General features: G+C 27.2%; 1 protein-coding gene across 4 annotated transcripts; it reads right to left on the reverse strand.

Annotated features, from left to right (window-relative positions):
- Window positions 1–1720: 1720 nt before the first annotated feature.
- LOC129985229 (gamma-tubulin complex component 6-like) lies at window positions 1721–60054 on the reverse strand. 4 transcript variants are annotated; one of them, XM_056095173.1, is made up of 27 exons: window positions 59588–60054; window positions 56406–56616; window positions 51298–51423; window positions 45849–45916; window positions 43559–43728; window positions 41408–41456; window positions 39008–39210; window positions 34959–35151; window positions 32482–32626; window positions 30848–30986; window positions 26058–26118; window positions 25657–25766; window positions 24985–25076; window positions 23321–23460; window positions 22435–22657; window positions 20894–20936; window positions 19703–20052; window positions 17490–17640; window positions 15767–15908; window positions 13947–14103; window positions 13614–13651; window positions 11116–11248; window positions 10831–10885; window positions 10505–10666; window positions 10090–10289; window positions 3702–3722; window positions 1907–1991 (listed from the first exon to the last, which is right to left on the reverse strand). In XM_056095173.1, the coding sequence occupies exons 1-26, from the start codon at window positions 59870–59872 to the stop codon at window positions 3706–3708; spliced, it is 3663 nt and encodes a 1220-aa protein (XP_055951148.1). In that variant the 5' UTR covers window positions 59873–60054; the 3' UTR covers window positions 1907–1991; window positions 3702–3705. The 4 variants fall into 4 exon arrangements, with proteins under 4 accessions (XP_055951147.1, XP_055951150.1, XP_055951149.1 ...); XM_056095172.1 differs by lacking the exon at window positions 3702–3722 and having other exon boundaries at window positions 1721–1991; window positions 59588–60050; XM_056095175.1 differs by lacking the exons at window positions 3702–3722; window positions 59588–60054 and adding an exon at window positions 59379–59452 and having other exon boundaries at window positions 1724–1991.
- Between the last annotated feature and the right edge of the window lie 12035 nt (window positions 60055–72089).

The following is a 72089-nucleotide window of genomic DNA, read 5'->3' on the forward strand; positions in this document are numbered from 1 at the left end:
AATGTAAGTTTTTGAATATGATCAATATTTTTAATAAATCTTGTGAATGTGATTTAATTTCAATATTTTTATCCAGTCTTTAATTTAAAGGATAAAATTAGTTCCTTTGGAAATAAAATGCTTTATGACCTAAATTACAATATTTAAACTGCTAAAAATCCCCTGACGACTAATTTCAATCAAAAAGTTTATTTCAAGATATTTCCTTTAAATTACATTGAAATCATTAAAATTAAGAAAACAGTGAAGTAAAAATGAATTCAGAAAAAAAAAAAAAAGAGAGAGAGAGAGAGAGAGAAATTATTTTATCTTCTATGTTATTTTTTAAATGAAGAATTACTGAAAAGACCCTTGAAAATCATATTAAAAAACTTTTTATAATATTAAAAAAATTTTAAAGATAGAAAAATATTTTAGTATAGAAATAAGTCAGTATTATACAATACAGATTACTTTTATATTGCCTTCATTACTTCAAAAATAAATCAAAAGAAAAAAAATAATTCAGTATGATGACATTTTAAAATCAAAATAAAGCTAAAGACTTTTATATAGCAGTTTAAAATTGTTCAGTATGAAAATATATACAAATTTGATAGAAAAAGAAAAAGAATGGAATTTTTCTGGCTTTTATCATAAAAATAAAATGCAAAGATTTTGTAAATAGGACATTGGAAACTAATAAGTTAAAAAGAACATTCCATTTTCTTCCATAATTTTTAATTTACAGGTATTGGTTTCTAATTATTAATTTGTAAATTTTTAATTAATAATGTTATTCATTCATAATTTTTTAATTACTTCCCAATAAAATGAAAACAATTCAATTTTTTAAAAATCACTTATAAAGATACAAATTAAGTCAAAGCTAATTGCACTTTTTATGTCGTCATGAAAATAAATTTAGTTGATTTCTGATTATAAAATAAAATTTTAATTGAAAAACAAGTTTATATTAATTGGCATGCAGTGGAAATTAAAAGAAAAAATTTTGTTTTTAAAACACAACAAAAAAATTAAAATCTTAAAATATAAATGACTAAATGAAAATGGACACCAGAAAAATAAAAGCAGCTAAGGGGGAAAAAAAATTATCTGACTGCATCATCAATTTTGAAAATCCTTAAAATAACAACAATTTTTAAAAATGATCTATTTAAACAGCATTTACTAGATACAAAACACTATTTTTTCCAAATTCAACTACCTTTAGAGACAATTACCTTTCTCAAACAAACATATTTAATTATTGTGCAATCGCTGTAAAACTACTTTTAAAAAACAAATTCCCTTATTGATATTATTTAAAACAAAAAACAAATGTAAAAAATAAATAAAATTATCCAAGTTATACTATAATCAAAATTGGAAAGCATTAAATAAAAATTACGATAAGAGATTTGTCAAGGCTACTTATATAGAATTCAGAAGATAATCCAAAAAAGACTAAAAATTTAATAGTCCATCACTAAATCAACACAGCTGATATCTCCGATACCTTTTTCAACATTTTTTAAAGTTAAAAAGAAAGAGAAACTCAAATGATAAACAAGATAATTTTATCTTCAAGAAAAACTCAAGGAAAAAAAATATAATACACAGAACAACTTTTTCTTTAATTCAAAGAAATTTAAAATTTCAGAATATAACATTATTTGCAACATTATTAAATTCAACAAAAAGTTAACAGTTTTAATAAATATGTTACAAAATTATACAGAAAGACATTACAAATAATTCAATTAATGGAGCAAAAGCTGCACAAATATGGAAAAAAAAAATTCGTTATGGAAAAAAAATTTTCGTTATGCAAAAATTATGAAATTAAAATCTGGAAATGAAGCATATGAAATCTCTTTTATGTTCTATGAAGAATCAAGAATATCCTTTTCCACTTTCTAACACAGTTTCTAAATACAGCTTATAATGTTCATCCCAAGTTGGTTTAAATTTCTTTCTGGTGATCATCTTCGAAAGTATCTTCCAAATAACTTTAATAAAATGAAAGAGACATTAACAGTTAATATAAGACAAAATCAATATCATTTTTACACAGCAATAAGAATTTTTATAAAAAACAAACAATTTAACAGGATTTATTACAGAAAAGTTATAGTTTATTGTAAGAAATATCTAAAAATATAATTTTACAGGAACAAAAGTTTGGAAATATTTAAATGACTATATACTTCAAAATTCAATATCTTGCACCATAAAATTCCCTGAATCTAATTTTATAAACTATGAACAAGGTGTTTATAAAATTTAATGAGAAAATATTGATGACATGATATAGTGCTTAATGACCTTAACTATATTCAATAATACATTGATTAACAAAAACATTGTAAATGAATTATTGAATTATTTGCTCAAAAGTTGATATGCATAAATGAAATAAATAAAATTCTAAAAATTCTTTAACTCTTTCCAAAACTCAATTTAGCATCACAGACAGATTACTAAACATGAAACTTCAATACTTTCATACAAATGCTTTATAATGCATTTATACTTAATTTTTCTTAAACATTTCAAAAAATAAAAATCTAATTATAAAATTATTAGCACATTTATTTCTAATGAATTTGCATAGCTATACTGCTTAATAATATTTTTTTATAACAAAAACTGAAAAGGAAACTTTTGAGAACAATCAAAATTTATTAGAAATAAAAATTTTCAAGATCATTAAAAAATTAAATTTTCATTCATAGCATTTATTGCTGGTTACTTCCTTTTGATTACAGATGTTGAATCAATGTATTAACATAATTATAGACAAATTTCATTCAACCGAATACAAATCAATAAGACAGTAAATTGATAAATACTGCAAACTTATTGTACATACTCAATGTTAAAAAAAATGTAACAAACATACTCTATATAAATAGCATGCATTATTACATTGCTATTAATCGATTGCATAAATAAAGGAATCTTATCAGATATTCCTATGGTTAAGCTGACACAAATTCAAACTGTTTAATCAGTTTGCTTGTGGTTCAAATTTCAGCCAATAATCTAATCTAAGAACTCCAATTTTAATACAAAATATTTATTATTTATTTAAATTCTAAAAAATTATATATATTTCTTGAAAATTCTTATTAAGCTAGAATATCCTTTAATTATGTAACTAGTAAATCCGCCCACAGATTGAAAGTAATATTTCTATTATGATATGAGTTACTTCAATCTAGTTTATTATTACATTGTGCTCTATGATTCCTTGGTATCTATAAAATAATATTTTTATTCATTCTACAAAGTTGCAGATAACTTTTTTAGAAAGACAAAATCTATTATTATATAATAACATCATACAAGTATGAGAAATTTATAATCAAACTTTAGTTCATCTATAATATATTCTGCAATATCTAATACTTATTACAAATTTCAAATAATCCCAAAATAGCAATAAATGATCATAAAGTAATTATAAATCAACAACTTATCAATTTAATTAATTTAGCACCACAAACAACGAAATAAAAGGTTATACAAAAAAATCCTTCCATTTTTAAAGTTAAAAAATTCATTCAATTATGATATATATTTATATAAAGAAAATTATAAGTAGATATATAAGAAATAGATATATAAGAAATAATAAGTAGTTATTATAAAGAAATAAAAAGAAAACTTTTTAAGAATTAAGTACATTAGAAACAGAGGAAAGGAAAAGAAACTACCTGGTCATGATTGTAAAAAGGCTGTTATCCAGACAGGTAAGAAATAGAATATTTTATTATAAATTAGGAAAATAGACAATTATTATCAAAATAGGAATGTATACATTTATAACAGCCTGGGACAAAAAGAAAAACTTCATTAAATAATAAATTTTACCAAGCATCAATACTGAGAAATAACGAAAGCATTATTAATTGAAAAATAAAATGAAAACTATAAAAAAATGCTGGAGAGAGTAAAAATAAGATGTGACTATGTGACAATATAAATTATTATATTGTCACGTAGATACTTTTAGTGTGGAACGCAATGACACACACAAGAAAGTAGAGCTAAACCAATTTATTAACTCAACTCTGAACTGAGAACACAGTGACTGACAAATCTTCTGCTTTTATACTAGCAGGGAAAGTTCCCAAATGCTTTTCTGGAGACAGTAAGAAAAGTCCAGAACACTTGTCTGGTAAACTAAAAAAAATGTCTAGAATCTTCTGGAACATGAAATAAAGGGAAACATAAAATCAAGGAATTAAATATTTACACAAACTGTGAATCGCATTGTCTCTAGCGGGATTTGAACTTACAATCTCTTGATTATGAGATCAGTGCTATGACCATTTGGCCATGGAGAGTCGACTGCCTCTTTTCAATGCGGCAATATAAAAAGAAAATTAATCGATATCAAGAATGAAAAATCCAATTAAAAAACAATGAAATTTGTATTTCTTCAGAAATGCCTCATATCTGATTATAAGTCATATATAAATTCAAAACTGTTTTATTTCTATCATTTGTTAAGTAGAATTAGTGCATGAATTATTCTTCAAGAAGAAATTGTTAAAGATAAAGCTGAAAAGATACTTCTCTTAATATGAGAGTAATTTGAAATTTAATTATTGGTAATTTGAAAGTGATAAAAGAGATATTTGAAGTATTTTTTTTAGCAGCAAGAGAATTACTATTTTTGAAAACAAAAAATTTCTAAACACTAACAAAGATTTCAAATTAATACAGCCCAGCACTTTTATTGGAATAATTCATAAGAATTTGACTTTCAATAGTCGTACAGTAACTATTTAACTATACATATTTCATAGAAAGAGCCAATTTTGTGTAATGTAAATCAATTAGATTCTCATAAATTTAATACAATCAAATTAATACAAATATTTAAAGTAAATACCAAAATATATAATTTATAGCCAATTATTTCAGAAAGAAACTCGAAATAATAATATCGAAAATACAAAATAATAGCATCATAAAATACAAGAAAAAAAATCAAATTACTTCTTCTATTAATTGTAGTTTCTAAACAGTTTTAATCATACATGTCTAGCAAATTCAACAAATCCTGGGAGTATATGTAACCAAGTTATTGAAACGACAAACTAAATAACAGCTTAATATTGATAGATATAGTATCTTTTAATTTATTACTTTAAATTTATTGTTAACTAATCATTGTACTCAAAGCAACTGTTGCATCAGCTATAGATATACACAAGAAAAGGTGGAAGACGCGCTTTTAAATCATAGAGTTTTTATATTCAATTCATAAAAGGTTTTAATTTCAACCCTAATTAATTACAATACTAAAGAATCCAGATAAAAGGCAATTTCAGTTATAGCATGTATCGTCTATATGTAAAAAAAATATTTGAGTACCCCTCAAAAATCAAGGCCTTGGGAAAAACATGAAGCTTTAAGGTTCACAGTAACTCTTTTAATAGATTAAATTTTAATTTAAAAGATTAATAATACTAAGAAATGGCAATTTAGACACTTGAACTCAGTTACTTCAATATATTTTTTTAATGTATGATGACTATGATCTTTAGTAAAAAACGGCTATGCTGTAATATCAAGAAATTTAAACTAACATAAGTCCAAAATCGTCATTGATTGGAGAAGAATTTGTCCATAGCATTTATTACCAACTTTTGGAGAAAAATTTTGATACACAATACAAATTTATGATTAGGAATATAGATTTGTTTTTTGTATTGAATATTTCAAATGGTTCAAGAGAATATTACTAATGTCCTTTTTTTTATTATTTATTTTTTTGGATTATATGGTCCATAAGTACCTAATTCTAAAATTTTAGTCACTTTCCCAAGAAAGTCTTATATATATATATATATATATATGTTTTAAATAGTTTTAATTCAAATTTGCTCCATGCAAACTAATTTATAAAAATAACTGTAGGTCCAAACTTGATATAACTTTTTAGCAGTTTCTCAAACAGTTCTTGAGCAGTGTTGTGTCGTAAAAATACTGAATTCCAATATCTTGTGGAAACTGTTGGTTGATTCACACCAGTATCTTACAATAAACCTCATTTGGTATTTTTGTGAGAATAAGTCCAAAATTTCATCAAAGCATATTACAAATTCATTATTATTTAAAAATTCTTAAGAGATTCTTTAAAAAATGGAGCTAATCCATAACATATAAAATTTTTGTATAACCTAATGAAGATTGTTTGGCTACATCACTATCTGTGAACATATATGGAAATATTTCCAAAGTGTCATTGAATGCATTAAAAAAGTTCAGCTTTCAATGCTTGTTCTTGAACGTAAAAGTTTGACATAGGCTTATTTTCAAATTTTATATTTTCAGACTCGATATAATATCTTTTCCTTATTCTTTTTAATCTAATATCAATGAGGACTTTTTATGAACTGTCACATAACTTTTTGCCTTATTTTGGACTAGAAAGTGCCTATTTTTCTGTATTATTTAAGTTTATTATCTTCTTACAAAGCGAATACACAGCATATGGATTTTTCGGAACTTCTCTAATCCATTTGATGAAGCCAGAATTCATATTTTTATTTGTTCATTCTGTATTAAATATAGATTTTGAGTAGTTCATTATTTAAAAAAAAAAAAAAAATTCTTGACCGATTCTGAATAAGCTCATAGTTTCTCAAATAATAAACAAACCATTCAATAAATTTATGTGTGAGAGACTAAACACACATAAACTTTGCAGAGTGAATATTGGTGTTCCCATAAGAGAAGAATATCGGTGTTCCCATAAGAGAAATTTATTCTATTCGCTCACAAAGTTATAGCAGTTTCACGCATGCTCATTAGCTGTAATCCAAGAATCTCATAGAAAGAAACAGGATTGTCACTCAAATTTGGGAAAAATAAAAATTCCCTGTATTACTAATCCACGTATATATAGATAAGAGGAAAGGCGCAAATAGCACTCATGTGCGAATTATAATTGAATAACAATAATTTGCATTTTTAATGAGTAGAAAAAGCAAAGTTTTTCAATAAATGTGGATTTAAACAAGATTCAGTTTTTAAAACAGTAAAATTTTAAGATATCCATTCATATATTTTTTAATAGTATTCTTCACAAATAGCAAACACTCTCTTTTATCTCTCTGTTTTATTTTTTTCAATTTTAGTAGCTCCACTAATAATCAAGTAACTTGTAGCCACTATTCCAAAATCAGTACTTTTTTCTCAGCCTTAGAGTTTTAGGAAAATCAAGCTCTATCAAAAGTAAGTGTCTAATGTTTTTGCTTCTTCAATATACTTCTTTTGACAATGTTTTTCATTATTTGTTTAACAAGATTGAAAATATTTTCATTATTTGTTTAACAAGATTGAAAATATTTTCATATTAAAAAAAAAACTATTGGTTCAGATGCCTGATTTTTTTAAAGAAATGGCTAAAGAATATTATCAATATAAAAGAAGCTAATTTAAGAATCAATTTATCCTGGCAAGCATTTATAATATTATTACTCGTGACAGATTCAGAAAAGGTCTTTTTTTTATTTAAAAATCTATGTATTTCTTTATGTTGTCAAAAACTTTGAGAGTATTTTCGCAAACACTGATAGTTTCTACTTAGTGGAAAAAACAGAACTTCAATGAAAATTCAGAAAAACCAGTAAATTCCCAGAAATCAGCATGTCTAGCTAGACTTTCTTTAAATATTTAATACATTGCTCTTAGAATAACATCTGCTTGCCCTTCAATAGATTTATGTTTATACTGAAATACTCAATGGATTGTGTGTAGTCCAGAAGTGCTTAGATCTAAAATTTTACAATCATTTTCTTGCAAAACTTCTTTGACATATTTTTAAAATTTTAAATCTACATTTGGTCTATCCATACTAATTCATAAAATTAACTATATGTCCAAACTTTATGTAACTACTTTAAAATTTTCAAACTATTCTTGAGCAATGGTATGCCTTAAAAATACTGAATTATAATATCTTTTGGAGACTCTATTGGTCAATTCACACCAATAGCTTACAATAAGATCTATTTGGTATTTTTGTGGAATGCGATTCAACATTTTGTCAAAGCATATTATAATCTTTTATTTATTTATTTATTTTAAGATTTCTTAAGAGATTATTGAAAATTTGAAGTTAATCCATAACGAATAAAATAATCCATAACAAAGGACTCTAATTTCAATTTAATGATGATCATTATGTATTTTAATGCCAACTGTCAGTAAAACAGAATTCTAACAAATTTAGGTAACAAACAAGCACAAAATTTTAACAAAGTAAGATGCATTGTGAGCATTAAGAATGCCAACATGTATAAAAATAAACATACATTTAAAAATATTTTATTTATTTAATTTTAAATAGAATTATATTTAAATAAATAAGATTGAAATCAGTAAAAAGAGACTTATGGTATGCTAACTGGATGCATTAAAATTTTAAAATTACTAAAATATTAGAAAATTAAGTCAAACAAATAAAGAAAATAACCTTAAATGACAGTTTTAAAGCCCTATCTCGATTACAAATTCATCTTAAACCCAACTAAAAATAGCTGCATAACAGAAAAAAATTAAAAATGTCTGAAGAGAATAACTTAATTTCAATATATGTAAAAGCATGTGAGTAAGGGATTAAACAATAAAACAGACTTTACATTTCAAAGAAAAAAAGAGACATTATTTTAAAATATGTTTAAATTAATTTCAAAACATTGATTACAGTTAAAGAAATAGCCATTTAGAAATAAAATTTATGTCACTAAAAGTTAGTTCGTTATTTAGAGTGCACCAGACATATGGTTGAAGATAAAAATCGTATAATAAAGTTTTAGAATGTTAAAAAGTAAAATTTGTAAAAACTAAAAAATGTGGAGATTTTTGGCTAAATAAGATGAAATCTCTTTCAAGAAGATAGAAATATTTGGATGGGGATTAAAAATTGGACATTCAGATAAAATATGAATGTCAGTCAAATTAACGTGATATGCAATGGAGATGGGACATTGCTCACCAAACAGAAGATGTTTATGTGTGAGATGAGTATGACCACAGCGACGAGACAATTTATTATGTTGTCAATTTTTAATTTGTTAGTTGTTACTAAAATGCAATTTTTTAAGAAACATTGAAAGTCACGTAAAAATAATTTTTATATAATTATTTGTTCACAATTTATGCAGAAAAATGTAAAAACTTTCAACCACCATTTCACCTCCTCTGGAAAATTGTAGAAACTTTTTAATAGCCATCTAGGTGCTATGGAATATGCGTACCAAATTTTGTTCAAATCTGTCAAAGGATGTGTAATAGAATGAAATTCAAACATACAAATAAATAGATTTTCAATTATGTATATATAGAGAGAGAGATTAGATTGCAATACTAAGAGCTGAAACTTTTTAGAAGCAAATAATGGAAATTTTTGACAATCTGGAATGCATGTTTTTATTTATTTTAAATCAAAGACGTTTCTGAAAAGCAAAAAAGTTTCAAATCAATGCACAACATTTTTTTTTCTACCTTTTAACCCTGACAAAACAAAAATTTTAATAGTATTACCATTTTAATTCAATCAAAATATCAACCACTATCAATATATAAAATTCAAACAAGAATGATTATCAGAAAAGTTAACGAGAACAGTTTAACCATAAATGATAAAAATAATCATAAATTACTAATATTATTAAAGGTGTCAGAACTTTAAAATTTGAATCTTTGAAACTTTTAAATTATTACATCAATTTTAATATTCAAATGTCATGCAAAATTATTTCTAACTCAAATTCTACTTCCAAAATTTTGGATTTTGATGAAGTAGGATATTATTATAATCGATTTTCAATAGAATATAAAATTCAAGATTAACCTGACTTATCAGACTATTAAATCTTGTTTACCCTTAATGGGAAGTGCAATACAAAATAAAAGAGCAATAAGATATACAAGATGATGCAGGAAGAAACAAATATATTTTTGGTAACAGTATGTATAAGGTACATAAAGAAAAAAAAAATGAAATTATTTGGGGGATATAATAAAGTATTTTGTCTTTGAAACTGGAAGTTTTAACAAAATAGAAACTTAAAATATACTTACATTCATAGAAGCGATCTCTACATTTTGTATATCGCTTATAACAGTCTGATAATAATGGAAAATTGGAAGATTCAAAATAGTTTGTATCAGGATTCATTTCCCAAGAAGCAGCCAGAGCAGCATCACAGAAAGTATTCACTTGTCGGAATAAAAGTTCCAATATTTCATGAAGATGATGAGTATCTTGAGTGAGAAAACATCTGCAATAATAAATTTTCATTCAAGTGCAAATTCCTTTCAAAAGATAAATTTTGTTCTCTCATCAGTTAATCAATTTAAAAAACAAAGCCATTTTTGTTTTTCTTTCCATTGTGGATAAACAACTAACTACTAGCGGAAGATAAAGGAAATCACAAAAATTTCATAGCACCAGTAATAAAAAATATAAATATGTTTCTAAACACAATTTCTTTACCGTTCTAAAGCTTTTTCTAAGTACTTCAAATGAATGTCCTCCAGAGCATCGATACTCAATTCCTTGGTATTCAAGCTCTTCAAAAGAAATTGCCAGAGAGGACCTCCAAGATCCTGATGAATACAGCTGCGTAAAACACGTACAAACTGATGCATGTTAAACCTAAAATTAAATTTATAACAATAAGAAAACCTTTTGAAGAAAATAAACACACACAATTTTTCAGTTATTTCACATTTATATTTCAGTCACTGCTCAGCTAAAATACAACAGTTAAAACAAGTTAAATATAGAATTCTGAAAATAAACTAAAGTTCTATATTTACCTATACAGTATCACTTTCCTGTATTGAGGAGATTGTTGCAAAACTTCACTTCTAGCTAAAATATTAAACAAATATAAGACATGTTATAAATAATAATATTCGAAACTGCAAATCATAAATTATCTGTCACTAAAAACCAATTATGAAAGAAAACTTTGAAAAAATAAAAAGGAGCATATTAGATGAAGAGATTTAGACGAAGAAGGTTATTTATAATCAATAGTGATTGATGAAAAACTAGACTGAAAATCAACGCATATTAATTAGCAAATAAATAATAATTACCATCAATAAAATGTAATCTCCATATTTTCCCAAGAAGCCAACATAAAAATTCTAGCTCTAAGATACGAGAATGAATATTGATGTATTGTGTGATGCAGGCTTTATGAATAATAACATTTAGAGGCCAATCAATCTAAAATGAAAATAAGAGATTAAAAGTAAAATATTAAATAAAAAATAATTATATGTATATATAATCTATTAAGTGTCAAAAAAAATTTTGATGAATAATTCTTGATGGATTTTAAAATACATTGGAAGTACAGTACACTCCCGATTATCCGCGGAATTGGGTGGCGCGGCCGCCGCGGATAACAAAATCGCGGATAATCCGAAAAAAGCTGAAAACGGGTATAGCAAAAGAGAAAACAGTCATTCCAACTTTAAAAAATCGTTTTATGTGCAATAAAACGTAAAATAAACAACAGGAAATCTTTAACTAACGCTTAATATTTTAGTATATCACTCAAAACTCACCTAAAATGCATTTTGTTAATGAAAACAGAAAAGTGCTTTGTACTTACGAGAGGTGTCAAGGATACACAGAAAAATTAATACATATGTACTGTTTTAATACTGTAATGTATTATGTAATTACAAAAGCATAACTGTAAAACGACACCTTTTTGAAGAAATCAGTCATTTGTGTTTGCTTCTTGCTTTGGAAGCATTTTCCCTTTGCTTGGAAGCAAAAAAGAAAACTTAGTGCGGCAAGCGCGGATAATCCGCTCCGCGGATAACCCGCCCGCGGATAATCGGGAGTCTACTGTATAATGTCTCTTTAAGAATTACCGTGCTTTTAACATAATATTCTAAGCAACAAATGAGTAAGACTGCAAAAAAGGACACCAAGATATTTAAAATCTCAACAAAGAAATATAAGGTGAGTGACCTATACAATTCCATATTGTTGCAAAATCTACGTGTGACCCAATATATGTTTGTGAAAACTGATTTTCCAATTTCATTAAAAGTCATCAATTCAAAATTGATCATAATGCAAAGTTGATACTGTAATTTATTATCTCAAGTAATACTTCATTAAGCACCATAAAGCAGAATACAAAATTTGCATTGAGAAAAGAAATAAAAAAAAAAAACTAATTACATATATAGCATTTGATTTTTATTTCTTCAATAATATCAAATTCCTGACTTGGCCAAAATATAAAGCTTTCCAGGAATTGTTTTAAACTTATGAATTAGCTAAAGAGATATTATTTGTAGTGCCTAGCATTTTAAAAGGTAGATCAAAAATTTTCATTACAATTCAAAATTCAATTTGAAATCTAAGAGAAAAAATAATCTGAAAAATACAAAAGAGGACTGAGTTTTGAAATTCTCAAAATTTATCCAAATTTGGAAAGATAGTTGATGAATGTTCAATATGATTTCCACATAGACACATTGCTTGCATTTGTATGATATTAAAACTCCTTGCATATCTGCTGCATTAATACTGACATTTCATTTATGGTAAGTTTAATTATATTAATTTCCTTCTTTGAAGCAACAAGGTGGCTATTTTGGAATTGTGGCCAAAAAAAGTCAACATCTAAGCTGGCACACCACCCCTTCATCATGTTTTTACTGCCAGATTTAAAAAATATTAGATTCTCCTACATAAAAGTTTTACAGAAAAAAACAGAAACGGAAACTTTTGGCCATAAAGAGCAAATCATGTTTGGTGCTTTGATCTAAATTTAATGAAAAGAACTGCACATAAATAGGATTATTGCCTTGTTAACTCCACAAAAAAATTATGGAATAAGAAAAAGAATATCTCAACTGTAGATAAAAATATGCAACCATGAAAAATCTATCAAGTATTTTTTTTAAATCAAAACAAATGTGATAATGCTCTAATTTGTAGAGCTAAAAATTATCACAATCATTCTGCAATTGTGGACGGATCCACTTTTGCTAAATTTTTTTCTAAGCACACAATCTCATTCATGGTACTCTTTCCAAATCTTAACATAGTATGGAGGTTTCAGCATAAGTTTAGAAAAATTGGGCTGCAGATAAATTTTCAAACAATCATTTTTTGAAGCAAAAATGCAAGAGGGCATATATTTCAGGGTCAATAACAAAAAACTAAGAAAACCCTCATCATATATGCATCAAACAGATTTTTAACAGTAGTGACAATAAAAGTTGATGATTTCTAAATAAGGCGCAATAGCATTTTGAAATAGAATTGAAATTTCTGAAACACTTTGTCAAATTTTGAAAATTTTAAAATTCTACATAAATGAAACATTATACTTAATATTTCAATTCATGTGTCTAATGTTTATCAAATAATGCACAATAAGACTGCTGTATGATAATTAACTGATTATATGTTCAATATGCCAATAAATCTTTCAATACAATTCACAAGAAAAATTATTTTAATATTTTCTTTTGAGAAAAAAGAAAATTCTTTGTAGACTAAATATACATACAAAATTAATATTAATCTACAAAGTAGTAATGCATAAAATTTGACTTACTTCAAACTGAAATTGAAAAAATCGTAGAAATTTATTTTCTAAGAAGAAAGAAAGGAAAAAAATTAGCAATGTAAAACAAAATTATTTAATATCAAAAAAATATTAATTCTAACAATATCAAAAGAATATAAAACACCAATAAATAAAAATATGCATTTCAGATCCTTTAATGCTAATGGACTTCATAAATTTACCTCATATCAATAAAAAAGAAAAGTAAATTTTAATATTCATATTAAAATAATCTTCATAATAAAATTATCCATTAAAGTTTTTTCAAAATAGTTATCTTTTATAACAACAAAAAAATAAAAACAGTCAGTAATTTCTTACTTTTAGATAAATATTCTTCAGATATTGATACAAAATTTACACTAGCAGATTCTAAAAAAGGAAAATTGGAAAGAGATGGAATAGCAGTTGATCTGGTTAATATTTTATTTAGAATAGGCCAGTCAGCAAATTCACCCAATGATGAGCATTTCATAACCTAAAATTTACAAATGAAGAGATTATCAGAAAAATGAAAATAATTAAATGACTCATTGAATAATTTTTCACATCAACAAAATTTTAAAATAATTTTATTAAAACTATTAACATGCATTAGATTGCAACTTTTGTACCATAATACCATATGATTTTTTATAACAATTTTCCAGCAGTTCCAATGAAATTTTAATTCTTTTTAAACTACATTTTATTTAAAAATTAATATGTCTATTTAATTAAATTTCTAAGAATGCTTTGCTCCAAATGCAGTTTTACTACTCTAATTTTTAAACACTAATTCTTGAAATATACATGTTTATCATTTAATTATCATTATTTGGAATTTTCTTTAATTTTTAATAGACATTTATTTTAAAACATTTTAGGAAATCTATTCATGAACCAGGAAATAAAATTTAAAAAGAAAAACAAAAGACCAATAATAATTCAGATATTGTAATTAAAATAAAAGCATTTGAATTAAACAAATCTATTAATTCAAAAGCTTTATTTCCTACTGAATTAAAACACCATTACATTTTTAAAATTATAATAGAAAGTCTCTTCAGAACATAAATAAATTTTTATTACATTCCCAAATAAACTGAATAATTTGAAATAACACCTATGTAAATTTTAAAACATCAAAAATATTACATTTACCATAAAATACTGTATCTTGATCAACTGACTTTCATTTGATATTATTTATTTCATTACTTTAAATATACATGTTAAAATATTTGATTGAAGATTATCTTGCCTTTATCTTTAATTCAAAATGGAATCAATAGAAAATACTGAGAGAGCTATTCAATTCAAGAATAGCTCTCTCAGAATGAATAGCTCATGAATTTATTCTCCATGATTATATAAAATATTAGAGAAAGTTATAAAATTCAAATAAAATCATTCAAAAAAATATTTTTCAGTCCAAATAGGATGAAGGACAAAATATGCAATTTTACCTTTGATGGTGGAATGAAAGGTACATTATTTTTTCAATAATGGAAAATTAAATATCAACGATCAATTAAGCTTAATTCGAAAATAATATCAAATTTTAAAACTACGCAAAGATTACATTGGGTACAAATCTCACAAATTTAGAGTTGTAGCAAACATTGAAGGTGATACTTGAAGTTGGCAAATACTCTCCTCATCAATTTTCCACACTATGTCAGAAGAATGGCATTTTGTCCATAACAAATTTAATAATCACATCAGACCAGAATTTATGACAGATCTACCGTGGAAATGGATTTCAAATGTAGCAACCTCTTGTACTGATGCAGACCCAAGAGCCTCAAAAGTATATTAAGAACTAGGGACTGTGTCAACATATTGAAATATATAGTGTATATCATAAGTTTATAATTGGTAATAATTATATTTGATTTTCCTGTCAAATTGTTTATAAAAACTTATCTTGTATAATATAGAACAACCTTCAAACATTTAATCTGCAGAACTTTTTTAATTATTTAACTTATTACTTTTAAAAACACTATATATAATAATATTTTATTATTATTCAATTAATCCATAAAACTTAAGTTTTAAAATGTTTTATTATAGGTTATAGAAATTATCAAATACACAAAAAAAGTTTTTTAGTAACTGGGAACAGTGATAAAATTATTAATATTGAAAATACTAACCCATTTAAATAACTTTTCACACAAATGCTGACTAAAACTCTCATCTTGAAGAAAGTATGTATTCTTTAAGCATAATAATAAATCTTGAAAATGAAGCTGATTCATGACATAATCCATTATAGCATTCTGTGTCAAATGAAGTCTACAGTAAAAAAATAAATAAATAAATAGATAAATTCTTAATAGTAATAATTATTTTCATCCATATATCATTAAATACATCCTTTAGTTTTGTTTTAGGTATGAAATGGAAAAAAAATACTATTCAAAACTCAAAAGAGAAAATGCTCAAACATTTGTTTTGATATCAACTAAAAGCAGAAACAGTATTTTTTAATTATGATTGTTAAAGGCTAATTTACAACACATTATATGGAATTTAAAAGGAATTCATGCAGAAGGAATAAAATATTTCTAAATTCTACCTTTGATTAATACAGTTTTTAACAATTCACTAGGCGATTCTCAATTAAATTTATTTCAATACTAATTCAATGAATTTCTTCAATAAGCGGTTCAAATAGTTTTCCATTACAACTTATTCAACAAAAGTGTATTCTATATATTATAAATTATGAGTCAAAAGTATAATAAATTATACATACAGCTATATTTTAGTAAATACAACCAAATTTAACATGTACAAGCAAATTTCATTTAAGCTCCCAGAACACATTTCAGATGTTATATTTTAACAAGAACCACAAGAAATGGGGGGGGGACCTTTATCAGAAAAGCACTGGAAAATTTTTGAAGGAAGAAAAAAATTATAATCATCATAAATATAGGTTATCTATTAAGAACAAATAACATGTTGGATAAAGTATATGCATAATAAATGGGGGAGGGGGGTAATTTTTCGAAAAAGAAAATTTTTTCATGATTTTTAGTCATTTTCAAAGAAAACAGAATATTGCTTTAGTGATGGAATCATTTACCTCATTTATAAAATTTCATTCCCATACATAAAAAAAAATTGGTTATTACATTGAGTAATAATTCATAAGCATATAATAAATTTATTTTAAATTTAAAATTTATAGTTTAAAAATTCTACTGAGCATTTGACAAAGTCTGTCTAATTTTTCTTCTTATTATTTTTTCTAAAATGTCCAGAAATCAATAGCAGGTGGAAATTTAAGACATTACTCCTTCTCCTTATATATCACAAGTCTCGCATGTATCTTCAGTGGTCTTAAGACCTTGATTAAATGTAAATGGTGCAGAATATAAGTATTATTTCCAATTAAAATACTATTTTAAAGATCTGAAACTATGCAAAACCCAATAAAATTTAAATATAATATCATGTACAGCAATAAATTTTTTTTCAAACAATTTGAAATATTTTGAAAATGTTTTTCATTTCTGTGCATTCGGTTATTCCTCTCTTTTCCTTTTTCGAGAGAGGGGAATTCGGCAAGATAGCATTTATTTAAATTTCCATAAACATGAATTCATGGTATAAATTTGTTAGAATACATGTTATAGTAATCTGTCTCATTTTTTTTTCTTGGGTATTTCACAATTGAACACCACATGAATACATGTGCTACTCATATCTCCATTAAAATTTCATTTATCTCAGATAAAATCTAATTTAAAGAAAATCATAATAACAAACTTACATTAACTAAGTGAAATTTTTTTTAATAAATCAGAAGACAATGACAGTAACATCACTAATTGTCTAAAATATATCTTTATTATTCTTTATGCTTACCTCATGTTCAAAACATCCCTGAAATTATATAGCATCAAATTTTGAAGAGAAATCAGCTGAATAAATAAATATATATTTTCTTTTTTATCCCCATACTCACTGACTAACAGAGAAAGTAAGCAGTCCATGAAAGAACCAGGAGGGAATTTAGCTGAAAGCGTATAATGCATACATTTCATTATAATCAAAAATAATATGAAACAAACAAATGGAAATAAGATTTAAAAAAATATATCAAAATAATTTATAAGGTATGAGAATGATTAATGAGAATAAGTAGAAGATTTTTAAATTTGATTACAAAATACAATGTAAATGTTATTTAGCCTGCATCATATGCAAGCTAAACATACTTTAATCTTTATTTTAAGAATTATTATAAAACATGAAATTAATAATCTTCTTTCCAAATATAGTGAAAAATAATAGCAGAGGAAACAGGCAAACATTTTATTTGTTTAATCACAAAAAAAAAAAAAAAAAAAATCAGACATATGTTTTTATGTAACACTTGCTCATCTACAAATTGTTTTTTCCATAAGATTATTTGGTATACATGCTGATATTACCAGCCTCCTATTTACTGACAGTTTCGAGATTATGACAACCTCTGTGTTAATAAGATACCAAGATAATTACATTATGGTTTCATTTGTTTGCAATGTTTTTAATTATTTGGAAATTTATCATGAGGGCCATAAATGTCAACAAGTGCCAATTACTTTTTTTATTATCTTATCAAAGTAAGCCAAATTTCATTTTAATAAAAAAAATAAAGATATAAAAATTTACAAATAATATTTCATAAATTTAGTACAGAAATAAGTGTTTAGCAAAACAAAGAGAGAGAGAAAATAACTCACTAGAGGACAATTTATAAATCATTAAAATTTTGAATTATATTAAACAAAAATTACCACATTATGCATGTAATAATTTCAAATTAGCTACATCATTAAAATAATTTTCTAATATCTTTGCATAGTAACTTTAAATTTGAAATTGCACTGGCTTTTAATTTTTCCATGAAAACAAAATGCTGAAGTTAGCAAATTCATTTTTAAACCACATAAGATTGAAATTCTTTCTGATGCTTGCTCTGTTTTATCATTCCTGTTTACCAACTCAGTTTACCACTTTGCTCTTGCCATGACTTGGACAAAGAAATCTTCACAAAAGATAAAAAAAAGTGGACTATATTCATAAAATTCTGAAGAATAAAAGCAATTTAAAAACTCGATAACTGCTTTTTCACTCCAAATTTTGCATATATATTTGTTTTCAAAATCTCAGATATTACAAAAAATTTTTTTCCAAATGTTTGTTGATTTTTTTTTCTTTCAAAACTGACTTTTTAGTTCATTAAATAGAGACAGAAAGATCTTTTTCTAAAATATTTGCCTGGAATATAATGAATTTTGCCATTACTTATACAAAATAGCAATTCTAATCATTTAATCAATAGGGAAAATATTTTAAAAAATGAAAATTATATGTTGTGTTGTTTGAGTCAATAAAGGTAGTCTGAAAAAAAAAATTACAAAGTCTAAATCTTTTACAGTTTCTCAGCACAAAATAGTTAATAAAATATTCTTGACATACTAAACATTTTGAACAAACAGAGTACCATTATTATGTCATTAAAACTAGCTATCATAAAACTTTAACTGCCATTATTTCAGAAAATTTTAGAACATTTCAATGGCTCTCTCATGGAAAATCTTTCAATCAGTGGGCAATGCTAGCTCAAAGCAATAATTAAGTTGCTTAAAATAATGAAATGAATGGCATCATAACTCAGTCTATTTTAGTAGCCAAAAAGTTCAGACATTTTTGTTTAAAATATTAGAATGTTGATTAAATATAATTATATATCATATAATGCAAATATAATTATTAATACATTAAATTTCCTATTTTTCCAGCAAAACAATTATTAATAATAATAACATAATACATAATTAATTACAACATACAAAGAATTTTTCAGTTGGATGTAAATTATTTCTAACAGTTTAGAAATTAATTATTGAATCATGATTACAGTTGATGACCTACAAATAAAAATAATATTAAAAAAATTATAAAACCCAACATATATTATGCATAATACTAGATTTCAAGGAGATTATCTATCCATTAAGTACAAATATAATTATGTTAATGATTTGCATTGATAATACACACTTATTTGAAATGAGACCTGCACTTACCTAGTTGGAATGAAAGTGATTCTGTTATTTCGGAAGATTCGAATTCCTCTTTTGGATTTGAATAAGTTATTTTATTTGGCATGTTCTGAATACTGAATTTATCATGAGCTAAATAAGAATTCGTCATGTCCTTTTTTTGAGAAAATTTCCAAGAATTCAGGAAAAAATTTTGCTCTTTTGAAGCAGTCAAATCATTGGCAATAACAGTTATGAGATTATATCCATAAGTAGAAAACAAAATTCCAACACTTTTATGCAATATGCCATCGAAATTCTTTACTTCTTTTACTAATGTAATGTTAGGAAAGGATTTACATCTTTTCAAATTCACATGTTGATCATTCTTTTGTCTAAAAGAATACAAATTTAAAATTATTTGAAAAAAAACATATTTACTTATATTATTACATTTTTTTAGATGTTTGAAACCAATTATTAACTTTAATCAAATTCATAAAATAATAAAAACAAATTAGATTTCATTCAATATAATGTATAAATAGTGAGCATATGTTCCTCTAGAATTATAAGTATTTGTGAGCGAGAGAAGAATAACCACTTAGCCTATTAAGGTGCCATTATTTTTAAACACTTTTTTCTTACTTTTCATAAGAAATATTTAACTTGCAAAAAAAATCACAATACAACATATTTTCTTTCATCACATAATTTTAATCACTAGAAGATTGAATGTAATGTCAGAAGTAAAAATAATCACTAAATATAGATAAAACTACTAAAAATTAGTTATCTATAAAAATTAAATACTGTTCTATTATTTTTGCAGTAAAAATTTTTAAAAATTGATTTAAATTTGCAAATGAATTTTAAGAAGACATAATGCATGGAAAAAAAGAGAGAGAGAGAGAGAACTATTTATGTAATGTTTCAAACGTATAATCCAAGACATTTTTTCAAGGGGTATTTTTAAAAACACTTAAAAATTATTTTGATATGACTTTTAATAAAAGATATTTTATTTGAGCTTTTTAAAAAAAAAATCATGGTTCTGCAGCAGTGAAAAAAAAAATTACTTTTTTTTTTATTGTGATAATGTGATATAAATTTTTTTATACAACTGAACTACTTAAAATATATTTAGATGCTTAAAACAATTATTACAACATTTCTAAAAAACACTTGACAAAATAGGATAAATTTCAAACTTGCACCCTACAAGCTATAACTTACATATCATGAACTGATTCAAATGTAGTTACATAATTCAATTGTTCTGCAAGAAAAAAAAATATAAAGATAAATTGAGAAATTATAAGCTGAATACATTCATAATTCAAAATATATCCTTATCCAATCTTATTTTTCATTTAAAAAAGGTATAGTTTCAGATCATTTTCAATTATTTATAAAATTTATATTAAATAACTTTTTACAATAAAATATTAAAATCCAAACATTAAAAAAAAATTTATATTAAATTAATGATGTACATAAGCAAAGGATTTAACAGATTATTAGGGTCATTTCTTTTTATTATTTAATATTTGCACATCAGGTACATTGAATAGTTTATCTTCCTTCTAAGTACATGCAATTTGTTCAAAATTCCTAATAAAATTTTAAAACATTATCTTACCTTCATTTTATTGATAAGAATCAGTATAAATTACAGAAAATGATAGTAATTGTAAAGCAAAAAACATTTTATTTTTAACACTAAAATAAAGCACCATAATGCAAACAAAATTACATTAGATTTTGAAAAATATACCATCCATAGATGAAAAACAATAGAAATATGCTTGATTTTATTTTCATACAATTTTTTTAATGCACTAAAATATCAACTAGTTTGATTCAGTGGATATTCAGTTTGAAATATTTATAGAGTTATTTGAGAGCAAAAGGTAATAATAAAATAGATTTTAGTAGCTCTTGATATGTTTCTCACAATTAAAACTTTTGAGAATACCAAAGTGAACTGTTTTTAGCTACTGAAATAATCTAATAAAAACAAGACATTCAAGACATAATTGGAATTATAATGTTTTGATCAGAGGTTGACCAAATAATTTTCTGCAGAGAATCACTTGAAATTAACTTACTAAAACAAACCTTGCATTTCTTTTAAATATACATGTATTTGTGTGCATGCATACAATTCAAATTTTGCAGCCTTTTAACATTCTTTTTCTCAACAGTTAGATTTAGAAAAAAAAAACCAAAAAAAAAAAAAAAAACACTTTTAATTCAAGATTAATGCAGATCTTAGAATCTAATTGCTATAACTTCAACTGTTTGACATTAATCCTATTAACTTCATAGGCTTCTCAAGGGGAAACGTCTGCTTTGAACTCATAAAATTTAACCATATCTTTATAAATGTCTCTATTACTCTGGCCAATCAACAGAGACCACGTCACTTTAGTTATCAATTACAGTTAGAAAGTACACATTCAAAATCATAAATTCAATAATCAAAACTTGTCATCAACTATTAAAGACAGATAATCCAATAAAAGGTACTGTTAAAGCAAAAACTCTTCTCCTCAGTTACCATGATTGCTACATATGTGTTTAAGGAATTTTTTTTTCAGATAATGATTTTCAGAGAAGTTGTTCTCACATAAATAGGAATTAGTGATTTTCATTTTAAAAATGACAAAATTTTTAGCTTTCTTTGAATTTTAGACAAAAAAGGTGTTACACTTCTACATTTTTTTTTTCTTTTTTATTTTGTATGATAAAAAGAAATAAAGCATTGAACTTACTTTCAATTTTTTCAGCTAAAATCCTTTGATCAATAAAAATCTGTTGTCCAATATAAAATTCATCTTCAGAAAAGTTTCTGCCATTTTTATGTTTCAATTCAAATGTTTCTTTGTTTAAAATGTATTGTTCACATTCGGCCATTCTACATTTCACAGCATCATATGAAAACAACATGGAAAGACTGGGGGGTGCATTGCATGTCATATAGTCTAGGCTGAACATCTACTCAAAAAAAAAAAAAATTTAAATTCAAGAAATAAACTTTTGTTAGTTCAAGAGAAAAACAACAATTTTATTTAGATTTTTGTAATATTATGTCAAATGAAATTATTTTTCCAGATATTATACAAAGAAAGAATAAAAGAAAATCAATAAATGAATTTTATTTTCCATTCTATTATTAAAAATATACATCTATAAAAAATAAATTTTAAAGTAATGACATTAAAATAATAATTTTAACTAAGAAAATCTATAAAATTCCATGAATTATTTACAATTAAATATCAAAGCTTCATTAAAAATAAAATGTTAGCCTTTTCACATTATTAATCCTTTTTTTAATTATATAAAGTATTAAAAAAATGGGCCTTGAAAATCGGCATAATTTTTAAAAGTCATGCTTTTATTTCAAAATATCATTAGAAAATGTGATTTAATAAATAATGAATATAAATTTAAGACCTATCATGTGAATCACAAACCAAATTCATTATAAAATTAATTTATAATTTTTGATATATTTAATTATGTTTAATAACAGAAACAATAAAATGAATTTAATACAACATGAAATTAATTATAATACAAATTTGCATGTGAATTGCCTTACATGCTGAATTAATTATAATACAAATTTACAATAAAGGAACAGCAAATAATTACCTGTACATCACAGTTTTGTAATAGTCTCATAGTTTTTCCACATTCCAAAATATCATGTGAAAATTTTTTTATCTCATATGGCAAAATTCTCATATTATCATCTTCATGTTCAGTATATGCAAATTTCCAATATAGTTCATCTGTTTGAAAAATAAATTATGTAATATTAATTTTCAAACAGAAAAATTAAAAATGAATTATAAAGTCCAACATGAATACTATGATTGTTTTCTGATGTTCATTTATACTAACAAACTTATTTGAATTTTCAAAATTTCTTTGATAATTAATTAGATTGAAGTATGATTTACTTTATAAAAGTATTTCCTGGTAAAAATGAAATAAAAGTATCGATAAAAGATACAATTAACATCAAATATTTTTGAATTTTTAAGACTTTATTGAATAGTTATTATTTATGAATGGTTTTGTGAAATTCCAAAGAAAAGATTAGCTCATAATTTTACAGTAATTTATTGAATCCACAAGCTTTATTTTAATGTAATTAAAAGTATTCAGCATTAAATTAAGATATTTCTGCTCAATAATAAATTTGCTAAAGGCTATATTCCAAAAAGTCAAAAAATTACTATAAAATAAAAACCAGGCATGATTTCAAGTAGTTCAAAATATTAATGCAATGCAAAAAATTAATGTTATAAGCAAATTTATTCATTAAACTCTTATATTAATGAAGTAATAATGAAAATATTTCTTTTTAAATTATGAAATTAATGTGGGATGTGGTTTATTATATCATTTCATAAGATTTTACTTAGCATTTTGATTTTTCAATTCTTTTTTTTAAAGTAATTGCTATCTAAACAAAAAAAAAAAAATGCAAAGAATGAAACAATTTTTTTTTTTAAGAATTAATACACTTAATTTCTTTTGTGATCAATATCAAAAAATCAATTCAGACAGAAAGATATTCAATTCCACATAATCTGATATATGTATACTAACAAACAACAGATCTCAGTAATTTAAAGTAGAAAGAGAATAGTTTGTGAAAAATAAATGATTTTGATTACCTCACCAGATATTGAAAGAATTACAACTAAAATCTTTATTCGTAGAATCCTAAGATTCTTAGATTTTCTGATTCCAAAGTTCCAAATGCATTTTCATGCAAAAAGAAAATATATTTCCTGCTTTCTCTGCACAGAACTGAGACTATTATTGCTCAAGAATGTTCTACATTCTGTCTTATACCTCTAGATAGTTAATTTTTGGGTAATATAATAGCTGTAAAACAGAATTTGAAATCATAGACTGAGAGACCAGTTTTAGAATTGAGAAAGAAAATTTTGAAAAAATATGATTTCAGAATAAAAACTTTTTAAAGCATTGCAGATATTTAGATCCTTAGTTTAAGAATACTGCAAAGAAATTCACCCAGTACAAATAAAAGTATAATTTTAAAAATGTTTTCCTTTAATAGTATAATTTGTTAAGTCTTGTTTAAAACTAAAAAATTAACTATGCTTAACTGCATACTGCAAGATTATCCAATATAAAATATCCAGTAAGAATGTTGAGTTTGCTTTCCTGTACAGTGAAATTTCCATACATCAATTTTTTTTTTTTCTATGAAACTTCAAATTCCACATAAAATTCTTTGAAGAATGTCTATTGCATTTAAACCAAAGAATGCAAAATACCTTTTCTATCCAAATACTTTCGATCCTCTTCAATTTGGAATTCATCAAATGGATCACAGCAAATGCCTTCAGACATCCATTTATTTAGAAAGCTTTAATAATAATAATAATAGTAATAAATTATTCACAGCAGAATCAACACAAGTTAGTCACATCACTTCTAAAAACACATAAAAACAGATTTCAAAAGTATATCTTTACCAGATATTAATATGATATTTAATTAATATGTAAACTTATTTTCTATTTTATTCTAAGACTTTTTCTAATTAATTAAAAAGGCTTTTGCATTAAATGCCTTTAAATAAAAATGTCTTCATTTTGTAAATGCAACAAATTCATAAAATATTTTTCACTTTTTTTTTTTTTCTCAACTTTTGAAGAAGTTTTATTTAAATAAATGTTTTCTATTTTAGACAAAAAGGAAACCGATATACAATATTAAGACCAAAAATATGAAAATTCCTCATTTCTCAAAATATATATTACAAAAGTCAAATGCTTTATGACTTAATACAATTAAACAATGTTTCAATTCATTCAAAAATAGTAAAAAACACAATAATTCAAAGAAAATGCTTTTAAAGTTTTCTTCCTATGCTTTTTTATATTTTTGTCTATAAATAAAGGGGAAAATGCTTAAAATATCAAAATAATAGCTTCTAACCTTACCTAAAATATGGAGTACACAAATATTTCAAAAGAACAGCGACCATGATTGCATTTTCTTTCGTTTTATGAAGCCAAGATATTTTATTCAAGTATGAAAGCAAACCCAGACCCTAGAAGAAATGTTAGCAATGCATCAAATTACTTTCAATAAGGCAATATATTGCTTGGAATATACACACATTTTATCTACCTGTCTTTAGCAAAGTCTTTAACAATGCACAATGAAATGGGGGGAAATTTTTTTAGTTATTATTTCTGAATTATAGCAAATTTTTTAAAAAATAATAATTTCAATTTAAAAAATCACTTTAAACATAACAAATTAAATGCATATAAAGTTATTGTTGATTTTCATTCGGGAATTGGAAAAAAATATTACAAATTGTCCCGTAAAAACGTACCTTTGGAATCTCCGAAGCAGTGTTCCCTTCAAAACGAAGTCCACAAATTTCAATCAAACTACTGCAAAAAATAAATTAACAAATGAAAAGTAATCTCAACTAATAATAAAGACGTGTGTATGTTTTCAGCTTCACTAACAGCTATAAGTTGATACTTAATTACATCTGATACTTTTGTTTCAATGATTGCACTTGAAATTTCAATGATGAACATGAAAAAAATGCATTTTCCTAACATTTCCTCATATTGTCACGTAGGTACTCTAGTGTGGAACTCAATGACACACACAAGAAGTAGAGCTAAACCAATTTATTAACTCAACTCTGTTCTCAGAACTCAGTGACTGACGGATCTGCTTTTATACTAGCAGGGAAAGTTCCCGAATACTTTTCTGGAGACAGTAAGAAAAGTCCAGAACACTTATCTGGTAAACTAAAGAAATATCCAGAATCTTCTGGAACATGAAAGAAAGGAAAACATAAAATCAAGGAATTAAATATTTACACAGACTATGAATCGCATTGTCTCTAGCGGGATTCGAACTTACGATCTCTTGCTTAAGAGACCAGTGCTATGACCATTCGGCCATGGAGAGTCGACTGTCTCTTTTCAATGCGGCATTGCTCCCTCCTTAGAAGAACAGCGTCTCAATGTTATGACATTTAATTTTGTGGCTTTAGTTCTTGATCGAGTCACAGGGCCAGTATAAGTCGTTGCGTTTTCATGGGGAGTAATCTCTTGAGAAATGTCTCTTTCCGGAACCTCCATACTTTCAAAAGAATGTTGGTCGTCTTGTTCTTCTGGATCACAGTATGGCTTCATGCGTAAAACGTGGACAACTTCCTTCGATTTCCGCCTTCTAGAAGTAGGATCGAAATCGGCTACTTCATAGGTGACGTCGAACAACCGCCTCAAAACTTGATAAGGGTCAAACTACCTCTAGAGGAGCTTCTCGGAAAGCCCTATTTTACGAACTGGTATAAAAATCCACACCAAATACCCTGGTTCGTATGCCACCATCCGATGTTTGGAGTCACAACGCCGGCAATCTTTCTGAGCCTCGAGAGTTCGTACACGAGCTAATTGCCTCACTTCTGCTTTATTGATCAGATGACTAACGTAATCGTCTTCTTGGCTGAACTCGTTGGGGCAGAGGGGAAACATCGTATCCAACGGCGTTTCAGCTTCTCGCCCATGTATTAGGTAGAAGGGCGTAAAACCTGTCGTGTCGTGCTTGGCAGTGTTGTAAGCGAATGTGACGAACGGCAATATCTGGTCCCAGTTCTTCTGTTCGACATCAACATACATAGAAAGCATATCTGCTAGCGTTTTGTTGAATCGCTCTGTGAGGCCATTTGTTTGCGGATGATAGGCTGTAGTCATTCGATGAGTGATATTGCACAGTCGATTAATATCGGCCACCAGCTTGGACTGGAATACTTGACCACGGTCTGTAATGATAACTCGTGGAGCTCCATGCTTCAGGATTATGTCCTTTAGTAGGAATTTGGCGATTTCCGTAGCTTCCGCCGTCGGTAAAGCTCTGGTGACTGCGTACCGGTGACAAATAATCAGTGCATACTACAATCCATCTGTTGCCGTCGTCAGATTTTAGAAATCGTCCTAGCAGTTCGATTCCGATACGATGGAAAGGAGCGGCAGCTGGTGGAATAGGCACGAGATGACCTGGTGGCTTCTGAGGAATAGATTTTCTCCTTTGACATTCACGGCAGTGCATCACATATCTTCGAACATTTCTGCACAAACCTGGCTAATGAAATCGCTTTCTTATTCTATCATACGACCTGGTGAATCCTAGATGTTCGGCGGTAGGGTCGTCATGGAGAGATTCTATAATACTGAGTCGTAAATGCTTCGGGATCACTGGTAGAAATTTCCTTCCAGACGGATCAAAATTCTTCTTGTAGAGGACTCTTTCGACTAATTCAAAGTTTCCCAGCCTGCTTGCTTCGGTACTTGATTGGTCTCATTATTTTTGCCAATTCCGGATCTTTCATCTGTTCTTTTGAGAGATTAGTGAATAAAGGGGTACCTATGGAGTCCCCAGACCATGAAGCATCGACTTTTAATGGGTTTCTGGACAGACTATCAGCATCTTTGTGTTTTCTTCCATTTTTGTACACCACTGCTACGTTGTATTCTTGGAGTCACAGCGCCCATCTAGCGAGTCTTCCAGAGGAATCCTTCAGTCCTGTCAGCCAACACAGGGAATGATGGTCAGTGACGATCTTGAAAGTCTTTCCAAAGAGATATGGCTAAAACTTAGTTATAGCCCATATGGCCCGCAAGGCATTCTCTTTCAGTTGTGGAATAGTTTCTCTCAGCCTTCGTCAGAGTACGCGAGGCATAAGCTATTACTTTTTCCTTCCCATCTTGGATTTGGACTAATACTGCGCCGATTCCGTATCCACTCGCGTCGGTGTGAAGTTCCATTGGTGCATTTTCGTCATAAAGGCCTAAAACAGGATCGGAGGTAAGATCTTTCTTTAAGTTATTAAAAGTTACAACTTGTTCAGGTCTCCAACGGAATTTTGTGTCCCCCTTCAGTAACAGCTGTAGAGGTTCGGCTTTATGGCAAAAGTCCTTTATAAATCGGCGATAGTAAGAGCAAAGTCCCAGAAAGCTTCTTATGCCAAGGATATTCCTAGGCACGGGAAAGTCACTCACGGCCTTTACTTTTTCTGGGTCCGGTCGTACGCCGTCACTGGATACTAGGTGTCCCAAGATCTTTATCTCTTGTACTCCAAAGAGGCATTTTTTTGGATCAAGGATAAGGCCTACGTTCTGTATACACTGAAGGACGGTATTCAACCTCTGAAGATGTTCATCGAATGTTTCTGAGAACACCACTATGTCATCTAAATAGCAAAGGCACATTGTCCATTTTAAATGTCGCAGAAGATTATCCATCATCCTTTCAAAAGTTGCTGGAGCATTGCATAAGCAGAATGGCATCACTTTAAACTCGTATAATCCCTCAGGTGTTATAAAAGCTGTTTTCTCACGATCGGCTTCATCAACTTCTATTTGCCAGTAACCAGAGTAGAGATCCATAGACGAAAAATATTTTGCCCCCTTCGGGCAATCCAAGGTGTCGTCAATACGCGGCAATGGATACAAGTCTTCCTTGGTAATTTTGTTGAGTCGGCGATAATCAACACAAAAACGCCAGCTTCCATCTTTTTTCCTGACCAAGACGACTGGAGATGACCATGGACTTTCTGATGGTTGAATGATGTCTCTTTCTAATATGTTGGTTAACTCTTCACTGATAAGGTGGCGTTCAGATGGGGACACTCTGTAAGCTCTCTGATCGATAGGTAAATGGTCACCTGTGTTTATTCGGTGTTTAGCATTGAGTTGACTTCCTTTCTTGATCAAAAATTTCTGGAAACTTCTAGAGTAGATGCAAGATTCTTTCTTTTTGGTCGATCTTCAAATCCGGAGCTATCATCGTGGTATAGTCGATGACACCCAACTTTGCCTTTGAAGTGGTCGTGGAATAAAACGATCCTTCGTCTATGGTATTTACGCAGTCTTCGCATAAGGGTCCATAATACCCGATGCACATGCCTTTAGGGATGATCTGAGGTTCTCCTTGTCCGTTGGCAACTCATAGTTCGGCTTTACCATTAAGGAGCGTAACTGTAGTAAAAGGAATGGCAACTTCCTTGTTTAAGAGGAGCAAACCTATTTCCCTCTGCTATTACGTCGATTACACTGAGACCCTCCAATTATTTTTACCTTGAATGGCGTTAGCAAAAACAGTTTGTGGCGCGAGAAATAAAAATGGGACAGCTTATGTTAAAAAAAAAATTTGCCTGCTTCTGGTAAGTTCTTTCCTTTTAGTTTTCATAATTGGTTATGAGAGTTATTATATGATTATTTTATGTTATGGTATTTTTGCTTATTAGTGGTCGTATTCTTTTAATTTATTGTTTTGTTTCTTTTTTGTAAAAATGGTGTATCTCTTAGGCCTAATTTCAGGGGATTTTCGGGTCACGAGGAGTTAATACTGTTGGACAATTTAGTCTGGATTCCTCACAGAAAAAATCCGTTATTTTGAATCCCTGCCTGAAGGTGACCCTTGAGAAAATCTTCAGGCCGTATTCTTATTTTATTTGGTTTAATTTTGGTATTTTTTTTTTTTTCTTATTAACTTGGTTTTTATTACTGATTGAGTAGATTCATCTGTGTTTTAGTAGTAGCTGCATTCACGCTCTCTAAATACAATGGTGCTTTTTCTTTTCTTTTTTTAGTTTGGTAAAATCCTAGATGGGTCCATCTCTTGGCAACTTATTTGAAATCTCGCTAAGTTGACTACTAATTGAATATTTGCTATTATTATTATTTTTCAATTAAAAAACGACACTTTAAGGCCAGAAATAATAATAAATAAAATAAATAAATAATAAAAAATAAAATAATAATAAAATAAAATAATAAATAAATAATAATAAAAAAAAATAATAATAATAAAAAATAATCCGTCTAGGTTGCCCCATTGGCGACGTTATTGCCACTCGTTTGGCAAGAATTCAAAAAGACGCCAAGAGGTGGGCTGTGCTAGGCTCCACCCTTTAGTTTTAGTTTAATTCAGAAATAATTTTTTTAGTTTCGATTCCGAAATAATTTAGTTTTGTTTCCAAAAATAATTTTAATTTTAGATTGTTTTAATAATAGGTTTTAATTACATAATGCTTATATTTTTCTTACTTATAAATATATAACTTATACTTACAATATATATATATATATCAAAACTTACTTCAACACTAGGGCATTTTCCAAAACATCTGTTCGCACTACATGCACAGTAGGTGTATTATATTTCACTGATGTTATATATTCCATATATGCTGTGAGAATAGTATAAATACCATCCTTCAAACCCTTCAGAATCAAACCTTCAATAAAAGCAAAAAGATTGAATAAATAGATTCTAGATTCAAAGATTAGAAATTTATGCTTAGTTAAAAAATTAAATTTTTTGTTTAATTTTTTCTTTTAGAAATAGAATTTTTATATGTATGGTTAATTATAATGCAGAATTCTACAATCTGGTTACAAAAAAGGTGAAGCATTTAAATAAAGAATGTAAGAAGAAATTAAATAACTTAAAGTAGAACGGAAGGCTTTTAAAAATGGATTTTAGAAGTCAGATTTTACACAATATACATGATTTCTAATTTAAGTTATATGAATTTTGAAAATAAATAAAGCAAATTGATAAATTCAAATACCTAGCAACTTTCTGAATTTCAAAATAAATTTTGAATTCTATTTAAATAAAAAAAAAACCATAAGTACACTTTGCATCAAATGGTATATATCATTTTTTTTTTTTTTTTCATGAATAGAAAATCTGATTTGTGATCAGTTAGAGATGTACATAAAAATATTGCCTTCTGCACTTTATTTGACATTTTTTTCTCTTTCGTCATAAGAAAGACTGCACTTATTTATAAATGAAAATTAATTTACTGATTTGAAAATAAATTATAAAATAAACAGCCAGATGCTCATAAATCATCCCTCAAATCATTTTCTGCCACAGTGGCCCGATGGTAAATTTTCAACTTTGGGACATCAGGATTTCAGGTTTGAGAGCCAATTCCACCAAAGAACCACTGCATAAACAGAGCTGGTGGACATTAAATATGCAGTGGGCAAATGGCCTCCTGCTGGTGTGGTATTGAAGTTTGGAGAAGGAGGTAACAACTCAGATGACAGCAGTTCAAAATTATACAATCCTAGAGCTTGCTTTAAAACAGGACATTCATACAACTAAACTTAAATCACCTTCCAATTTATCCAAAACAAATTTTATGTTTTTAGAATAATTTTTTAAATACTGATCATTAATATTCTATATTGATATATTTTCTGTTATTTTCATTACTATATTTAGTAATGTGCACTCTAAAAAGATTCTTCAAGCAAAAATTCTCAGCAAAATTAAGCAGCTTGATTCAAATCGATAAGGTTCATAAACATACTCAGAATTAATTGAATAAAAGTTAGAGCAAGTAAAAAAAAAAGCAATTAAACTGAAGGAAAAGCATCCACCATTTTTTTCCCCCTAAATTGTTTTATTTTACAAATCAGAATACTAAATATATATAATTAATATATACTTCACATTCAAATTGAAGATAGCAGCACATTTCATTAGACATTGTAATCAAAAAAATAATTTCAATTTAGAATACTAATAAATATTCCAAATCAGCATAATTGAAGGAAGCATTCTATCCTCACTCAAAGCACATATACAATAGAAAAATGATAAGTTAATACCTAGTAAAAGTGAAAAATAGATTGATTATAAATCTTAAATTTCTTGAATAAAAATCAAAAATTAAAAACAATTTAAATTATTTTTTGAAAACCAACACCTACCTTCTTCAGGATTTATTGAAGAACAAAATGTCTTTAACTTATAAAAAGCTTTGCCACATTCTATAAAATTTTCACAAATTTGTAATGTGCTTTCACTTGACATTCTAGCTAGACGAGTAAATGGCTTCATTTGGAATAGTTTCTTCTAAAAAATAAATATCTTTAAATAAGATTAAAACAAGTATCACATTTATCCACAAATTGAAAATTTCTTATTAATTATTTTTAAGAAGTGGATTCATTTCATGTATGTTTTAGAATCAAGTAAATTTTCAATTTAAAATTTCCCCTGAGTGCAAGTTTTTTTTTTTTTTTTTTTTTTCAGTAAGAGAAAGATTTCAAGATACTTATAAAAAAGTTTTTGAAATATAAACTAATAAATCTTATTTAATCTTTTTATACATTTTTATAAATGTTACTTTTCAATCAATAATATTGACAAAACCATTTAACCGTTTTAAAAGAATTTTTAATGTCAATCTATTAAATTAATTATTTGTCAAATAATGCAATTCTGCAACAAATCCATCCTAAAATTCAAAGTTAGGTAATGCACTTTTATTAATTTATTAAAGCATTTTAAGTATTGTTAATTTTCTTAGAATCAAGCAGTAATTAAATTTGATTTATGAGAAGATTAATAATTAAAAATAAGAAATTTTGTAATATTATCAAAATAAAATAAATAAAAAATAAATAAATTGGCTAAATTTGTGTTCAAAAATCTTCTTCCAGCAGACATATCAAAATAGATGTGCTAAATATAAAAATGTATTTTTTAATTGCATAAATAGGTGAATGTCCTTCATGATATTTAAGTATATATAATGTGTTATAAAATGCCCTATGTTAATTATTAATTAATCATCTTAAAAATTAAACTTAATTATTTTCCAAGTAAAAATTTAAATTAATTATTTTTATCTTTATTTAAAAATCATTATAAAATCTATTCCTTTAATTATATACAACAAGAAAATAAATTTTAGAATGAATAATATAATCTCTTAAAAAAGGCAACTAAAAATGAATTCAAACTGAATTTTTAAAATTTAAAAACGAATAAATGAAAATACACTTTTAACACACAAAAATTTAATTTGTAGATTTTAGCATCATCAAATGCTTGCATTTTATCAATTGTATGCATTTGTGTATGTGTTTCTGTGACAGGAAGTACCTAAATCAATCCCTTTTAAGCAGAATTGACAAAAATATTTTTTATAATATCATGGATTTTCTGTTAAAATATAGTTATAATTCAAATTTGTTTTTTACTGATTTGAGTCAAAACTAAAAAATATTTTTATATCAAAATCATTTTTATTAATTAAATATTTTTGCACCTTGTGTTCTCAGTAATTTTAAGGAAATAGGATTTTTAGGTCTTTAATTCAACTATAAGTATAGAGGAATTTATCAAAAAAGTAATAAAATAATATCACTGCAAACACATTAAATAGAAATTATACAAGCCATCTTGAAGCTTTATTGTACAATTGTTGTATCTCTGTATAATATTTATTTTTTTAAAACAATTATTTACCAACATAATTATTTTTATGTAATTTTAAATTCTGTATAACTTTTATAATTAATATTTTATCATTTATTAAAATGAACTAATGCATAGTTTTTACTTTTAAAAAAAGTCTTTTTTCTGTCATTATAAACTTAACCGATTGTTGTGAGAATCAGTTTTGAATAATGTCTGTTATTATTCTAGAATGATACAATCAAGATATTCAATCAACCAAGCCTAAGCTATTTAGAAAGAATATTACAAATCTGTTACATTAATTTTCAACAAATACTATCAAACCTGTAACACCTCTCCCCATTGAATTTTTTGAAAAAAAAAAAGATGCACAATTTACAAAGAAGATTATTAAGAAACTTTTAACAGTACAAAAATAAGCAGTCTTCGATTCTCATTATTTAACACTAACATAATCAATTCCAGTGGCAGAAAAAAACAAAAAAATTTGCACTAAAATTTATTTTTCTAATAAATAAATTAGGGTAAAGAAATGATATTTTCCTTCCAATTTATGTTTATTGCTTTTATAATAGGATTTAAATAATAATCAGTATATATCGTGTAACTGTAAAATAACTTTATCTATAAAAGTCTCCCTAGAAAATTTAAAAAGCACTGACTGCAAATGAAATCCAATATATATAGATATTCAAAAAATGTACTTGAAAATGAGATGAATAAAAACCAAATCCTCATGATTACAATTACAGATATCAAATATTAAAAAAATTCAAACATTCAGTGAATTTCTAAATAAATATTGCAGTGGATAGACATAAATAACATTAGATTTCTATCTGCCACATGAAAAGGCCAAATTTCATTTGAATTTGCTGATGATTATAATCACTAAAGGTGTGTAAATAAACAAAATTATTCTATAACAACATAGTTTTTTAGAGAATATTAATATTTCAAAACAAACGTAATCTCTTACATCATCATATAAAAATGTATTAGATGGAATTCCCAATAGCAAATCAAGTACATCATATACAAAATCCTGCTCTGACAGAACTTCCGAGGAGTCAAAAAGTATACAAAACTTTTCAGCATCTCCTTCATCTGTATTCAGTAGCACTTCTTTCTCATTCAATTCAGATGTATATAGGTGACAAGGAATGTCTTGCCTAAATCAAAGTCAATATATTTTATAAATTAGTTTATATATATAACAAAAATATATATCAAATAATACAAATACTACTAAATATATAACAAAAAATGCCAGAATGGTATAATGATAGTTTTATCTAAAAAATCTAAATAGATAAAATCTAAAATGCCAGAATGGCATAATGATAGTTAAATGATACAATGCTGTAAAATGTTAATGGCTACAATGATTTTATTGCCTTGCTTTATTCTTAAAAATAGCTAAAAACATGGCTATAAAAAAATATTAAGAAATTTAAAATACTACAGATTTCTTTACATCTTATTTTATTAACTGCAAAATTGATTTGAATCCAATTCAAATATTTATTCACTAAAATCTATTGAGTATTTAGGAACATTACAGAGCATTTAGATCCTAAATTGTAGACTAATAACATTTTAAAGTATTAAAATCCACTTATTTTTCTCTCTCCTTTAGGTACGATAATCTGAAAGAAAGCAAGTGGACTGGTTACTTTTAAAAATAGCAAATTAGTGCAAACACTGTTATACTTTATCAAAAAAGTAATAAAGTCATAATTTTTTATTTAAAAGTGTTATAATTTATCATTTAAACGTTTTTACTTGATTTAAGCATTATCATGATTAGTGTTATTCAAGCCTCTTTTAACTATGCATATATTCTGCCAAATCTAAATGTTAAAATGAAAACCAAATCATTATGAAGCAATGTACTTAAAAATACATACAATAAGAATTTTTTTATACAAGTTTTATAAGATTATCTGATTTTCACAAATAAATATCAATTTCTATCATAATGCACAGTTAAAAAAAAATCTATTAATCTAGGAACATTCTTTCAAAAGATTTCTTATCTTAATCATCCATAAAAATAATTATTAAAAACAATGTTTTTTCATTTTATTATATATTTATTCAATAAGATTTACAATTGTCCAAAACTGTAGAGATAAAAAAAATTGAGTAAATCCTAAAATTAATACATCAAAGATCTGTCAAATATAGCATAGCTTAGAAGAAATGATAAATGCCTTTCCATTAAGTTATGCTATACGCTAATTAATTTTCAAATAATTATATAACAAAATTATTTCAATAAGTTATAGAAAAAAGTTAATTTTATAATATAGCCATAAGTTATTTTGGAAAGAATGAAATGTTTGACATATGTAACCAAAATTTTTGAAGATTTCAAAATTGTCAAGTAGTGTGAAAAAAAAATTTTGATCCAAATTAAATACAAGAATAATCTTAAATTTTCTAATAAGCTGGAAGAAGAAAGTAGATTTCTTAACATTTAAGTTAATGTTTTCAAATTCCTTCCATAACATTAAAAAACAAAACAGACAAAAAAAAATGCTGCATATTAAAGCAACCAGAGATAATGACTTTGTTGTTGTTGCAAAGTTCAGTATTCATGGTAAAATATTAAGATAATAAATATTATAAAAATAATATAAAGACAGTACAAAGTTTAAATTAGATGATTGAAATACTTTCAAATTTTTATGCGATAAGTGCTATTTATAATAACACATATAGATTTATCAGCTTGCAAGAGCTAAAAATTGATTGTTTGCATTTTTATTATTTTTTAAATCATTTTTCTTTCATTTATCTGAACTCTAGTTATTTCATAAATAATAGATCATAAGATTTTCTGTAGATGAAAAAAAAAAAAAAAAAAAAGGTTCTGCTCATTACCTAGTAACATATTTTAAGAATAAGACAATGAACCCAAGGGATTGCATAGCAATCCTCACAAGTTGTTACATAAACCTTGTTCATTTACTCCCAAAAATGAAGATGAGCTGTCCAAGCACAGTTATCGTAGTGTGTGTGTGATAATATATATGATTAAGTTTAATCCATTTGCTTATAATACATTTATTCAAATCGAAACTGAATAAAGTTTATTGAACTTGAAAATGGTCTACTTGATTTTTTTAAGCATTTAAAGAATGAAATAATGAAAATTATGAAAACGAAAAATATAGGAGATAAAGTTATAAGGGACCCCTGAAATCAAATTATTTAGATTTAACCATTAAGAACTAATTGTGTGACAATTGTGCGCAATTATTAAAAAAAAATGTTAGTTTTGTGAATTAAGTACATTTATGACTAAAAATAAACTTTAAATACTTCCAATTGCATGAATGGCCAACAATAATTTTGCATCAATAATTAGAAACCAATAAAAAAAATTCTAGATAGATAAATTTCAATTCAATAAAATTCAGATATAAAATCAAAATTGAATTTACTTTTTTTCCTATTTTGATTAGATGTAATTCATAAAGATTAGATGACAATGTCAATAAAATTGAAATAACTGCCAAATAAATGAGTGTTAATAAGATTATTCATGTCAATCAAAATCAAGAATTTATCAAATTATTCATGTCAATCACTTTGATGAATACATCTTAACACACAAAAAATGATATTTTATTTTGATCATATTATTTAAAATTATATTTGAGCACTAATGGCAGAAGATTCTGAGTGATTAGCTTCAAAATAGTGAGATTTCAGATGAAATTAGTGATTTTTCTGTAGTCAAGAAACTTCATTTTTGTGCACTAAAACACACTTTTATTTTTATTTTTTTTTTCATTCTGACAGGTTCTTCTTAAGAATGATTCTTCAATATTTTCGTTTGCCTCTTGAATGATTCTTCAATACTTTCATTTGCCTCTTGAATTTGGCTTCTTTTATAGTTTTGATAATATTTAACAGCATGGCTGAGATTCATGTTTAAGTATATTTTGATTATTATCAATGGTTAAATTAATATTTTTAGCAGGAAAGTCTGTCCATCCTAATGCCAGAAAGACACAGTTAACAGATATCAAACAGCTTCAGAAAATGAAGAAAAATATATAGATAGTTCTTATGAAAAACAGTTTTTTTTAATCAAAACTTCATAATTAAGTAATAAAATTAAAAAGTCAAAATGAAAATCACATTTATTTATGTTTTGAAAGAGAAATCATATGATCACACTTGTAGTGTTACCAAATCCTATAGCTAAATAACATGTTTTTTAGAAGCCACATAAGGGAAATATTTATATAGATTAGACTTGATTTCATTAGAAAGGTTCATTTAACACAATAAATAGAACAGATATAAAGTTATTAAAATATCATGGCTTTAATTCTCTATAAAATACTTAAAGTCATACTCCTATTAAAACTATAATTCTCTATTATATACTTAAAGTTTTTAAATACTTTGTTGAAGAAATCATGAACATCAAACTATGCAACAGAGATTTAATAGAAATTAAATGCAAACAACATTCCCAAAGAACCAGCTGGTTGCCAAAGGTGGTTGGTATTAAATATAATTTTTGCAATGCAGTATTTTGATTAGTAGCAATGAAAATACTGATGAGATTTATTTTGCTTTCACTTACAATAAAATTACCTTTGAACAGTTTAAGGAATTCTAATGAAATATTACTTAGTTTTTATCATACGAGTTGCAACAGAGTGCAAATATTACTATTCTAAATATCTTGAAAATATATTGGTGCACCTGTTTGGAATGATAAATATTGTGCACTTAGATTCACCTTTTAATAATGTTAATTTATTCTAAAGCAGATCAAAATTAAAATAAAGGAACTTAAAAATTTAATTATTAATTCAATTAAAATGAGCAGTAATGCAAAAATTTATAATTACTTGTGAATGAAGCCTAAAAAAAAGAGGCATAAAAACAATCTTCTTTGAGTATCTGCATCACAAAATTAGACTTGGTAATTATTAATGGATATAACAAAAAAATAATTATCAATCACTTTCAAATATAAAAGTGGTTTTTTTTTAATACCTCATTCTACCTTCCCAGCTGAAAGTATTTGAGTGAATATTCTGCAATCCTTCTATATTATCCAGAATATCATCAGAATCTTTACTGGAAAAAGCACATGTTGACAACCAATCTGTAATATTTGATCGATCCTTTTGTTTTTCAGACAGTCTATTGATACCTGTTGAATTGTTCCACAATTTTTCATCCGTTTTCGTGCTAATCTAAAATAGCAAATGCACAAAGCTTCAAGACTAATATAAATAAAATGCATGTAAACTCTTGATAATTCAATACATAATATTGTAATAACATGATGTTATTAAAATGCATAGTTTAATTATTTCATAAAATATCTAGTTTCACAAAATAATGAGAAAGTGAGCCAGAATGCCTTTTACTACATTTTCTCTGAAATGGAAAATCTCAATGCACTCCCCTTCCTTCTATCAGATAGAGTGAGTATGTGCAATCACATTACAAATAAATTTGAATACATTACAAATAAATAAATTAACAATTTCATCACTAATTAATTCAATAACTTACATTGAAATAATTTGTTATGATCAATATTAACCAATGATAGACTGTATAGTAAAAAGTATTTACTAGAGCAAACAATCATATGATTTCCCACATTATACTTATTAAAGACTGAATGCATTTACGGTGGTTCAGATTCTAAACCACATAATAAAGAAAGCATATTTTTAAGCTTTAAAAATATGTTTTCTTCACTAAGTGGTTTAAAAACTTAATCATCAAGCATTAAAAATTTTGATATAATTGATTCAAAAAAATAAATCTTGCTTGAAAGAGTTAATCTATGAAATAATTAGTTAACGAAACAAAGAAAAAATGTGCTTAATCTGCTTGTTTGTTTTGTTTTCATGAAATAGCTAAGTAATTTATCAATGACACTTTATATTTTAATGTTACCCAAAGAAGGAATTTCAAATTTTTGATCTTAAGATTTGCAAAATGTTTCCTAAATGAACTCGTACATGAAATACTGTTTGCCCATATTCCTGAATTAAACATTAATAAAAAAACTTTTCATTTCATTCATTTTCCTGTGACAAGATTTGGCATCTTATGATCACTGCTCCTCTACAGCAATCTAAATAAGGAATTTTAAATAGAAATAACTCTTAGCTCGATGTCACTAAAAAATAGAAAAACTCAACATAGAAATACTCAAACATTCAATTATGAACAAAGAAATAGGCATAACCAAATGGTTTTACCGTGTTAAAGATAGTGCAATTCTTAAAAGCGAAATCGCAATTATTTTGTAGAGGTACCACAATTCAGTTGAAATGATTTAATGAATACCCAAATGATAAATCCATATATTTTATGTACTATATGCAAGTGAAATCTGATGAATGATTCCAAAGATATAAATTAACAAATTCCACAATTTATTTATCAGATAATGGTGACTAGATGATTATTTAAAATAATTTCCTGAAGAGAAATTGTTTTAAATCACTTCAGTTCAACTTTTTAAATGCCACCATGTTTACCGACGCATTTTCACATGGTATCTGTAACTCTTCTGTTCTTATCTGACTGCAATTTTTTTGCAATTCAAATAAAACAGAAGTGATGCAACCGAATTATTTTTTGTTTTTTTTTCCTCATAAAACTAAATCAGAATTGTCTGATTTTGAAGAACATTTGTAGAATGTTCTGAGCTGAAATTGAATTACATCCATTCAAAATAACATAGAAGCAAACATCAGCAAATATGATCGATTTATAGATCACTGTAAAAAGTTTGGATTCTACATACACAGAAAATGACCATGGACCAAATGTGTTTCTTCTTGTCATAAGAAGAATAAGAAAAATCAAAAGATGAACCGTAAACTAATCTATAAATCTGTCTTAATAGATACTATGAAAAAATGTGTAGTTATAATTGCGAAAAATAGAAAGAGGGAATCATGACAGAAAATCTTGGTCAAGCCTACTATCTTCTGTACCAACAGACATTCTACACTACCATTATGAACCACAAATTCTTAACTATATCAGTTTATAAATTTCTCCAATGTTGATATCCACTGATTTTGTGAGACTACCACAACTAATTGCCCTTTGCATTCCATGAGTAAAGGATTGAAGTTCTACTGACTTAAATCATATGGCAATATAAGCAAAATTAGTATTCCATTCATAAATAATATTACTTCTGGACTTTTGCAGAAGAGATATTTTTTTTTTTTTTAATGAATGAAAGGAAATGACACAAACCCTAACATAGAGGTGGAGATATTACAATTAACAACACTTTAAGTATGTTTAGAAAAGAAAAACCAAGATCGAAATAATAAATATTTTAAGCTTTAATTAATATTTGTAAATTTCACAAAAATTGCACGAGCACTTTTAAGAAAATCATTCACTTACCTCACTAATTTTCAAATCTACTGCTGATAAACCTGCACCCAAAGAAGACCTAAATAAATCAGGAGAAAACCATTATATAATTTTATTGACAGCCTTTTAAATCTACAAAAAATTTCAATAATTTTAAATTAGTCTTGTAACAAAATATTTTCATACAAAACTTTAAAAAGATCAAAACCGTCCAAATGAACAATTATGATCACTTAATAAGTTTAAGAACAAAAAAAATTTTATTTGTGGTATATATCAAAATAAAATGTCCTATGCTTTAATTATTTGCATTTGGAAAATTAGAAAAATATTTCCTGAACAAATATAATATGAATGGTTCTTTAATCCAACATGCTTAAAAACTACACACAAATGAGGAAAAGTGAATTCATATAGCATTCAGAAGATTGCATAATATTTTCTGCTTATTTTCCAATAATTTAAGTTAAAATACAAGTCAATAAAAATATTGAGCTTAATTCCAAATTGTCTATATTTCTATTTATAAAATGTTATGATATTATTTTAAAAAAACAAGTATTAGCCATCAAACCTCAAAAATAAATTTTTATCAAATGATTCTCACAATTCGGCTCTATAATTTTCTAAAAGGTTTCTAAAAATAATTTTTATGCCATCTTAAAATGCAAAAGATTCAATAAAAATTAATTTCAATTCTATATGACTTTTTTTTTAGAGTCTAGCAAATCTTTTAAGACATTCAGAGATGTTCATTAAAAATACTGTAAATGAAAGTATAAAAGAAATTCAGAAATATTCTTTTAAGAAAAATTATTAAAATGAGGAAACACACTATGATCAGAGATTACTTCAAAACACATTTTTTGTTTATTTTAATAACATATATGTTTCATTTCTTTAACATCATTTAAATTTTTATATGCATTTGCAATTCATATTATCACCTAGAGCATTTGATTCAATAAAGTTTACCAGCAGTATGAAACATTTTGTAAAATTGTAAATTTTCTGCAATTTTTAAAACTACCACAATGAAAAATACAAAGCATAAGTAAATATAAAAGAATAGAATGCTGAAATATAATAAGCGCTGATATATGCATATTTGCTATAGTTAAAAGGAAGGATGCTGAATCAAATAGGCTCTAAATCTAACTCAAATAACAAAACATATGAAATCTGTAACCAAATCACTATCACCAATATATGCTTTGTTGCAGAACTGAATTGTCTAAAATTCCATTTTATCAAAAGAGAAACCAATTATCTACTTTTAGAAAAACTTATTTAAATAGTAATTCCTATATATGCATTATAGGAATTGTAGAAAACTCACTCCCTGCAGCTGGCTTGCATATCACGCTACTCCTTGCTAAAAGAAAACTCCAGAGCTCTCAAACACACATGTATATTGTACAAGGTATTTACAAAAGTGAACAATGTACAAGAAAGAGTATGAAATATATACAAATAAAAGTGAGTACACATAGTGCCATCTATTTCTTACACACTATAAAATTTATAATAGACATAGAAAGATAAAGAGATTCTTGCAATACTTGAAAGAAAAAAATCTTAATCCTATTTGAAGCAGTAAAAATTGAAAATGCATGCATAAAATTCAACTAAGAAATATATAAATTATTAAAGATCTAGATATTATTAGTTCATGACATTTCAGAAAAGAAAGTGCACTGGGCATGTAAAATCAGAATGGATAATAATAAAACCACTTTATTATCCATTCAAGAAACTTTTTTTTTTTTTTTGATAATACTTATGGGTAAGGAGTTAAAAATTTAGATGGTGTACTCAATTTAAGAATAAATAAAATTTAGTAAATTAGAAGAAATAAATAAAAATTTAATAAAAATACAATTTAACAATGTAATTCCCTAACTCAGTAAACAGTCTCAATTTCCATAAATTACAACTCGATACATTTTAAAATCAATACAAAATGTTCAACAATTTCTGAGAATATGGATTCATATGAAGTTCAGATCATGTGCAACAAAATTAAAAATATTTAAATGTTTCAAAATCTATTTCCTGAAGACATTCTGTTGATCTGACATCACTTATAGAGATATGTTGATGCAAATTATACATACAGTTACATATTTTATTTTCATTTATTTATTTCAAAAATCAATTACTCAATCCTAATATTCTTACCTAAGACGGGATAAGTCATTTTCAAACAGATTCCTTGAATTTTCAAAACAGCTTGATAAACAAAATTCATCAATATGTGTAACATCATTTGAACTCAATGTAGAGTGTAGTGTCTGTTCAGAGCAACATGAAAGCAACTTATTCTCAAACATGTTGCAAGTAAGCTGGCGCTGAAAAATAAAAATAGGAGGGTAAAAAAATAATTTAAAAAAATTAAAAACATGCAAGATACTTTCAATTAAAACATAAGATATATTTCAAAAGTATCAAAGTATTTCAAAACTACTTTTAGCAAAGAATTATATAAATGGACTATGGGAAAAAAATATTTTATTAAACTAAAGAAGATTTTCTTTGAAATGTGAAAACAATTAATAATCACAAAATAATGAATTATTAGACATTTTTTTTATGCAGTTCAAAAACTTCCAATCATTTATTCAGTTTTAGCAAACATTTGGTGCCAAATAATTTGCAAGGAAATTGAGGAAAGTTTACATATATATTGTTGTCACTATATAACAAAACTGGACTTATTAATCTATAGAGAAAATCACTGTTCATAAATAATGCCACTGTTATACTCAGTATCTCCTTACTTCTGTCAAACAACATTTTTTAAGGGGGGGGGGAAGACTGTCTGAAACATAAAAGCTTGAAAATCTTGTGACATTTTATTTGGCTGCTTTGATTACAACAGTATGTGAAGAAAGAGTTTTACATTATAAGTTTTATATTAAAAAAATACCAAATTAAGACTATAAAATGTATTATTTCTATTATTAACATTCTTCTTATTTTTTTCAAATACAAAGAAAAAAAATTGTAAGCATCAAAATGATTGTACTTGAGATTTTGATTAATCTTCAAGTTTTAAATTTAATTGAATTAAAAAAAATGCACTTTCCAAATTGTGTTGGTCAGTCTGTGAATGTAATAACTGAAAAATACTTTGAGCTAGATTGATGAAACTTAGTATGTGGTTTTTACAACAAATTTGTCGATTTCTACCAAATTTTGACCAACATACATAAACAGCAAGTCTGACAATCCAAATATGTTAACATGTTAATTACAAAAAGTGAAGAGCTAGATAGATGAATTTTGGAACACAGATATAAGAATTAAAGTGCAGATCACTTTATGAATCTGCAAATTTTGCACATGCAAATTTTGAACCAAATTTATCAAGGTTTTGATGGTGATAACTCAAGAATTTGTAACTCAAGGTCTGCTTGTACATTTTTTTTGTAAGTAAATTTTGTACTACATTTGTATGTAAATGCAATAACTCAAATGAATAGTAACTTAGATATATAAAATTTAGTATATAATTTTAACATTAAAATGTAGAATTACTGAGTGAGTTGATCATCTGTTGGTTTGTACTTTTATGTAAACTAAATAAATGTGATAACTAAATAAATGAAATTTGATATGTGATTTTGTTACTAAAATTATAGTTCCAAATTTTGGTTTTTAGTTGAAAAAAAGAGACTTGGCTTTCTTCATCAGAATACGAAGCCCAACAGACTTTGCAAGATTGAAAACAAAAATCTGAGCACTCATAGTGTTTATGACCTTGTTCTAGGCCCACAATTTTATTTATGTGTAGGTGGGAGGGGAAGATAATACCTTTATTAAGACAGTTTAAAGTTTCAGAGAGAAACTCGTGTAAATATTTCAAGAAATATAAAACTTACCGGCCATGAATAAGATATCATTGGATAGAATTTGTTTAATGATTTCAATAATAACATGTTCATAATAACATGTTCATATGATAAAAAATAACATGTAGGTCAACTTGATCTAACTTATGTGATTTTTAGCAGAAGCTAAAGGAAATATTTATTTCCTCCACATATTTATATAATAAGCAAAATTTTACAATCAAAATGGTGGTACAGACTTTTAGCTCATGTTTATGCTGTTTAAGATTAGAGTAATCATTGTGTCATTTTTTTCCCAAACGATATCTGGTTTAAAGAAATGTTCTTATATATGTATATATATAGATAGATAGATAGAGAGAGAGATAAAAAATATACAAAATATTTCTATTTATTTATTTGCATAGATTTGCGTTGTCATTTGTTACTTTCAACTAAAAAACAAAGATTACGTACAATGCAATATATTTTAATTCACAAAGCAAAGATATGAATAAAATACTACAAAACTTAAACATGAACATTATAATCAATTCTGATAACTTGGTTCTTTCCACAAAGCACTGAAATTTTCATTTCTTATCAAAATTTATTTACAGTATAATATTAAATGATACCATGAGTGATGGCGCTACTGAAGTTGGATCATCCACAGAATTAAGGAAAAGGATATTGTGAAGATCATCTGTGAAAAGGATAAGATTCAGTTAATGTTTGGCAGCATAAATTATATGTTAAGAAATACTTTTTATGTTTGATAGCAGAGTGGCCAGCATATCTGCTGTTTGAATTTCCCTGAGTTTTCCTTGACATTTCTAGATTTTCTTAAGACATTTCCCTGGCCTTTTTCAGATGTTTTTAATATTTTCAGAACAATGTCACTTTATTTTATTCTCTTTAATTATTGCACACTATGTTCTTAACTTTATTTGAAAAAATTGTTCTACTCTCTTAACTAAAATTAAAGTAAAATAAAATTTAGTTCTCAGAACAAAAAACATTTTCATTTGCTAAATGTTAGATAAGCTTCAATTATGTAAAGCCCTTTCCTTTTTTTAACATATATGTTAACCAACATTATTAGATACATGCCTATCTACAGCAATTTCTAGCCAACCAATCCTTTCTTAGAACTGTTTGTCAAATTTACTCACAAAAATGCAGTACAAAAATATATGCACATTAGTGCAGTACAAAAATATAAGCACATTAGTGGAATGCTTAAGAATGAAATGATTTGTTTCCTTCTAGTGGAGTCACTCCTATCCGTACCATTTACCAACATGCCAATCAGAACTGAACAATAATTTTACTAACAGAAAAAAAAATTCATTTACAAATACAAAATCAAATTTCTGCATCAAAATAAGAAAAATTCTTCAATGAAATCAAAATTGCATTGACTTTTAACACACCAATTATAGTAATAAAAATAAATAAATAAAAAATTGCTTGCACACTGGCTCAATATTTAAAATTTAAAATAGAGAAAAAAGTGGAAAATTGGTCCTTATCATTTTTTTCTTCTTTATTACATGAAAAGAAAAATGTTATTTTAAAGGCATAAATTTCAAAAAGATAATTTGAATGAATTTTGTAAATTTTTGTGATGAATAGTTTCATACACATCAAATCACATAAATAAAAAATGGTGCGCTTCTATTTTTAAAAAATTTTTGAAAAATTACAAGTGGCATATGCTTCTATAATGTATCAAACAAATTAATTTCTTGTGTTTAATATTATTTTAAAATAACAGAACATTTTGTTGGATATATGGGGAATTTTAAACCATCACAAAATTTTAAAAGTGTTAAAAAGGAAATATTAGCAATAACATCAATTTCATTCCATGGTATCCATTCATATGAAGAATTTAGTAATCTGTGTTCATGTTTAAAAGTAAACAAAAAAAAATATGTTTTACAGAAATAATAGTAATAACTTCCGATACTTCTTAAGTCAACAAAAAGATCTCGGAAAAGAGGGAGAAAAACAATTATTGTAAAAAATTTATTTGATAAAAGTAAAGCGTTTGAAATTATAATAAAGGGGTCAAATTTTGCAACAAATTTTAATATTAATCCCAAAATTCATACTTTTGCTCTTATAACATATGGTATGATCAATTTGATGTTCGAAAGAAGAAAAGGGAAAGGGTGGGTGATAGCTCCATATATGTCTTTTCAAATAAAAGAAACTCATTAAAGCTTAAAATCATAACAATAACAAGAATTGGACTTTAGTTAGGCTGCCTTTTCCCATAGTACGCAAAATAATTTTTGCTGATTATGTCGATAATTTGTTTTGAAATAAAGACAAACAAAAACTTTCGGCCAAAGTATTATATATTTATACATATATGCAATAAATTAGACAGTGGTTAATCATAGTTAGTTCTAAACTATCAGTAAATGTTTGATTTTCATAAGTTACCAATGATGCTTCATTCTACTTATGAAAAATTACCACCAAATTACCATGTCTGATAAAAATGACCAATTTATTAAAAAAATTCCAGTTTTATTATAAATTTCTCCGATTTTTTTTAATCTTCTGGAATTCCCTGATGATTCCAGGTTTTCCCAGTCAGCAAATCACTTTGTAAAAAATCAATGAAAAAAGCAAAATAATAAACAGATTTTTTTTAATCCAAGAAATACAAAGGATTGTTCTCTCAAAAATAAATTTTACAATATAACATATAATATAAATAAAGATACTGATAGATAGATAATTCCTTAATATTCAATCAGCATATTTGCAGGAATACCATTAAAAGAGTCAATTAATCAAAACTATATATTTAATTATTTGTTAATTTTATAAATAATTAGCACTTTCTAAGGGTGAACAGAATAAACAGTTAATTACTCTCAGGGTCTATACATTATAGATTCATGATATTCACTGAACAGAATTTGCATGTTTGAAGCCCATCTAGCATCAAGAAGCTCGAACTTTTCTCAAAGAGTGTATTGAAATCTAGTCTTTCCGAGAAAAGGAAACGATAGAGAGCATTACTTTCATCAGGAATAGGTATTTATATGGTGGTCCCATACATATTTATTCAAATTTCTATAATTTGTTCCTTTATCCAAAGATTCAACTGTTTCCTAAAATTCTTTAGTAAATGAAAAACCAATCACTAAAAATCAATTCTCTAAATCCACCAGATTAATTTTGATAGTATAACTTTTTTTCTTCTCAGTTATCATCCATAAGTAATTAAAATGCCATAAGAAATTATAAAATACATAAAATTTATATTTGCATTTTTTTAACTTTATTTCAAATTAAACATGGACTAAATTTAGATAAGAATTGATTTTCTATAAATTCTAATATCCTAAATTAAAAGAAAGAAATCTAAGAATCAAGCTGATATATTTTTAAAAAAAAGATGTAAAAATTAAATAATTTTAAAAAAATTATTATTGTTGAAAAACACATCACAAGATTCAAAAAAAGTAATCAAAAGTACATGAAATTTGATCAACTGAAAATTTTTTTACTGATAAAAAAATAGTTAATTCAATGAAATCAATTTATTAGACACATTTTTTTTAATATTAAAGATATATTTAATAAATTACCAAAAAATTTTGATAAGTTCCTGTAGTGATTGGATTTTGAAGCGTTAAGAAAATAAACGTTCATAGATGGCGCTAGGCAACTAGCGCGAGTGTAATTCAAAGAGTGAGGTCATTCGAATGTTGGCTCTTGGTGGAGAAGGAGTTACTGAGCAGAGTAACTCGAACGAATCTGAAATAAATCTGTTAAGTTTTCTATTTGCCTAATTTTTTTCAAAGCACTCACGAACCAGCCACGACAGTTCCTATCTATGATAATTTAAATTTTTAAAATTAGTCCATATCAGTTTTCAGATTTTACTATTTTATGTTGGCATATGTCAAGCCCTACTTTATTTGATTAATTGTGTTTCCTGAAACAAGCTCCTGACTTAGAATAATAAAAATGCAATGTTCGACTTTTAAAGAAGTAATTGTTTACTGTATTTTAAAGTAATTGTTAAGTAAAAGTTTATTGTCCATTGAATTCAAGAGAAATTAATAAATTGTGCATAATTTCAATTTCTGATTCCTTTTTTTCCCCTTAAATAGTTAACAAAGCATAAGTATCATCTTCTACAAAAAATTCAATTCTGCTAAAATTTCAAAGAAAGATAAATAATAAACCAGGGTCATTTTATGTAAATAATACAAAAAAGTAACCATCAATTCAAATTATAAGCAGAAACAAAAAGAAAAATTTGAGAAACAATAAATTTATGAAGTAATCATTTTATAATCACTTTAATCTTGTTCTCCCTTTTGAATAGTTTTTCTAGAAATGGCACATTATTTGCATTTCATGATTGTTTATTTTATATAAAGTACTAACTGCCTTGAATAACCAAATGATTCAACAGAATTAATGATTAAAAATTTCAATTAAATATTTTTTTTTTAATTCCGTCTTAATGACTTCCTCAACAAAATATTTTTAAACTTCTATTTTTCAAAGATATACAGCTCATCCTATTTTAGAAATTTCAACTGATTTGAACATTATGCAATTTTAATCTCTAATTTTCTATCTATGTCTTTATACATCCAATTATATTGCTAGGAAAGAGCAATAGCTTTTAAAAATGGGTACAGTTTTAAAATGTTTCACCATTGTTAGATTCCAAAGTTAAACCTAAATAGCAAATGCAACAAAATTTCTAATCTTTCATTAAAAGCAAATTTATATTAAAACTTATTCAACATAAAAAAAAGCTAGGATGAAATATTACTAGCAACAAATGAACAAGATTATAGTAGTGAAATATGTTATTGTAAAATACACTTAAAATATTTCTTAATTAATTTCTACCAAAAAAAATACATGGCAGAAGTTTGATGGTATTAAAATTATAATTTTTTTTTATTTTAAAATAATGTATAATTTTTTTTGTTCTAATATTTTTAGGTTAATGTGGAAAAATGCAAAAAAAATTTTTAATAATATTTTTTTGAAAAAAATTGCTCTGAAGTGTATTTCCACCCTCCAAAATATACACAAACCAAATTTGGTATTCTTAGTCAAATAATATAGCCAGTAGAATACCATCTTATACACATTTGTCTTTATTAGCAGTAGAAATTTAAGAATATTTTATAAGTGCAGCAAACATTTAGTATGAAAAATTACAAATATTCTGTTATTTTTGAAATTTCTGATAACCTTCTCCTTTGCTTTCTTATTCACCAGATAATTCCTCAATGCTATTGAATAAAAGATTAGTTAGGCAAAAAAGTTGGGAAAATAATACAATATAGATGATAACAAATGTTTAAGATTTTAATGTTATTTTAAACGTTCGCTCCCATTCACTTATTTTCTATCTTATTCTTTTCTTTTTTTTTTCTCTGTTAATGTCTCAACATTGTGAGAAAAACATATTTACAAGAGACGGACGCATGAACAAGTTAAGATAAAAATCATTTTCACAGAAAAGTATTTTAAAAACTTAAAGCTTAATAAGTATTTTTAAATAAGATCTATAATGCTTGGAAGGCTTCACTCTACAGGCAGCAAAACTATCAACACTAACTTTAAAAAGTGGCATTTACTAGGAAAGAGGGTTGTCAAACCTTCCTTAGTGTCCTAATTCCTTATGCTGTTCATTTAATTTTTGTATTAATTCACTTTAATTTTAAATAAAAAAATAAAGCAAGAAAAAGCAAAAGCAATGATATCAAAATTTTAAAAAAGCAAGCAACATGGTAATAAAATTTTTAATGTTTTCCATCAAACATTTTATGAAAATGAATGAATAATAAATGTGAAATATGAATGATATGAATAATAAAAAAAGCAGTGCATTCAGTGAAATAAATCTGGATTTAAAAAAAAAGGAAATAAGAGGCACTCAATAAAAGGCTGGTCATAATAAATGCACTTCTTCACTTAGATGCAGATTTGCTTTTAGTTAAAATGCTTGCTTTGATTTCAAGCTAAGAAAAAATATATTTGGAAATAACTGATATTTAAAAAATTAATGAAATCAGAACTTACCATTAGTAGGACAAGCATCTGTAGAAACATGTGCATCTAATGCACATTCTATCAAATCTTGCTGCAAAGAATTTTCCACCAAGCGATGAATTTTACCATAAATATCCTCTTCAGAAATTGTTATATCTATATAAATAAAAAAATTATTTAAATATAAACAAATGCCTAATATATAGGGGGGGGGGGATTCTTAGAGTATAAGCCAATGCAATTTTAGTATAATTATATAGCATATTCTAAGCAATATATAATTTTTTTAATAATAATTTTCTAAGCAAGTATTAATAAATGTTTCCTGTAGAATAAAAAATAAGTTTAATAAATTATTTTAGTATGGCAGTAAAAGCAGAAGCTTTAAAAAATAATTTAATAGCTAAGAAAATGATTCACTTGACAAAATTTGGATTTTAAGAAAGATTTTAAAATTTTAAAGCTATTTAAAAATTTAAATCAATATGATAATATCTTAAAGTGCCTAAGTTTCATTCATATTAATTAAGTTCAAAATTATTTTATTACTTTTCCTATTTACTTATATAAACTTTTCTCCAAAAGAAAATTTGTTTTAATGTGCAATCCATTGATGATAAACAAGTCTTTAGAAAAATATAATCAAATTTTCAATTACCTAGATTAAATTTTCAATTCTTTAGGAAAAGATATTAATTTAAAGAATACAAAAATATAAAATTTTGAATATAACTTTAAAAACTGTTTTAAATTTAAAAAAATATTTTTCAATATCTGATGTTGAACAATAATTCTAAAAGACATTTACAAAACAGATAAATAAATGTGAAGATCTTTTATATACACCTTCTATACAAAAAGAAAGGCTATAAATGTTTCTTGGATATACCATAATAATAAAAATTATATATATTATATATATATATATATATATATATATATATATATATATATATAATTTTTATTATTATGGTATATCCATAATAATAAAATATAATATAATGTTACGGTAATGGTATATCCATAATAATAAAATAATATATAATGTTACGTATATATATATATATATATATACGTAACATTTTGGTTTAAGTAGAATGCAGGTTCGAAGCATTGAAGAGACTTGGTATTTTTAATTCTCTTTAATATCCATGTCGGGAAAGCAATTTATTTACAAGCAGACGCAGTGTGGCACAAAAGCGAGGTAAGAAAGAAGCATTAAACAAATGATCACTAGTCTTATATAAAATAGGATTTCCGGCCACACGCCAATTCAATACACGTGGTGACCTTTGACACCTTTTCAAGGGCACCAAGGGGATCACTTTCATTTGATACGTAATACTGATGCTGCATTATTTTTACATAGGAATTAATTAAACCGAAAGTGAAATTGGATCACGAAATAAGAGAATATTTTAGAATGAAGTTACGATGGGCAAAATTAAGATAAAGTTTTGGAAATTAATTTGGATTAAATTAAGAGTTTAAAATACCATTACAATCCCCCCCCCCACGCACACCATGGAAGTGCATCATGGTCCTCGACACACAGCCATACCTTACAGTGGTGTCTGAGTAAGTTTAATTAAAAGTATAAAGAAAGTGACACCTCAGTTTCCCTTACTTTTACAAATATTAATCAGAAACCCCATTCATCATTTTATATCAGAAGCATTAAAAGACCAAGAATTGTATTGATGAAAATATTATATAAACTTAATAATCAAAACTCATAACAAAATATTAAAATTTAAATGATATAGAGCACAAAGTTATTTTGATCATTTTTCTGTAAAAACTCAATTAATGAACTTAATTTAATGAAGACAATCTATGGTATATTATTTGCCTATATAATTCTGAAATGCTAGGAAGTCTGACTCAACAGGATAACTAAATTAGAAATTAAATATAAAATCAATATTGTTTTGATTTTACCCAAATAAAATAAAAATACAATTTATGATTTTAAGTAAGGTATTTTAGCTGTAAATAAAAACACAAGATACAAAATTTCAGGTAAAAAAATTGGATATGAAAATAGTACTTGTAAAATTGAAATATTTCATATTAAACACTTGGAACTGAAACCATAAATATAAGATTCAAAAATATCTAATGAAAATCTTTGAAATGAAAATAATACTTGTGAAACTGAATGGTTTCATATAATGTAAGATTCATGTATTTCAAATAAATCTTTTGGAATTGATAATAACAATAATTGTAAAATTCAACAATATCAAATGAAAAACTTGGAACCAAAAGAAATAAATGCAAAATTCAAAGATTTCAAACAAAACACTTGTGAATAAATGTAACAAAGGCAAGACTCAAAATACTCTTATAGTATTTGGGGGGGGGGAATATGTAATATAAGAAATTGTTGAATAATTGAAGGCAAAAAACATTTGTATTTTGTAAAAACAAGTATTTGGACACAGTGATATTAGAGGGCAGCTTAATAACTGTCAGGGGTGTAACAATTTCCCCTGAGGTATTTATAAGATTTAATACCTCAGGTACATGATAATTAATCTAATTATCATGTACCAATAATTATTAAGTATATAAGAATCTTGGTATGTTACTTTTTTTGTTCACAAGGTCTGCATGCATAATTTTTAAATAATAGATTAGAAAAAATTTAAAACACAATATTTTAAACTAAAACTCATGATATTTTGAATAATAATATAAAACGATAATTTGCAATTATATTAAAATAGAAAATTACAATTCTAAATCAAATCAAAAGTTCTGAATACAAATCTTGAATTTCATCCATTGAGTCAGTTGATGGAGGCTTTTTTTTTAACACTAATAACTTTTTGATGAATCATGGCACAGGTTGGAACTTCTTGAAAATAAGCAGCACAAAAAAAAGAGGAAATTTTGAGCAGATTAACTGGAACTTCTCTATGATGACAAGGAGCACAAAAACGCAAGGGTATTGAGCCGGAGTGTTGGATGAGGTCACAGATTAATGCGGCAGGAGTAACAATGATATTGTGGTAACAAAAACAGAAGCCTCGTCATTCGTAGAATTTCAGCAACGTGGTTGCTTCTGAAGACGCTATGCCACGGGAGGTACAGCCATGTCAGCATGGAACCATCTTCAGAGTAACAGCAAATGAAGGAGCCATACCGTAACATCGAATTGCCTCTCATTCCGGAGATTTAACTTTTTACAATCATTTGAACATTTTTTTTCACAGGAAATTATCCTTGTCGACTAAATAATATGTAACATATTTTGGCTTAAGTAGAATGCAGGTTCGAAGCAGTGAAGAGATTTGGTATTTTTAATTCTCTTTAATATCCATCTCGAGAAAGCAATTAATTTACAAACAGACGCAGCATGGCACAAAAGCGAAGTAAGAAAGAAGCGCAAAACAAATTATCACTAGTCTTATATAACATAGGATTTCCAGCAACGCGCCAATTCAATACACGTGGTGACCTTTGACACCTTTTCAAGGGCACCGAAGGGATCACTTTTGTTTGATACGTAGTACTGATGGTGCATTATTTTTACACAGGAATTAATTAAACTGAAAGTGGAATTGAATCACGAAATAAGAGAATATTCTAGAATGAAACGATAGGTTAAATTAAGGTAAAGTTTTGGAAATTAATTTGGATTAAATTAAGAGTTTAAAATATCATTACATATATATATATATATGCTTAGTTATTAAAATTAAATGATAGTTGGTTTATATTTTAATAAGTATAATTATTTCAAATATTTTTTAAAGGAATGGAAACAATTTAATTATAAAACAAAAAGTAAGATAAAATGACTAAAGAATTAACACAATGGGCATGAAAATAAAGTGAATAAAATTGCCAATATCCCAAATGAAATATTTACATTTGTAATATTGAACTGTAGAAACAATGAGGAATGAAACCAATTGAAACTTACATATTAAAAGTAAGGAATTAGTTTCATATTCACTTCAATGCATTTTTGCAATATATGCAAATGTACTTATGCTAATAACAGCAATTGTGTATAAGAGATATGAGGATACAATTATTTAACAGTGATATATTCATATGAATTTCCATATGAATATATCACTGTTAAATAATTGTATAGTGCATATTAAAGAGATCTAATGTCAAATATATCAAGATATCTAAATCTTTATATCATGTTTTTTTGAAATCTTTATTCATGTTTTTTTAATGAAATAATACAATATCATAATTAATTATAATATCATAGAATAATATAATAACAATTAGAAAATGAAAAATAAAATTATCATTTATGAATGAATTAAAGAAAGTTTATTTGAAAATAGCTTTTCGGCAAAGCCAAATGTAATATTTTAAATAAAGAGATTTTAACATACATTTCATTAATTTGTCTTGTTTCATGTGCGTAGGGATGGAATTCTATGATCAAATTTTCAATTGCTTTTTGGCATTTAGGTGAATTATGAAATAAAGAAAAAAAGGTAGAACATAATTAAAGTACTCTTCAGTGTATTAAAAAGCGTAATTTTAAAAACTTCATTAAATTTATTTTTGTTTATATATTCTGAGAAATTTAAAAGAAAAAGATCCTGTCAATTTTCAGTGACCATATTTGGGATTCTGATATACAATTTAAATAGACTTGCATTATATGATTTCATCTACTTCTTAAAGTCCCAGACAATGAAATAATCAGATGAAAATAAATATATTTTTGATGTAGTTTCCAATCATCATTTTGTGTGAGTATCCTCATTTAGAATAAAAAAACTTATATCTGGCAAATATTAATATTCATTGGTGAAGATAGCATTTACGACAACATTTGACACTCACCAAATGACAGTATCAACATTTAATTTTGGTCAACTGAACATAATAAATATATAATTTTCTTGCCTATTTATAAAAATAAGTACAACACATTTTATTGCTGCGATTTTTTATTTATGAAAATGAAAAAAGAAATATTCTATTAAAAAACAACAAAAAGAATAAGACGAAATTAAAACTAAGCAATAAGACAAAAAAAAAAAAGCAGCAAAGCAGAAAGAAATGCACATTTAAATTTATTAATTTTAAGAAGAAAATTAAAGATATTATATTCGATTTTATTACAATAAGATTAAGGAAATAATACTCACCACTAGATTTGTGATACATAAAATTCAAAGCAATATCTCTAATCCACTGAGAAATAACATAGCTCCTTTTAATTACTTCCAGATAAACTTTTGTTTTATTGATTTCTTTTTGGTCAAGGCATTCATCCAATTTTGCAATGTACTGATCAATTAATAGATGCAACTCTTTGTGCACAGCTATGTTCTCATCCATAATTAAGGTTTCAATACTCTAAAATAAAAAATATATCAATTTTATCCTTGAATAATGCGATAACTAGAAATTTAACTATTTTTATAAATAAGTCCAGAAAATGTAATACTATAAAGTCATCTTTGTTATTGCAAACATATTTAATCACATAAACTAAATCAGCATGCAGCAGACTATCAACAATCAAGCTTCTGTACTTTCTAGCCTCTATATGAACAATCTACTTTAATTTTTCCTCAGCCCAATAAAGAAAAATTTTTAAAAATTTTATAAAAATATGAAACATTTTTTAATAAAAATAATGTACTTTGCCAGACTGCAAAAGAACACCTGCTACAATCCTCTTACTACTATGCAAATACCACAAATCAAGATATGGAAAATATAGATTTCTCATCTAGATTCAATGAACAGTAAAATAATCTTAAACATTTTTATAAGAGTTAAGACAGCATTTTGCAAATATATTTCATTTATTTTAAACTATATCTTTATATTTCTTGCAGTTATATATCAGAAATTTATCTTAAAATGTTACAACTTTTTTTTTCTTTGAGTTTTTAAGTAATAATTTTTTTTTTTTTTAAATATACAATTTACTACATAATATTTATATAATGCTGTAACAACAGTATTAGAAAACATGGTGAAAAAAGTAGGTTTTAATAAATGTGTTCAATTGTATAAGAAGATTTTAAGCTGAGCATTTATAGAATTCTAGTATTTTTCTTATCTGGCCTGTGCTTTTACCACACTAGGTCAAATAGTTCAAAATCTGTTGTAATTTCCCTTCCTTTTGAATTTAGAACTTTCGCAAATATTGTACATTAACAATAATGAGCACACCTTATCTGTGATATATTTAAATCACCCTGCAACTTAGTTCCATTGCTTATATGATTTCTAGACTGAACAACTAATGAGAAAAAATTAAGAAAGCAACATCAACAGCATTTGGCAAGAGCAGAAAATTATTTTCCAGTCATCTGAAAAGAACAAAGTATTTGTTTCTCCACCAACATCTTTATTTTTGAGGGTAACTTAACAATTCCTTTCACTTGAAGTCTAAAAATTAAATATAGTAGAAAAATTATCAATTTGAAAGTTATTTGAGATAAAAGGAAATTGAAGGCATAGCCTGTATTTCAATTTATATTGTTTACAATAATAAATTACAACTTTTATCTGTCCCTATTTATTCATTTTAATATTATAAACAATCATTATTGTATGGAGTAGAAAACTTAAGCATTAGATAAATATTTTAATAAAACAAAACTATGCTACAAAAAGTAAACTATTTTTTGAAATAACCATCACTAGATTCTCATTTAAGAAGTTTGTGTTCTTATTACCACAAGAGCCATATTTGGCTACACTGTGCAATGCAAATGAGTAATCATAGAGTAGACAATTTTAAAAAAATTATTAAAACATAAAAGCAAAGGCATTAAGATAAAATACATAAAATGTGATTACACATATAATAAATGAAAATTCTTTTCTTTTCTTTTAAGTTTCAGAAAAATGTAACAATTAAAAAAGACAAAACAATGCAATATAAATTTTTTTAACAAAAACAGGAACATTTATGCAAAGAGAGGTTAAAAAGGGCAAAATGCAAATATAAAAGCATATAGTTTTTTTTAAAAATTAAAAATGTTTGGGTGTTTTTTGTTTATTGTCTTGTAAAATTAAAGATGAAGCAAGATAAAAACTCTAATAATGATTGAAAAAAAGACATTCAATTGAAATACAAGGAACAATAAAATCAAGGTAATACATTTTTCATGTAGGAACATTTTTGCCAAATATGAGATGTTTGTGTGTGAAACAAATATGTTCTACATGGCAATGAGCCAATTTGACATCCAACTCAAACATAGGAAAAACAGATTACAAACCAATAACTGGTCTGAAAGGATTAAGAAAAGTTATTGCAAAAATATTGATAGTATTCAATAATTATTAAATCTATGAACAAATATAAGATTTATTAAATCTGCTAAATTAATTTTTATTTTATTATTTTTTCAACTTTCCAATTAATTTGAAAACACTAGTTAGCTACTTTTATATGAAAGATATAAATAATTTGTTACTTTTTTATATAGTCTGTTTTGATTTTTTATGAATACTAATTTCATACATTTCTATTAGATATTAAATTATAATATATACGAATTCAACAAAATAAATATTGGCAAATGAAGACATTACTTATATTTACATATATTAAAAAACGATGAAAAATTTTAAAACATGAAAAATCTTTCAATTAAATAAAATATAACAAGTTACAAGAAAATAAAAGACAGTAAATTGTGAGCTATGAATGCAAATAATTTGTCTTTTTTCAATTAAAATAAACAGTAAATAATAGATTTTGAAAGTCATCCCTATATTTTCAATAATATATTAATAAGATGGATAATTTCATTTTTGACGAATATACGGAGTTAATTTAAGCATACTTTTATGTTTATTAGTATTTATGTTGTTTTACAGCTCGAGTTTCTGATAAGTTAATTTTATAAATAAAGCAAGATTGTTTTTTTTAACTGACAAGAAGATTGTGAAAACATGAATTTATACTAAATTAGTCTGTTTGCAAAATGAAAAAAAAGAATTGAGTTAAAAAAAATGTTGGTTAATAATTAATTCTTACAAAAAATTTGCAAGGTTATGAATAAATGTCAAAAACAGACATTTGTGACAATTGTTTCTAATAGCGATATAAAATTAGTTCTCGCGCCAAATGTGTAAAAATGTAAACAAACCTATCGCTTTGCTTGTAACTAAGAGCCGCCTTGACTCTGACCAATCATCAGAGTAATAATGGCGTATATTCGTTCCAGATTGAATTGCACAAAAAAAAAAAAAAAAAAAAAAAAAAAAAAAAAAAAGTAAATTAGGTCTTAGAACCGTGTAATATGTGCACGAAAAAAAAAGAAAGAAAGAAATATCCTTGGTATTGTGATACTGGTACCTTGGTGGATGAGGTACTTGGAAGACATAAGGAACGCATTTTGTTGTTCGGAGCGGATGGCAATGGACTGCTAGCACAAAGAATGTACCAAGAGCAAAATTCGAGGAGGCCTGTCCGCATCTGTGTTATACTACCTTTGCAAACAAAACATCGATCGACGACTGAAGGTGACAGGTTAGGTTGTTTCTTCGAAACAACGAGGCCAAATGCTGGACAAGAACGTAATGTACGCATAATACAGAAAACAGTTTTCCAGCGCTTTGCTGATACCCCATCGCCTAGCATGAAGCAGTATGTGATGCGCGGGGATAGAACCTGAGACCTTGCGGTTAGCAGTCCAGTAACTAAAACATTTTACCAAAACGATCGTTTGGGTAGATGAGTTATTAACTGGCTTATATGCTATTCACCACAGTGCTCTCCCTTCCAGTGAGTCAGAGGTGAGACGAACGATATGTCTGTTGAGTGGTGATGTATGGAGTTATTAGAAGCTGTTGTTTTAATGGGCCTACCGAGTTGATTAGCACCAAGCTTTATGGCGAGCGTGTGTGGGTGTTGATGCGCCAAGTGAGTCTGATGGCTTTGGGTTGCTGCGTCACGTGAGTCTGAAGACTTTGATTGCAGGTAGATGGCGCCCCAACAGCTGTATGAAGGTTAAAGGTTTACTGTCCGAGCTCACCAATGAAACGGTATGTGATGCGCGGGGATAGAACCTGTGACCTTTTGGTTAGCAGTCCAGCAACTAAACCATTTTACCAAAACAGCTGTTCGGGTAGAAGAGCTGTTACTGGCTTATATGTTATTCACCACAGTACTCTCTCTCACTGTGGTGAATAGTATATAAACCAGTTAACAACTCTTCTACCCGCACGATCGTTTTGGTAAAATGGTTTAGTTACTCGACTGCTAACCAAAGGTCCAAAGTTCTATCCTACGTTCCACACATATCACTTCAAGCACACGATCAGTTGTAGCTGAATTGGGTATTCAGCTACAACTGATCGTGTGCTTGAAGACTTTTGACTTTTTGACGTGCATGACTTTCTACACGAAACGGTGTGGAAAGTCATGCGTACTCAAAACATGCACCCTGTTAGGAAATTTCAGCATTAAGGTTATAAATTCCAAATTATTTTGTCTCCCGTACTTTATTGAAAAAATGATGCAATGCATTTTGAACCTGCTTTTGTGCGTCATTAGTATGAATAAATCACTTCACGTGACATTAAACATTTAACTATTTAATCGGTATCGCATCTGATATTTATGTAACCTAGCAACTGTAGCTAATATAAAAATTTTAGAATTAAGACATGAGATAAATACGTGTCGTTATGTTTGTAAGATATTTTGGTTCGCTGTGCCCTTGCAATTTAAATTGCAGACAAATAATACATAACCCTTTTTTTTCCCACACACAAGAAAACAATACTTCCAAACTAAAATAAACCATGTATGATGCACTGTAATTACTAAGGTCAGTTTCATATCACTCCAAAGTTAACCATTTTTAGATTTACGGATGGTGGGGCCTGCGGCCCCAATGAGCCGTAATCCCTCTCAACAAAGAAGAGATGTTTTGGTTCGGTATTGGTCTCAGGTCCTGTAATGACCATTTATGTTTTTATAAGTGTTCCCCGTCATATCTGTAAATAGTTCATCATGTTGGGGTCAATTCATGTGACGTAAAAATCACATGTCATGTACCTCTTGCGCATGGCATTTAAGTTTCATCCGCGCCGCTCTCGTCGATCAGTCTGCCATTAACGTTCTCCGCCAAGTATGAAGCGGATTTTTTGTTTACATTTGAAGTTATAATTTTTGAGTCATTTTCTTTCCTCTTATTATGTGTTAACAGAGGAAATACTGGTGTGCTGATGGATGCATGCTTTAATGCGAAATACAAGAGTGACTGTCATGATAAAATGTTTTTTTATTTTCCTTTCAACAAACCTGACTTGGGTTGATAGCTTTGGTATAGATTTTTTCAAGCCTTCGAAGTCAATGATATGCTCCGATCATTTTGAAGAATTCCTTCAGTTTGTGTCCATTTATTAAATATAGCTGTTCCAGTAATTTGTTAGAAAAACTCTTCGAAGAAAAAGAAATCGGTAAGCGATTTGCCACCAAATACAATCAAACAAAATCATGAGTGCATTTCTAATTTACTTCATTCACATTTGATGAAATTTCTGATAATTTTGAATATGCTTAGAAGGTTTTAAAATGTTTACATGAGTATTACATTGCATTTTTTTACAAAATCTTATCTAAATTTAATTAACGTAAGTAAACAAACTCCTATTGCAAAAATAACAACTGCTATAATGCTAAACTTAGGTGGAAGTGAATATTACTAGCTTTCTAATTACATTTGCAGATTTGTGATGGATTCAAAGTGAATTTATATCAAACATCTTTTCTATTGTTCAAAATGAAATGTCAATAGTTTCTTGTATTTAAACTGAAATTCACTGTTATCATAATATCCTGTTATAACACTGTGCACCTCAGTGATTTTTGTTTTAATAAATAAAGGTCTTTTCATTGAAAATCAATTTCCATATCAGCATTTATTATATAATTTTTATTCCCAACTTCATTGCTACATGCATGTTTCACTTTTTTTTTTTCTATTTCTGTAACATATCAATTTTGAATTATAAAATTCTGTGAAAGCATAATAATGTTTCTTTCAACTCCTCTTTATATCCTATTTAACTTCACTCTCTCTATATATGTATGTATATATATCATGACCTTATTGTTGTTTATTAAATTTACTCTATTATATGTTTTTGTTTTATTTTATGATATTCATTCAATTTAATTTTTATCAATGTAACTTTAGCATTTAAAAAAATTTCATAAATGTTCTGTTTTAAAAGTATACTGTTCAACATTATGTTTTTATTAGTGATAAAAAAAACTGTTCTTTAGTATCTAGGATGTTTCTGTTGAATAAAATTGATTTCATCATTTACATTGACATTCTTGTCATACTGTGTTTATATTATTTCTAAGTGTCTAGAAAAATAAATGTTGATAAATAGTTAATATGTTTTTTTTTTAGTTTTTTGTATTAGTGAGTACATTGAAACATACATTGGATCATATTTTTTCAACTAATTATCACATATATTTTATATATATCTCTCTCTTTCTATATATATATATATATGTGTGTGTGTGTGTGTGTGTGTGTGTAATGTGTAAATAAAAATTATGAAAGTGTGATTTTGTTTGTTTTCCTTTAATGATTTCTACAAATTAAAATGAAATTATTTATTCATAAGTTGCATAGATTTAAAAAAAGGTATCCATACCTTTTATATTTCATAATTTGAAATTATAAACATAATTTATTTAATATATACTAATTTGAGTTTCATGTTCTTTCTTCTAAGCAAACTGAAAACATCAAATAACTAACTCTCAATATTTATAAAAGTAATTACATAAGAAAAAAAAAATACAATAATTTCATTAGTAAGCTTTAAAATATTAACTTATCTAAGAGTAATAGTTATTTTTAAAAAGAACTAACTGGGGGAACTATATTCATAAAATTCAACATTCAATACTATTTAAATAATATGTAAAAAAGAACATATGTAATTTTTCAAAAACACTGCCATAGTCATTTGTCAAAATGTATCCTTCGGATGAAAAAAATGGGGGTGGGGGATATGGGAAAGGAAAGAATAAAGCGGCATCAGACGAATTAAAAAACGATGTTAGTTAATTTTGCATAAACAATAATTCTATTGAAAATATTAATTAAAATTTTAATATAAGAAATAAAAATATATAACTAAGAAAATTTGGAGAAAATAATTCAAAATAATATCTTTAAAAAAAAATCAGAAGTTTTTAATAATTGATCGGCTAGCTTAATATTTACTAAACAATGTCAACAACAATGTAAACAGTGTCAACGTTATCGGCAGACATCACGACATGCGCAGAACGGTTGAAAATTGAACAGAAGCGGTTTGTTTGGTACCTGACACGTGACCGTGAATTGACCCCATTCTATTTACTCGTAATAAATTGTATTTAAATTAAATCTTTCCTTTGTCGGACCCAATCTTTGGAGACTTTTTATTCATCATCATTTCCACTGCAATACTCTAATATCAAACGGCTGAATTCCCAGCAGTTTTATAAAATATCATTGTAACAAGGTTATAGGCCCAGTCACTAACCAAGAGGCTTATGGTGACGAATAAAATTAAAGGAATTTAGAGAGGAAATTAAGAACGGGGCGGTGATGGCGGGCCGGAGTTCCTTTATAAAAGATGGAGCCAACTATAGAACCACTCGATGCTAATAACTACTCATCATGGCGGGATGATATCAAGGTGTTATTGATGGAAAGGAACTGTTGGCGGATCGTCATTGGATCTGAAATTAAACCCGATGAAACAAAATGTAAGGAATTAAAAGACTTCTACTGTAGAAAGGATAAAGCATATACTGCTATATACCTGAATATATCAAAGAATTACAGGTGTATAATTGCCGATATAGAGGATCCTGTGGTAGCCTGGAAACGCATCGAAGATCATTTTCAACCCGACTCGCGTGCTCGAATAATAGGACTTACCGACGTTTTCTTTTCCTGTCGAATCAACCCGCAGGAAGAAATTGGGATTTACGCAGCACGTATTAGAAGAATAGTTGACCAACTAAAAGATGCTGGTAAACCAATAAGTGATTGTTATCAAGCTTTTCAGCTGATCCGTTTCCTGCCGCCTGAATTCAACAGTATCGTTCAAAACATCTATAGATGGAATGACACGGAATTCAAGTTCGACAAGATTCTCCAAGAGCTTCTTGCAGAAGAATCGAGACTGAAGCAAGCCATGAGAGACCATGAATCCTGCGTTTTCCAGTCTGATACAAGCACTAACATTTTGAAGTCTACAACAAGCAAGCAAAATTCTACTTACAAAAGAAATTTCCAGCAGACGCGGAAAAAGGGAAGAAAATCAAATGTTCCTAGAAGCAGCTTCATAGCGGAATCCAATTTAAGTCAAGGAGGTGAAGACACGTCCTGGAATTTCGACACGGCTGCTACATCACACTTCTGTGGAAACCGAAGTCTTCTCCAGAACTATCGACCAGTGAAAGGAACAACCATGTCCGTAGCCATTGAGGTGTACAGTGTGATACAGAAGGAATTGGAACTGTAAAGATGATTTTCCGGAATAAGGGTGAGTTGGAAATTGTAAATCTTTTGAATGTAATGTATTCTCCGAAATTAAGACGAAATCTAATCTCTGGATCACTCATTGATAAAGCTGGATCGACTTTTACTTGTAAAAATGGCCAGATTACTGTATATGCTAAAGATGGTTGCAAACAATTTGTAGCCAAAAAGGTTAATGGTGTATTTTGTGTAAATCCCCAAATTGAAGTGCATCCAGACCATAAAAATGTAAAGGCAAATTCCTATTATAAAGATGTATATAAGTTTAAATCAAAAGTCCAAAACTATTCCACTTTCAATGCAAATAATTTAATTGTTTGGCATAATAGAATGTGTCATATTAACAAAAACGACATTATACGAACTAGTAAGAACAAAAGTGTAATTGGAATGCCCGAATTAAAGGACATGGATTTAAATTGTGAACCCTGTAAGATTGCTAAATCTCGTCATAAATCTTTCAAACCTATTGGTAAAATTAGATCTATTAAACCACTTGAGTTATTACATATGGATTTATGTGGTCCCTTTTCTGATGTTGCTATTGGTGGGTACCGATATTTTTTGAGTATCATTGACGACTTTTCTAGAAAAGTAACTGTCTACTGAATTAAGGAGAAAACTGAAGTATTTAAGCATTTCTCGAACTATCAGAAAAGGGCCGAGAGGTTTCTAAATTCAAAAGTCATAAATGTAAGAACCGATAATGGTCTTGAGTTTTGCCATGCAGAATTTGAATCCTATTTAGATGATTTGGGTATTAAGGCTGAAAGAACAAACGCATATTCGCCCCAACAAAATGGAGTAGCCGAACGTTACAACTACACTGCTGTAGATGGAATAAAAGTTTTGCTTAATACTAGTGGTTTGACTAAGGGTTTTTGGGCTGAAGCATTGTTATGTCATTCATATGTTTGGAACCGTGTATGTCATGGTAACCAGATTTTAACTCCTTTTGAACTTTATGGTGGTCGTAAACCATCTAAAGACTTTTGGATGCACAGCTTATTTAGGTGTACCTAAACAACTGAGGAAAAAGTTCGATATGAGAGCTAAGAAAGGGATAATGTTGGGTTATGCATTAAGAACCCGGGGATATCGCATATGGTTACCTAATGAGAGAAAAATAATAGAAACTATTAATGTATCTTTTGATGATGATAGGGTGCAAGAACCAAAAAGCAGTGGAGCTAAGCTGGACCCTCGCAAAAAATCAATAGAGTCTAGTTCTGAGTCTAGTACCGAATCTGAGGAAGAATCGGAACAACGGTTATCCCTAGTACCCCAAAACCAGATATCTCTGAACGGGAGGGAACATCGAATAACAATCAAACTTCCGATAAGGTTATTTGGGAAAGACGAGCTGTTCCACGTAAAGATAAGTCTAGAACTGACATTTATTATTACGTTCAAGGTTCGAAAGCACTCCTACATTGTCATAAAGATGTTGAGGAATACTGTAAGGCACATAATTTAAAGTATGAAAAATCATTATTTAACTTTTCTGGAAAAAATAAATATTTAGGAATAGTACATATGGAAGAGGCCAACGTATCAGATTGACTAGAGGTTCAAATCCCAGTTAATTTTAACAGAGCTTTGAGAACCCCCCTAGGCTGATCAATGCTATAAAGCTATGGAAGAGGAAATTAGTGTTTTAAAAGAACGTAAAGTTTGGGATCTCGTTCCAAAACCTGCAAATGGCAAAGTTATTGGCTGTCGATGAGTTTATACCATAAAACTTAATGAAAAGGGTGTTATAGTGCGATATAAAGCAAGACTAGTGGCTCAGGGTTTTAGACAAATTCAAGGTATTCACTATGATGAGGTTTTCAGTCCTGTGGTAAATTTTTCAATTATTAGGATGTGTTTTTCTGTGTTGGTATGTAAACAAAAATGGCGACATTGTCAACTTGATATTAAATGTGCATATTTATGTGCCATAATACAGGAAGGCATTTTTATGACACAACCACAAGGATTTGTTGACCCTAATAAACCTGACCACGCATGTCATTTAAATAAAGCATTATATGGTTTGCATCAATCTAGGAGGGAATGGGTTTTAGAAATTCACTCTGTGCTAGAAAATTTAAACTTTAAGAAATTGGATTGGACAAATTGTGTATATGCGTATCAGGATAATGTCGTTTTGCTACTTTATGTCGATGACATAGTCATTTTTGCAAAAACCGACATCTTAATCGAAGAGGTAATAAATCGTTTAAGTACCCATTTTGATCTCAAAATCTTGGGCAAAACACGTACTTTGCTTGGAGTTCAATTTGAAGAAATGAGAGACGCATTTTTCATTCATCTCCCATATCCATAAGTTTATCCATAAAGTTTGCAATAAATATAAAAGGTATAACTATCCTGTTGTTTCATTACCTATTGTAGTTGGTACAGTTCTTTGAAAAGCCCAATGTCCTAGTACTGAAGCTGAGATTACGGAAATGTCAAAACTCCCGTATAGAAATATTTTGGGATGTTTATCGTTTATTTCAGGTAGGACGAGACCTGACATTTGTTATGCCGTTAATATCTTATCTCAATTTCAAAGTAATCCAGGATTAGGACATTGGAATATTCTACTCAAATTGCTTGGCTATATTGATCATACTAAAACTTATAAATTAAGAATATCTGAAATAAATTATATAAATATAAATTGTTATAGTGACGCTGATTTCGCAGCTAATAGAGATGATAGAATATCAATTGGAGGTCTTATTCATTTCATTGATCATTCACCAGTAATTTGGAGGACTTTCAAACAAAAATGTGTTAGTTTGTTCACTATGGAGAGTGAATATATATCGTTATGTGAATCGGCAAAAGAACTTGTGTGGATCATCCATATATTAAAGGAATTCGAAAAACTTAATATAATAAAAGCTAATTTAACTAGCTATCTTCTATTTGATAATCAGGCTGCAATTGAGTTCTCTAAATCTTCTGTGGAAAATTCGCGTACTAAACACATTGATATAAAATATCATTATCTCAGAAATTTAGTTTTAGAAAAACTTTTCACTTTAAAGTATATAAATACTAAAATGAATTTTGCTGACCTTTTTACAAAACTTTTAACTAAAAGTGGTTTGTTCAAATTTTTAAATAAAATTTTGATTTAAAATGTCAATGTCCAGTTTGTATACTGGCAAATTGTTCATAATTTGCCTTGTGGCAAAAAAAAAAAAAAAAATTGAATGTATATATGTTATATTAAAATGTTTTTCTATTTTCATGTGATGCTACCTATTTGGATGAGAGGAAATTAATGTCCACATCGATGCAATCTTTCATCGAGTACACATTTTCCGAAGAGTACGAGCGGCCTCCAATGCCATTTCGGAGGATGTGAAAATGTAATCTGTCAGTATTTCTCCTAGGTCTTTGTTGCCTCGTTTTGAGGGATGCATCGTTGTTTTGTCACAGGAGATGTTATTTTTATTTTTGTAAGCCCCATGTTATAATATTGGAAACTCCTATATGTCCCCCTTGAATCCAGATGGACTGCAAGCATGTTATTTCTGTGAATATATTAAAATTTGTTATAAATCTTACAATGCCAATATTTGTAATGAATAATGTCGGGTGAAGTGAATCAAATTTTTAAGTTCTTTTAGAAGTACGTGAGAGGCGGGCCATTGTTAGGAAATTTCGGCATTAAGGTTATAAATTCCAAATTATTTTGTCTCCCGTACTTTATTGGAAAAAAAATGATGCAATGCATTTTGAACCTGCCTTTGTGCGTCATTAGTATGAATAAATCACTTCACGTGACATTAAACATTTAACTATTTAATCGGTATCGCATCTGATATTTATGTAACCTAGAAACTGTAATATAAAAACTTTAGAATTAAGACATGATATAAAATTCGCGTCGTTATTGTTTTGTGAGATGTTTTGGTTCGGTATTGGTCTCATGTCCTGTAATGGCCGTTTATGTTTTTATAAGTTTTCCCCGTCATATCTGTAAATAGTTCATCATGTGTTCAATTCTATTTACGCGTAATAAATTGTATTTAAATTAAATCTTTCCTTTTGTCGGACCCAATCTTTGGAGACTTTTTATTCATCATCATTTCCACTGTAATACTCTAATATCAAACGGCTGAATTCCCAGCAGTTTTATAAAATATCATTGTAACACACCTCTTCCACTTGCAGCTCCTATGCAATGATGATTACCCATGTCGAGTGGAATTCGCACGCTGGGTGCTTGATGTTACAAAAGAAGATGGACACTTTCCTGTGAGAGTTTTTTTCTCAGATGAAGCGTGCTTTACGACAGAAGACGTCTTCAAAGAGCACAATGCTCATGTTGGGTTATCCGAAAATCCCCTCAACATTATCTCATCAAACGTAGAACACAAGTTTGATATTAACATTTGGGTAGGGATTTTCGAAGATCATCTGTTGGGGCGTATCTTCAACCCGAATGCAACAGGGGCGCAAAGTGCTTTGTTTTCTTACACCATCTTCCTCCTGATTTACTGCAGGGAATACCGATCATAGTACGCCAAAACATGTGGATAATGCATTATGGTGCACTAGTACTTTTTTCAATTGCAGTGCGTAACTATCTCGATTAGGGATGACGAATATTTTACGAGTGGTTATTACGTAACCAATATCATAAAGTCAAAAATACCAGTGATTAATACTTTTCAAAGAGAGGTGTGATTCAAATCCTTGATATGATCATATTGGTTATATTTCGATTACAGGTTTTGGATCATGGTAGAAAGTAACAATCGATACGATCTGTCCAATGGAAGCTCTTGAACAAAACAGAAAATTAGAAATTTGTGAATGAGTTGAAAAGTGAACGGACCGGTTATTCTTGGAATTATCGTATCATTGAATTGCATATCACTGAAATTTATCGGAGAGGTGATTTCATTGGAAAGTGTGAAGTCGCCGCTCCTCTTCATGCGAGTGATCTTCACTTTCCGATATTCACATTTGATGATGCACTATTTAATTGCTTGTGGCATGACTTTGCATATATTCTGTTTATTGCTGGCGCCATCTATTGGTAAAATATAGAACTAAAGCAAACATTTTTAAAGAAATAACGTATATATTTAATTCAAATTTTTCAGAAAATTGTTTACTCCTATAAAGAAATTACATAAATAGTTTTGAAAAAAAAGTAAATTTAAGAAGTAAGCTGAAATAGATAGCTGATAATTCAATCATACGTTACTTAAATTAGTAAATTAAGTATTAATTACAATTAATTTTATATTTAATACTAATTAATAATATGACTGAAATAACAGATATTTGGAACAAATATTTAAAAATAACAATAGCAAAATTATTTGTTATTCAAAAAATCGTGGATTATACATCTCTAATCTCGATGCTACATATTTCAAGAGGGGTAATGGACGGCAGATCTGTTGCTTGGCCTCTACGTTCTCCGGATGCTAATTCTTTGGATTTCTTCTTTTGGGGCCACATGAAATCACTTGTTTATAAGACGCCTTTGAATACAATGGAAGATCTCTTGTCATAAATCGTCGTCTTTGCCGGCGACATTGCAAGCACACCGGATATGTTTGATAGTTGCCGGCGATGCTTTAAAGGTTAGTGTCGGCTGTGCAATAACCTTCGAGGCCACAACATCGAGCAATTTTATAAAAGTTTCTCGTCGTCTCCTTTCTGATGTTAAAATTCCGTTCTGTAATTGCATGCTTTATCTACATTGCTATTTTCACCAAATAAACGTCATTTACGACCTTATGTTCATTGGAAAGGCTTACCTCCTTGATGTCTACTACCACTCCTCGTAATTTTTCAGATAGAATTCGGCAAAACCTTCTGCAATCATCAGTAGCTATGTTGCTACCAATTAGTAGAAGCGTGTTTTCTGACGTCCATTTTAGTTTTTCTACAATATCTCAAAAAATGTCCAATTTTCAAGCATCAAATTAAATTAAATTAAATTAAGGATCGTAAACATATCAAATATTTATCATATCGCTTAGATTAAGTTAAAGATCATTAAATTCCTTACATTTTTATGCTATTATTTTTCTTCAAATTTTAATATTTTTGAAGATAAGGGTTCCAAACTACTTTATCGTTTTCAGTAATTTATGACTCCCTTAATTATCAAATTGTCATGTCACTTACATGAAAAAGAAAAATGTTAAGAATATGCTCTCGCTTAAAAAAAATCGCAGTTGAAACATTACTTGTTAATTTTTTTTTATTATTATTATTAATTTTTTACATTTTCTAACAATTTTTGGACCCTCTGCATTTTTGCGATTTTCACGTACTAAATGTCATTTGGGACCCTATGTTGTATGCTGACTTTTTATCCTCTTGATGACAATCTCTATTACTCTATCTGATCATTATCTTTAGAAGATGTAAATTTCGCAATTTTTGACCCTATTCACACCCATAGTTACAAAAGGATCCTTAACATATCTTGTGCCGTCCCTTATCTGGAAATAAGAAGGCCTAACAATGGCACACGATTGTGAAATTTTTTTCCCTTTTCTCATTGAACGGGGAATGAAAAAAAAAAAAAAGTAAATATATAGGACGAACGTCTTTTGGCGACCAGCCGGTTCGCCAATCTTAATGCTCGTTAAAATTTTAATAATTAAATATTTTATTTAACTCCTATTTTAATAGCTTCTTCATCAAAATAGTTTAAAGCTTCAAATTTTGATAGTCATATAATTCATTCAAAATATTATAAAGGCTTTCAGCCATAACGTAACATGTATCTTTAATTTTCTGTTAGCTCCCGTAGAATTTATGCTTTAAATTAAAGTGGAAATGGTTAAATTGCAATTAATAAAAAAACATTTTTTACTGAAACGAAGCATTTTTTTTAAAATATGAGTACTGAAAACAGAATCGCAGAGTATTTAAACCTTATGGACACTAAAGAATATCTTTCTTAATTTATGTAATATCTCAAGAAATTTTTTACAAAATTTTCTCAGATTCATCATGAAGAGATCAATTAATTGACAATGTTTGGTTTTTAAATGCATGAAACTCTAAGAAAATAAAAAGAATCGTTTGAAATAATCGGTCGGAAACATGTTAAGCCTTCAAAACCGCTGAAAGTAAAGTAGATAGTCCGTATCCGTTGAAAATAGAATTGTCAACAATCAGAACACAATGCGCATGCGTGAATTTTCAACGTCAATTATGGTAACGCAAATGCGTGAATTTTCTACGCAAGTTGGGGTAACGCTATGCATATTAGAAATTTTTAATTTCCTTTACTCTGTTTTATTT

Source organism: Argiope bruennichi, chromosome 9, assembly GCF_947563725.1.
Source record: "Argiope bruennichi chromosome 9, qqArgBrue1.1, whole genome shotgun sequence".
NCBI lineage: Eukaryota > Metazoa > Arthropoda > Arachnida > Araneae > Araneidae > Argiope > Argiope bruennichi.

Excerpts from the sequence above, each read along its gene's own strand:
- LOC129985229 (XM_056095172.1), bottom strand. The coding sequence starts at position 59,872 with ATGCTAGGCGATGGGGTATCAGCAAAGCGCTGGAAAACTGTTTTCTGT. Across the intron at positions 22,658-23,320 it reads TACAAAACTGTGATGTACAG|ATGTTCAGCCTAGACTATAT; the intron begins GTAATTATTTGC and ends TTTTTTGAGTAG. Across the intron at positions 20,937-22,434 it reads TTTAGCTGAAAAAATTGAAA|AACAATTGAATTATGTAACT; the intron begins GTAAGTTCAATG and ends TTTTTCTTGCAG.